Raw genomic sequence first — 69143 nt, forward strand, 5'->3', positions numbered from 1 at the left:
TTTAATCTCCCCTTGTGATCAACTGACTAGTGGGAAGGAAGGGTAGAGAAGGTTAGCCTGCACATCAGGAGTCGACTCCACCAGGCACAGCAGAGTGCTGTGCATGGTTTTTTATGCGGGCTTCACTAAAAAATGAAAACAAAAAGGACGTAATTGGGAGGAATGAGCATATGACTATATAGAAGGTAATGGTGTGTTTCTTGAGTAATTGGAAGAATTACTGGTTCTTAGAGGGCATTTGCTGAAGCTTTACAGGATGCACAGGGCTCAGGGGTTGGGGGGGGCGGTGGTGGGAATACCCCAAACTATAGTTAGACGAGTGTGGGCGTACGTGAGTGTGCGAAGAGAAAGAAAAAAGTCCGCTGCATATCTGCAAGAACTTACATAGATCCATGCGTGTTCATATCCGTCTGGTCCCCCGCGACAGCGGCTCATCAACACGTTCCCACACTCCCTTCGTGGCTCGTCGCCCTCTGGACTCCATTTCCCACAAGGCGAGTCACCTGTGCCGGCTCCTGGTATGCAGCGGGCAGGGCCCCCTCCGAGGTCCAGTCCCGAGCCGAGCGCGGGCCGTCGGCGGAAGTGAGAGCCGGAAGTGCCTTGGACGTGTGCGGAGGCTGGCGGCTGGCGGCGCTGCCCGCCTGTGACGGGGGCCCGCGGCCGAGGTGAGTCCGTGGTCCCGGCGTGGTGGCTTTCGTGAGTGTGAGGGACGACGAGGCCCGCGTGTACGCAGCGGGAGTGACTGGTGGCCGGGTGGGGCTCGGAGGGGAGCGCGGACCCGGCGATGGGTCGCGGGAGGTCGTGGGGGAGGGGAGAGAGGAGGGACCGTGTGCGCGTGCCGCAGGGTATGAGGAAGAGACCTATGCGTGCCCATGAGACCTCAGCTGTGTGTGGCCGAGTGTGACACTGCACGTGTGCGTGTCAGAGGAGGGCTGTCTTGCATGTGAGGTACCACCTGAGTGTGTATATGAGATGTCGGGGGCGCGGGGGGGTGGGGACCCAGTGCGTCACTTGTCTGTGTAGGTGTGTCCTCAGGTGTGTGCACGTGGCTGAGTGTGTCACCACCTGTGCGTTTCAGAAGTGAAGGGTGTATTGCATGCGAAGCACCACCTGTGTGGGCAGATGAGACCTCCTGTGTGTGGGGACCCCAGCACAGACCTTGCCTGTGTCTGCAGTGTGACCTCAGGTATGTGCATTTGACTGGGCATGTTACTGCTGGTGCATGTCAGAGAAGAGTGTATTGCCTGTGTGACACCATTTGTGTTTTTTTTTTTTTAATTAAATTTTAATGTTTATTCATTTTTGGGAGACAGACACAGAGCATGAGCGGGGAAGGAGCAGAGAGAGGGAGACACAGAATCTGAAGCAGGCTCCAGGCTCCGAGCTGTCAGCACAGAGCCTGACGCGGGGCTTGAACTCACGAACTGTAAGATCATGACCTAAGCCGAAGTCAGATGCTCAACCGACTGAGCCACCCAGGCGCCCCATGTGTAACACCATTTGTGTGTGCAGATGAGACTTCAGGTGTGTGCGAGTGGTCAGGTGTGTCACCGTGCATGTCTGTGTGGGGAAGGGGTGTTTTGTGTGTGTGACACCTCCTTTGTGTCTGCAGGTGTGAACTCAGGTGCGTGCTTATGGCCCATACCCCTTAGCTGTCACTCCCCATTCCCCTTTTCCGCAGCCTCTGGCAACCATTAATCTTTCTGTTAATTCTCTCTTAATTAATCTTTCTCTGTTTCGGACATGCGATATAAATTAAATGGGACCATACAATGTGTGGGTTTGTTGTGTCTGGCTTTTTTCACTGAGCATGTTTTCAAAGTCCATCCATGTTGTGCTATGTGTCAGTACTTCATTCATTTTTATAGCTGAGTAATACTCCATTATATTTACCGGTTTGTTTACCCAAATAATGCTGCTGTGAACAGTCACTTACAGGTTTTTGTGTAGACATGTGTTTTCCATTTGGGGGAAGGAAACAGTTGGGTCTGTCCCAGGGAAGCCCACGTGTATGGCCACACCCACTCCCTGTTGCCTTTGCTCACCCAGCAGTGCTTCATTTTCCAGAATTCCAGCCCTGAGCCCCTAAGTGAGTGCCAGAAGCCTGATTGCTGTATGGGAGTAGATGGGAGGAGGCGGTGGCTCCCTCCCACAACCTGGGCTCTTTGTCTGGGACTAAGACCGCATGCCCCTGTCCTGTAACTGCTGAGGTCAAGCAGCCCAGCGACGGAGCAGAGTAGCAGGCAATGGAACCTGAGGAGCCAGGTGAGGCGCATGGCAGGGTGGTGGTCACAGGGCTGGACATTTTCAGAAACTAGATCTTCCTCAAAGCATGCGCTGCTCCTGCTGCCTTCACTCTGCTGCCCTGCCATCCTCAGCCTAGTCCAGACTGTCACCTCTTCACAGGTCTCCTGCCTCCCCCTCCCCCCTCTGTTGCTCTCCACACAGCACCAGAGGGGTCTTTACACCCTGAACAGTGAGGCCACCTCTGCCTTAAATCTTCCGTCCCTGCCCTGGCTGTCACAGTAGGTCGGCAAACTCTCCCTGGAAAGCACTGGGTAGCAAATGTTCTCAGCTTTGCAGGCCAAGAGGCAAAACCAAGGATGTCAAATCAAGTAGATACTTATCCAACGAGAGAGAAAACACATACCCACACGTTTTTTTTTTTTTTTGTCCTGATGAAATCCAGAACTTCACTGAATGCTGAAATCTGAATTTCACTTAACGTTAATCTGATGACTTTTCCCTCCCAACCACTTAAAATGGAAAAACTATTCTCAGCTCATGGTCTCTGCAGAAATAGGCAGTAAGTGGAGCCGAGTTTGCTGACCCCTAATTTGACCAGATCCACACTTCCCATGCCTTCTGAGCCCTGCATGACCTGATTTCTTCCTGTTTACAGGCCTCACCTATAGCTCTCCCTTGGCCCACCCCCTGGTTGCTGAATAGCATTTAAATTTAGGTATTACCTCAGAGGCCCTCCCTAACCACCTGACCCAAAACAGGTGCCACACACATCTACATTATGGGTTTTTTTTTTTTTTTAGCACTTTTACACATTTTACACATGTGTTTTTTACACATTTGAAGACTTTATACTTGTTCCCATTCATCATAGACTGCAAGTTTCATGATATCATGCACAGTCCATGGAGTATTTGTTGAATGAATGAATAAACAGCCTTCACTATTACCCAGTTTTACAGATAAAAAACCCAGGCCTCAGGGGATTGAACAACCCAAGGTCACCCAGCAGAGAGTGATAAGGTGGATTTGATTCTAGGTCTGACAGACTCCACTTATCCCTCACACTCACTGTCTCCAGTCTAGGAATGACACTGGGAGGAAGGTGTGGGCACTGGGTGCATCAGGGCCCCAGGGATCAGTTCTCCACTTTCACCCCTGTGCGGAGGGGCAAAAGGCCTCACATCAGCCCTTCCCTACTGGGAGTCTGTCAGGAACTGAATTCAAGACAGCTGGGACTATCGCTTTGCCCCTCTTCTGAGCACTTGAGTACTTGGTATCTCACTTTGTCCCCAAACAGTCTCTGTAGAGGCATCCTGACAGGTGTCTGCTACCAGTGATGTCCATAAAACTTATAGCATGGGGCTGAATCCTCAGACTATTACACAGCATACGATTTACTTTGTATAAAGTTCAAGAATAGGCACAGCTCATGCGTGCCGTCAGAAATCCCAGCAGCAATCACCCTGGGGCTGGGTAGGGCTTTGCCTGGAAAGTGTGCCTGGTGGGAGCTGTCCGTGGTTCTGAAAAGTCCTAGTGCTGAGCTGTCCAAAATGGTAGCTAACAGCCACATGTAGATATTAAAACGTGAATCAGTTAGACTTCAAATTACACATCCAGTTTCTCAGTAACACCACCTGTGTTTTTTGCTGTTCAGGAGCCACATGGGGCATATGGCTGCTGAATTGGACAGCACAGCTTCAGGACATTTCTATCCTCAGAAAGTTCTAGAGCTTAGTCTGGATGGTTGCTACACAGATGTGTACATTGGTCAAAACTGATTGAGCTGAGCACTCATACCTCGATTAACAGTGTATCTTTTTGAGAGCATAGACTCAAGTCTGACTGCCTACCTGAGTTCACATCCTCACCTATCACTTGCTTCACACCTTTGATTTAATCTCTCTGTGGCCCCCTTTCCCCACTTGTATAAGAGGGTGATGATAGTACCTCTTTTTCCTCATGTTAGGGAACTTGGCCAGCATTGGACAATAACCCCTTGAGAAGTTTGCAGCCTGGGCGTGGTGTGGAGCCACAGCTGCCCATAGGGACTCAGCCTAGGCTCATGGGCCGTTTCTGTTTTAGAGGCAGGGGTCTGAGGCCCAACTTCCAAGCATTGAATCAGAGGGCCACTTTCTGTGGAGGCCTGAGCTCAGTGACCCCCTGCCCAGCCTGGGAGCCAGGACAGGATGGAGGGTGTAAAGGTGGTGTGGCTTCTGGCAGCAGGGGCACCACGAGGTGTTCCTATGTTATGTTATATTTCACAAAGGCTTTCTGAGACTTAATGCCATCCATCCTCCTGTCCATTTTGTACCCAAGAAGAAATAGGTCCAGAGCAGGGATGTGGCCAGTTAGTGGCACATGGTGGAACTGCAGTTTCTGGGCTTCCTACTCCCAAGTATTTTTCATCCTCTGGATCACCATGGGTCCATGGCAGCTATATAGACCCCTTCACCAGAGCCCAGGTGGGCTGCCACATCCCCAGACTAATTCTGGGGGGTGTGGGTCCACGTGGATACAGCCTTCTCCACAGGACTCATTATCTTGGTTGGTCATGGGTGGGGACGTGTGGGGGTGCTTCCCCGCAGAAGCTCAATTCAAGCAAGCGTCTTCCCCCTTGACGCCTAGTTTCCTTAGTGTAAGATGGGTCTGGTAGTGCTGATCCTAACCATCACTCTCAGGAACAGAGTGAGGATCAAGCAAGCTGATGTAAGGGGCCCACAGCATGCCTGCCATATGTTAGGGGCTCTGGTTCTGCCAAGCCCTGGAAGGTAAGCAGGAGCAACACTTGTGGGAGGGTCTGGACTGGGAGGGCTGGAGCCCCTGGGAGAGAGGCTAGTGGCCCGTGAGGGGAGGGATGTGAGGTGAGGGGGCTTTGGGGGTTGGGTCTCTGGGACCTGAGGGCAGATTTGGCCTCTCTCATATCCCCTGCCCTCCCCCAGTTCTTCCTTTTCAGGGGAGTGTCAAGGAGGACAAGCCCAAGGCCCAAGATGCTGCATTCCCAGCAGATGCCTTCCACATGAGTTTCCCATAATGCCAGCAGTCCCAGCAGGCATACTCCTTTCTGCCCTTGCTTCTGTGATACTTCTACTCCTCAGCACAGGACTAGAGCCACAACCCCCAAGGAGCATGAGTTCTGGGACAGGGTACCTTCCTCTGCCCTGGCCATTCCTCCTGTCTTCCTTCTGTCTTCACTCCAGGGTGGCGCTTAATGACTCTGTCAATCTAAGGCACCTTGGAGGAAGTCCCATGCCTGGGAAGATCTGGGACACAGGCTGTTTATGGTCACACTGTTTATCCAGGATCCAGGAAAGGAACAGAGCAGAGCCTGGCATGTACAGATACCTGGAAGATATTAACAGGCAAATGAATGCATGGTGGCATGAGCAGTGTCTAGATAGGTGGTTGGGGGTTTTGGGTGGTAAATAGTTGCTCTGAAATTGCTGCCTCCTGACAGGCCCTTTTTTTAACGGGGTCCCCAAGAAGACAGCCACACACACAGGCAGAGGGATTATTGCCACAAGCTAGGAGTACTGCTGTGGAGCAGTAAAATTCAGGTTGGGGACACTTAATGGCCTCAGAGCACATGTGGCTGGTGTCAGATGCCATCCCATCCTCCAAGCCTCCCCTGCCCAACCTTAAAGGGGATGCAAACCATGCAGGTGTGATGGATGGCTTTATGAGGGGCTGGTAAGGGCCATCCAGCTGTCCCTCTGGTGGCCACAAAGCTGAGTGTTTTGGGAAGTGATGAGGAATCACTGTGTCTTTTTTTTTTTTTTTTAAGTTCAATTCTTTTTTTTTAACGTTGTATTTATTTATCTTGAGAGTGTGTGTGTGTGTGTGTGAGCAGAGGAGGGGCAGAGAGAGAGGGAAAGAGAGAGAATCCCAAGCAGGCCCTGCACTGTCAGCTTGGAGCCCAATGTGGGGCTCAAACCTATGAACCGTGGATCGTGACCAGACCAAAACCAAGAGTCGGATGCTCAATCGACTGAGCCACCCAGGCACCCAAAATCATTGTGCTTTAATCTGTTTAGACTCCTATAACAAAATACCATGAACTCTGTTGCTTAATCGACAAAGTTAGTTCTCACAGTTTTGAAGGCTAGAAGTCCAAGATGAGGGTGCCAGCAGGCCTGGGTTCTGCTGAGAGCTCTCTTCCTGGCTTGCAGACAAGCTGCCTTCTCTCTGTGTCCGCACACACTGGGTAGAAAGCAAGGTGAGAACACGCACAATTTGGTTTTTCCCTCTTCTTATGAGGGCACTAGTCCCATCCTGGGTCCTCATCCTCATGACCTCATCTAAACCTAATCCCCGCCAAAGACCCTACTTCCAAATGCCTTTGCACTGAGGGGTAAAACTTTAACAGAGAAGACACAACTATTCAGGTAGGACCATGGCACCCAGTGTCAAGGTGATAATAGTGCCACTCACAGAATGAGCCACCCCTCCAACCATGACCATAGGATGTTTCCCAGAACATTCACATTCTGCTGTTCCTTATGGGGCTGGCTCTGGCCAGACAGGACCCACGGCTGAGCCACTGCATATGGGATGTTTCAGAAGCCAGTGACATTTAAGGATGTGGTGGTGGACTTCACATGGGAGGAATGGGGGCTTCTGGGCCCCACACAGAGGATCCTGTACCATGATGTGATGCTGAGGAACTACAGCAACTTGGGTCCCTGGGTGAGGTTTCCCTGTCTCTTCTTCATCCACGTCACATGTCTGTTTCCACATGTGTTCACTACATGGGTGTATTTATCCCCTGCCTTGTCCCCAGTAACCCACACCCAGATAGGTCCTTGCTCTGACCTGTGTCCCCCAGTTGGGTCCCTTCTGTGCAGAGTGGACACCCTATCCCACATCACCAGGGAGAGACCTCTACTCTCTCTACTGTGCCTGAGGCACACACACTGCATTACTGGGCCTGTTGGGTCCTGGCTGGCTGTTGGGTCCTGGCCTCAGGGCTCTCCGTTCACTCCTTGGGGTGGCCACTGGTGGGGTGTGCATCTGCACTTGAACACACCCTCACACAACATCGCACACTCGCACACTGACAAAGATTCTTTCCATGACCAAACTTCAGTCAGGCTGTTCTGAGGAGAGTTTGATGAGGCCTCAAACCTCGAGCTCCTGTGTCCTTTCTTATAGAGTCTAGTTCCAGGAAAAGTCTTGCTAAGGCAGTTTAGGGAGAATTTCCCACCTTCCAAATATGATCACTCTCACTGTCTACTCAGGTTCCTCCCCCTCCCCCCCTTCCCCTTCCCCACCCTGTGATGTCTGATCCCCTTGGCCTGCCTTCAGCGAGAATCCTGTTAGATGTCCCCTTACCCCTGAGATTTTCTCTTTTTTTTTTTTTAATTTTTTTTTTTAATGTTTTACTTATTTTTAAGACAGAGACAGAGCATGAGCAGGGGAGAGACAGAGAGAGAGAATCTGAAGCAGGCTCCAGGCTCTGAGCTGTCAGCACAGAGCCAGACGTGGGGCTTAAACTCACAAACTGTGAGATCATGACCTGAGCCGGAGTTGGACGCTCAACTGACTGAGCCACCCAGGCGCCCTGAGGTTTTCTCTTAGTAACTGTTTATCTGCTGGTACCCACCCTGCTTCCTGACTATAAATCCCCACTTGTCCTCACTGGATTCAGAATTGAGCCCAGTTCTATAATGAGATCTATTTCCCACTTTGCAATAGTTTTTCTTAATAAAATCTATTTTTACTACTTTAACTGCTGCTAGGAATAACTTTAACAACATGCACACTGCTGACATTCATTCCCACACTTCTACACTTCCACACACATTCCCCACGGTAGCTGGATGACCCTGGATGCCAAGGCAGCTACCTAGCAGAGGGAGCATCTGGGCCTCTCCCCCTGGAGTCCTGAGAGTGAGATTTGGCTGACACACACAGTGGTGGTATATGCCCCACCTTGGTGCTGAGATGGTCTGTGGGATGAAATCCAAGGCCTGCAGGCAGCTGCTATGTCCTCCAGGCAGGGGCTGGGCTGGTGGGAGAGCCTGCCTCTAGTAGGTACCTCTGGGTATGTCTGCATGCATTCATACGTGTGTCTTTTCTTTCTTCTCTTTCTTCTCTTTCTTTCTTTCTTTCTCTCTTTCTTTCTTTCTTTCTTTCTTTCTTTCTAGAAAAAGAGAGCGGGGAAGAGGGACAGATAGAATCTCAAGCAGGCTGCATACTCAGAGTGGAGCCCAACATAGGGCTTAATCCCACGACCCTGGGATCATGACCTAAGCTGAAATCAAGAGTCAGACGCTCAACAGATTTATCCACCCAGGTGCTCCTATGTCTATTTTTTTTTTATAACAGCATTTTAAAATAAGATGGAATTCACGTTCACACTTCTAAAGTGTACAATTCAGTGGTTTGTAGTGTTTTCACTATGATGTGCCACCACCACCAATTCCAGAACATTTTTATCACCCAAACAAAAACCCAATACCCGTTAGCAGTCACTCTCCATCCCCCCTCCTCCAAGCCCCTGACAACCACTAATCTACTGTCTCTACAGATTTGTCTTTTCTGGATATTCCATATGAATAGAATCTTAAAACATGTGACCTTTGCATCTGGCTACTTTCATTGAGCATAATGTTTTCAAGGTTCATCCATTGTCAGCACTACGTTACTTTCTTTTTTTCTTTTTAATATTTATTATTTTTGAGAAAGAGAGAGCACAAGCAGGGTAGGGGCAGAGAGAGGGGGACAGAGGATCCAAAACGGGATCCAAGCTGACAGCAGCAGCCCAATGTGGGGCTCTAACGCACAGACTGCAAGCTCATGACCTGAGCCGAAGCTGGACGCTTAAACAACTGAGCCACCCAGGGGTCCCAGCACTGGGTTACTTTCTATGGCTGAATAATATTCCATTGTATGAATAGATCACATTTTGTTTATCCATTCACTGGTTGATGGGGGTTACTGGGTTATTTCCACTTTTTGGCTATGATGAACAATGCTGCTATGAACACTTTGTGTGGGCACATGTTTTCAGTTCTCTTAGAATTGATGGGTCATAAGGTAACTCTATGTTTGACTTTTTGTGGAAATGCTAAATTGTTTTCCACAAAGGCTGCATCATTCTTCATTCCCACCAGCAATAGATGAGGGTTCCAGTTTTTCAACATCCTTGCCAACACTCATTGCTACCTGCCTTTCTGATTATAGCCAGTGGGTGTGAAGTACCACCACAGTGTGGTTTTAATTTGCATTTCCATGATGACAAAGGATGTTGAGCATCATTCATATGCTTATTGGCCATTTGATTTCTTTGGAGAAATGCTTACTAAGTCCTTGCCCATTCTTTTTTTTTTTTTTTTTTTTTTTTTTAATGCTTGTTTGTTTATGTATTGAGAGAACAAGGAGGGGAAGGGCAGAGAGAGAAAGGGAGAGAGAATCCCAAGCAGGCTCTGCACTGTCAGCACAGAGCCCCACGCAGGGCTCAAACTCATGAACCCATGAGATCATGACCTGAGCTGAAATCAAGAGTCAGACCCTTAACCAATGGAACAACCTAGGTAGCCTTTGCTCATTCTTAAATTGTTTTGTTGCTGTTGAGTTATAAGAGCTCTTTATATATTCTGGATACAAGTTGTGTTATCTGTATGTCTGTGTGAGTCTAAGTGTATGGCTATGTCTGAACAGGCACACCTTTGCCTCTCACCATGGACACAGGTAAGCAGAGGGTATCATGATCAGCTAAGAAGAGGTGAGAGTATCTTATCTCCAGATCTCCATGTTACAAAGTCAGGTTTATTATCTCCAGGTTATGGAGAAAGAAGTAGAGGACCAGAGAAGTGAAGTCATTTGCCTGAGCAGGAGAGAGTAAGAGGCAGAACTGGTACACAAAAGGAGCCCACTGAAGAGGTGATTTATTGGTATGCTTTTTGGGAGTGAGCATCTTAGGGCTGTTCCTTTGACAACAGAAGACAGCAAACCATAAGGAAGACGAAGAAGACCCAAGGAGATAGAGGCGATCAGTGCCACCCACAGGCCAAAGCCCAGTTCAGTGCTTGACGGGTGACATGGGTTTTGGTTGAGGAAAACAAAGGGTTCCTTGGATTAGGATCCCTTTGGTGTGTCTGTCAGTGGTCAGAAAATACTAAGAGGCCATTTACACAAAATATCAGAGCAAGAAAATCCATGCAGGCAGAAAGCAGATTAATGGGTGTCAGAGGCCAGGGGCAGAGGGAATAGAGAGTGACTGCTAATAAGCATGGGGGTTGTCTTGGGAGTGATGTAAGCCTTTTGGAATTAGAGAGCAGTGATGGTTGCACAACCTTGTGATTATACTAAAAAATGAACTGTATACTTTAGAAGGGTGAACTTAAGGTATGTGAACTATAGCTCAAAAAAAGTTAATTTTTATTTTTTTAAGTTTATTTTTATTTATTTTGAGAGAAAGAGAGATAGTAAGCAGGGAGGGGCAGAGAGAGAGAGGGAAACAGAATCCCAAGCAGGCCCTGTCCTGTTAGCGCAGAGCCCAATGTGGGGCTTGAATTCACAAACTGTGAGATCATGACCCGAGCTGAAGTCACGAGTCGGATGCTTAAGTGACAGAGCCACCCAGGTGTCCCCTTAATTTGTAAAGAGGAAAGGATATGGAAAGAGGACCAGGTAAAAGGGCAAACCCTGGCAAAGGGGAGGGAAGCAATGAGAGTCTATGAGGTGTAGGAGGAGGGAGATGAGATGCCTCAGGCCTTCAAGATGGTGGGAGGTGATGTGGGCAGTGGAGAGAGCACAGCTACCAGGTGCTGTGGTGCTGAAGCAGGTGTGAACTGTAGCTGAAGGCCTTGCCACACTCCCTGCACAGGCAGGGCTTCTGGCCCATGTAGGTGCACTGGTGCTGGCTGAGGTGTGACCGCTGGACAAAGGCCTTGTGGCCTTGCCACACTCCCACCAGGCACAGGGCCTCTCACCCATCCAGCCCCGCTGGTGCTGGCCAAGGTCTGTGCTGCCTTTAAAGGCTCTGCCACAGTCTAAGCAGTCGTAAGTCCTCTTGCCTGTGTGGATCTTGTGACACTGAGTGTGGAACTCTGCCCAAAGGCCTGCCACACTCAATATACTCACACGGCTCCTCACCACTGTGTGTCCTCTGACAGTGGATCAGGGTGAGCTCCACCTGAAGGCTTTCCCACAATTCCAACACTGGTAGGGCTTCTCCCCTGTGCGAATCTGCAGGTGTTTCCACATGTCTGAGTTCCCCAGGAAGGCTTTGCCTACATTTGTACTGGTTCTCTCCAGTGTGGGTCCTCTGGTGCATTCTGAGTGTGGAGCTCTGAATGAAGGTTTTTCCACACTCATGGCATTCGGAGGGTTTCACTCCAATATGGATCCTCTGGTGCTCAATGCGGTCCGACTGGGAAAAAGACTTTCCCACAGGTGCTACACAGATAAGGCTTTTCCTAGGTTGAGTCCCTTAGTGCACAGAGAGGGCCAAGTGCTGCTTGAAACTCTTTCCACACAAGCCACACCTGCAGGGCTTCCTGTCCACACAGGTTGCCTACAACACATCTGGCTCTGGAACCTGCTCAAAGCTTCCTCCATGTGTGACTAACATGTGTGGTGTCTTCTCCACAGCAACATTCTTTTGTTTGACAGGGCTCGAAGGTATCCTGACACTCCTCACAGCTTCACTGCCTCCATAACCTCTCCCCACACTAGGATTTTCCATGCTGGGGACTGACCATTGCTTAAATTCTTTTTCCCAGAAAAGCAAATGTTGCCCTATGTCCTCAGTAGGACCTCTGTTCCGGTTCCCTGAGTAGGCCTCAGGAGCGCCAAAGTGTGTGAACACAGACCCTCATGAGATCTCTTTTCTGACGACCTCCATTATTATCCTCGGGATGGATTGCAGCAGGTCCTTGAATATGCTCTGTGGTCGCCTTCCTTGATCAGAAAGAAACCAAGATCACAAATGTTAACTTTGTTGACTTTTCTGAACTGAAAGAAAGAAATCAAAAGGATTGATGATGTGGATGGAATTACTGGCTCATTTCTTCACCCCTCCTCGTGTACACACCTTTGGCCACATTTGTGGTTCCTCTCACTAAAGACAGCATGGATACCCTTTCCTTAACTTTGGGTGTGGCCACGTGACTCGTTTGGCCAATGGAATGTGAGTGGCATTGCTAGTATGTTAATCTTGAGCCTGGGCGCAAGCGTGCTGGCATCTCTGCCATCACCATGAGCCCTACAAAGCAAGTGCAACAAAGATGGACCCAACCTGTAGCCTGGAGCCAAGCCCCAGCCAGAATAGCCAATCCTTAGACTCATGAGAGGAATAAGTGCTTGTTTCTGTCAGTAACTGAACTGTTGAAACCGTTAATTACAGAGGATAACTGATTGATACAGTGCCAAGTTAAAACGAACACTTCCTCAAAAAGATGAGGTTTGAAATCTGGGGAGAGGATGAGAAAGAGACAGAGAGGAAGAGAGGAAAGTCTATTCAGGAAAGCCCAGAGGCCTAGAACACTGGTTGAATAATCAGAGAATAAGCACAAAAGGGGTCTCCCAAGGTCTGGAGTATGGAGTTGAAGGGCCATGGTGCATATGGAAGGTAAATGAGAATCCAGTTGTCTGTCCATCTGCCATTCAGTTATTCATTCCTTGTTCTTCAGCAAACTTTTCTTGTGCTGTGCTAAAGGGAAAGAATACCTTGGCCTCAGGCTATGGAAAGGGCAGGACTCCTCCCAGCTCTAACAGCACAGACTCACAATCTGTACAGAGAGGAACGCCCTGAGGGAAGCTTCCATGGAGTTTCCAGGTCACCCCACACCTACTAACTGTCAGTCTGGGCTCGTTCCTCCCTGGCACCTGGGTCTCCTCTAGATGCTACCCTCTCTCTCCTCTCCTCAGGAGCCTCCCAGAAAGTATCCCCACAGTCATACCAATGCCCCTTTGACCCATTATGGAGTGAAGTGTGTCCCCCCCCACAAATTCATATGTTAATATCCTAACCTAAGCCCTAGAATGTGACTGTATTTGGATATAGGACCTTTAAAGAGGTAATTAACATTAAACAAAGTCATGTGGGTAGGCCCTGTTCCAGCATGACTGGGAGAGAGAGACCAGGGGCATGCTAATGAGGAAAGGCCATGGTGAGGACACAGCAAGAAAGTGGCCATCTACGAACCAAGGAGAGAAGACTCAGGAGAAACCAACCCTGCCAACAACACTTTGATCTTGGACTTCCAGCTTCCAGAGTGTGAGAAAATAAAAGTTTATTGTTTAAGTCACCCAGCCTGTGGTATTTTGTGATGGCAGCTGTAGCAAACGAAAATACTTTCAGGGTCCTGAGCCAGCCTTGCTCTGCCCTTGGATGCTGCGCTTCAACCCATTAACCCTGTCCACTCCACCTTCAAAACAGATCTCTATCTGACCACTGATCAACACCTCTACCTCCACCATCGTGATCTGACCTACTCTGCTAACCAGGACTCCAGCAGCATTGACCTCCCAGGTCTCCCTACCTCTACCCTCACCCCAACAGTCTTCCCTTGTAACCACCACAAGAATCCTACAGAGCTAAAGTCACAGCACAGTCTTCTGCCCAAAGGCTTCCCATGGCTCCCACCTCTTTCAGGGTAGACATCAAAGTCCATTCATGGCCCATAAGCCCTGCAAGATCTGCCCCCTACAAGCCTCCCCATTCTGACCCCGTCCTTTCCTATCTCCTTCCCTCAATCCACTCCAGCTGGGCCTCCTTGTCTGCACCCACCTTGGGGCCTTGGCATTTGCATTTCATGTACCTGGAAAATTCTGAGTCCTTCCCTTTATTCAGGCCTCAGCTGGGATGCTAACTCCTCAGAAACAGTTCTTGTTTCTTTGATTACTGTCTGCCTCCCTAAAATAACATCAGCTCCATGGAGGCAGGCCATGCCTCTCCTCTTCATTGTAATGTCCCATCTGGAATAGCGATGGTCCTTACTGGCTGCTCAGTATGCATCTGGGGAAGGAAGACAATGTGCTCATTCTGGCTGCATGCAAAGGTCTGATGAGCTGAAGGGGACATGGTCACAGGCTGGGGGCAATAAGCACGGGCCGGGCGAACCTCAAAGCCTCACCTGCACACAGGTTGGGCCACCACCCTCCTTGTCCTGGGTCCCCAGCTGGGGTCTCCTGCTTAAATTCTCTCACACACCCACATGCACACACAGAGAACACATTCTCACATACAATCACATGTCCAGACATCCATAGTATCACACAATCACATCCATGATCACAGTCACAGTCACTGAAGCAACACACAGTGTAATCATACACAGTCTGGGGCCTTTGTGCTGTATCAGGCCCTCCTGGGCACCTCCATGTCTCTGTCTCAAACACCATCACACAACGTGACAGCCGCATGTGGCTGCAGAATTATCACATACCATAACTAACACAAAGGTCACACCCACCCACACAGTTACACGCACAGAAATATCCACACGTGTGGTCACAGAGAATGACACGCGCAGCCCAACCTCTAGAGCACCAGCAGTCACACAGGACAGACACGTGGAATCACCTGTGTATGGTCACAGTAAGCAACACACTACACACGATGCACACCCCACACAGTGACACCCTCTCCCCTCACCCCACGCACTATGCACGGTTCCACCTCCCACACAGCCCCCCGCCCCCCCTTCACTCGCAGCCACCACAACCCCACAAAGGCCCAGCCTTCTACCCACTGCCCTGCAGAGACTACAACCCCCGGCGTGCCCCAGGGGGCGCGGGCTGAGGGCGCGGGGCCTTCGGGTGATTGTAGTCCAGGAGGGCGGGAGGGCGGCGCTGGGGCCGTGGAGCCTAAGACGCGACGCGAGCTCAAAGCTGCGGTCCGCGCGCAGGGGCGCCTGCTGGGCAGCGCGGCGCATCCTGGGAGTTGTGGTCCCGGCGAGCGGGCGCGCAGGCGGCCCTGCCCGTGTGGCGCCTCAGTGCGCGCTCCCGGAAGTGGCGGCCGCCGCGCGCGTGGGGTGGGCCTGGGTGGGGTCTGCGGGGGTCGTGGCCGGAAAGAAAGGTCCCAGGCCGGGAAGGCGCCAGCGCTGGTGGCGAACTGAGCCGGGTGTTGCGGGGCCGACCCGCCGACGGGGACTGAGGTGCTGACCGCGAGCGGCGCGCCTGGAGGACCGACTGACGGGCAGTGAGCGGGACCGACGCGCAGACCGAGTGTAAAACTCACCGGTCGCACGTGGGACCGACTGGCCGGCTGTGTGTGTGCCTGAGAGGTTGTGCTTCTGCGTCGGCGCGTGCGGGTGTGCGCTTCCTACCGACAGCGTGGCAGTGGGTGACCGTCGGACGTGGGGTGCGGCTGACGGCGACGGGGGTCGGAGGTTTCGCGGGGGTGTCGTGTGATGTGAGGAGAGCGCGGGCGTGCGGCCGGCCGCGTGACTTCAGGCGGGACGCAGAGCGTCCCTGGCTGAGACGGTGGTCAGGGACTGTGAGTGACTGTGGGGGAATTCCACTGGTGAGTGACACAGAAGTGTGCTCCTGGGTGGCTGACACGGTGCCTGAGGCAGGGTGTGCGCCTGTCACTGCGGGACTAAGATTTTGTCAGGGTACTGAGATGCGGGTGATTTGCAGAGTTTGCCAAGGATGCGACGGAGAGTTTCGCTTCCGCCTGTCTGCAGCCGGAATTGACCGCGGTCCCCAGCCGGCTTTGTGGATATGTTCCCCAGCACCGGCCGTGGGCCCGAGTCTGGCAGGAGGCTGTGGAGTGTCAGGTTGGTTGTTCACCCCGTGTCTGCAGTGTGCCGGGCCGGTACTGGACGTTTGTCGCGGATCGCCTTGGGTAACCTCACAGCAGCCCTCTGAGGTAGGTGCCACTTACCAGGTCGGTGACTCGCAACCGCTCTGCTCGGTTGGTTGAACACTCATGGATCGGGGACCTTGACCTGATGTGAGGTCAGCACGTTGGGGGATGGGTCCATATGTCTCAGATTTTCCAGAACAGGAGTTTCAGGGGTGCAGAAAAGGGAGCTTGGAATCTTGCTGCATTTATCGTCATCCCTGCCATTCCTGCTCCTCCTCCCCTGTACAGTGACTCCCCACATCTGTGGGTGACCATGCTCAGCCTTTCCTGGTTCCTCCATTTGCTCAGCACCTGTGTATTATGCACTTGACATAGGCCGTGCTCTGGGCACTGTGGGCTCCAGTGTGCTCAGTCTCTCTGGGGCAACATATGGTTCTAGCCAGAGCTGGGAAAAGAGAGACCCAGGGCACTCAGAAGGATACTCAGCTTGCTCTCAAGTGCTCCTACAACTCTTGGAGAAGACGGCAGATAAAGTGCAGTCTGGAGGACCGGGAAAAATTAGGTGCAAAGAGATTTTAGGACGAAAGAATAATAGGGGCAAAGGCTGAGAAGATGGGGATCGGGGATAACGGCAAGGGCAAGGGGACAAGAAGCCCAAGCGAGCTTCAGGGTGGAGTTAGGGGCTAGAACACAGTTTTGTGAGAAGTTGCCACCTGCCGCTGAAAAGTTGCAGGATTGGGGTCTTGTTTCACTAACCTTTGCTTCTCCCTGTGCCCAAGACCACGGCTCATGTGCCAACCAACATTTGTTATCTGTCTTTTTGATTTTAGCCATCTTAGCAGGTGTAAAGCGGTATCTCACTGTGGGTTTGATTTGCATTTCTCTGGTAGTCATGATGTCAAGCATCTTTTCATGTTGCCTACAGGCCATTGGTGTATCTTCTTTGAAGAACTGTCTAGTCAAAACCTTTGCCCACTCTTAATTTTTTTTTAACGTTTATTCATTTTGGGGAGACAGAGCGTGAGTGGGGAAGGGGCAGAGAGACACAGACTCCAAAGCGGGCTGCAGGCTCTGAGCTGTCAGCACAGAGCTGGATGCGGGGCTTGAATCCACAGACCATGAGATCATGACTCGAACTGAAGTCGGATGCGTAACTGACTGAGCCACCCAAGCGCCCCAACCTTTGCCCATTCTTTAGCTGGATTATTTATCTTTTTACCATGGAGTTGTTTAGATACGTATTCCTTATCAGATACCTAATTTGAAAATATTTCGTGCCATTTTGTGGGTTGCCTTTTTGCTTTCTTGATGATATCCTTCAAATCATGAAACGTTTTAATTTTGATCAAGTTGTTTATTTTTTATCATTTATCCAGGAAGGCTTTGCATTTTTAAAATTCCAGTATAGTTAACATACAATATTATATTAGTTTCAGCTGTACAACATAGTGATTCAACACTTATATACAGTATAAAATGATCACCATAATAAATCTAGTTACCATCTCTTACCATACAAAGTTAATACAATTTTATTATCTATTTTCCATGTGCTATACATTACATCACTATGACCTATTTATTTTATGACTAGAAGTTTGCACCTCTTAATCCCTTTCACCCATTTCACCCAGTCCCAAATCCCCTTCTCCTCTGGCAACCATCAGTCCGTATTTGTGAATCTAATTTTGATTTGTATGTCCATTTGTTTTGTTTTTTAGATCCACATATAGCTGAAATCATATGGTATTTATCTTTCTCTAATTTATTTCACTTGGCATAATAGCCTCAAGTTCCATCCATGCTGTTTGTTCTTTATTATGGCTGAGTAATATTTTATTGTATGTATGGGTGCCACATCTTCTTTATCCATTCATCTGTTGATGGACAGTTAGGTTGCTTCCATATCTTGGCTATTGTAAATAATGCTGCAGTGAATATAGGGGTTAATATATCTTTTCAAGTTAGTGTTTTCATTTTCGTTTGGATAAATGCCCAGAAGTGAAATTGCTGGATTGTATGATAGTACTTTTTTTTTTTGCATTATTTTTAAGTTTATGTGGATATTTAAGTTTTTGTGGAATGTTGACCAAAGTTAACCATATGCTGGGTCACAAACCAAGTTTCAGCAAATTTCAAAGGATTGAAATTGACTAAAGCACATTTTCTGAGCACAACAAACTTAATCTAGCAATCAATAATAAAAAGACAACTAGACAACTGTAGTTGTTTGGAAATGGAGTAGCAGATTTCTTTTCTTTTTTTTTTTTTTTTTTAAACTTTTAATGTTTATTTTCAAGAGAGACAGAATGTGAGTGGGGGAGGGGCAGAGAGAGAGGGAGACACAGAATCCAAAGCAGGCTCCAGGCTCCGGCTGTCAGCATAGAGCCTGATGTGGGGCTTGAACTCACGAACTGTGAGATCATGACCTGAGGTGAAGTTGGACACTCAACCAACTGAGCTGCCCAGGTGCCCCATGAGTAGCAGATTTCCAAATAGCCCAGGAGTCAAGAAGAAACCACAACAGAAATTAGAAAATATTTTGAACTCATTAAATGATAATGAAGATGCAACATTAAACTTATAGATGTGTAGCTAAAGCTGTGTTTAGAGGGAAATTTACAGCCTTAAGTACATGTATTAGAAAAGAGGAGGGGCACCTGGGTGGCTCAGTTGGTTAAGTGTCCAACTCTTGATTTTGGCTCAGGTCATGTTCTCACAATGGTGATATCGAGCCCAACATCAGGCCCCATGCTGAGTGTGGAGCCTGCTTGGGATTCTTTCTCTCCCTCTCTCTCTGCCCCTCCGGTACCCACTCTCACTCGCTCTCATGCTCTCTCTCTCTAAGAAATAAATAAACATTAAAAAAAAAAAAAGAGGACCAGATGAACATAAGGGAAGGGAAACAAAAATAATATAAAATCAGGGAGGGGACAAAACAGAAGAGACTCATAAATATGGAGAACAAACTGAGGGTTACTGGAGGGGTTGTGGGAGGGGGGATAGGCTAAATAGGTAAGAGGCACTAAGGAATCTACTCCTGAAACCATTGTTGCACAATATGCTAACTAACTTGGATGTAAATTTTAAAAGATAAAAAATAAAATTTAAAAAAAAAGAGGAAAGAAAGGAAGGCAGAAAGTCATTTATTTTTAAGTATCCATCTCAGAAACCAAAATAATTAGCAAGGGAAAAGTGAAGGAATGACCATGTGGCTACCTAGGGAGTGTGTGAGATAGAGAGATCTGGTTCTGTGTGGGAGGAGCACACCATAAGCAAACTGGCCATGGGGTCAGGCTGCCTGGGTTTGTAGCTCAGCAACTCCCAATCTGTTCAGTATCTGAGAAGCTTTGGGTGAATCTTTTCCTCCTCTATATCTGTTTTCATATCCACAAAATGGAAAGGAAATTCTTACCTCCTGAGTTTGTTTAGAGTTTTAAATGAGTTACTATATGCAAACTTTTAGCATGGTGCTTAGGCATCTGATTATTTTGAACATCTGTGTCTCTGTGAGAGAGTCACTCTTATAGGCCCCAAGCCTGCATCTGCCCTGCTCTACAGATGTGAGCAGAGCCCCAAGTTCCACATAATGACAGAGTTCTGACATTCCTGCAGACCCGGTTCCAACGTTCCAGCCATTCTGTGCCTCACTGGAGTGCTGCTGCTTGATGGCCATCCCCAAGAGCCCTCTGAGCCCCATGCCCTGGGAACAGGATGGTTTCCTACGTGTGAAGGTGGAGGATGAGGAGGCTAGCCTCTCTGAGGTCCAGGAATCTAGCCCTGGCCACACTGTCCACCCTGAGGCTGCACGTCTTCGCTTCCGGCGCTTCTGCTATGAGGAGGCATCCAACCCACATGAGGCCCTGGCCCAGCTCCGTGAACTGTGCCACCAGTGGCTGCAGCCTGAAGCACACTCCAAGGAGCAGATGCTAGAGTTGCTGGTGCTGGAGCAGTTCCTGGGTGCACTGCCACCCAAGATCCAGTCATGGGTGGGTGCCCAGTTCCCCAAGAGTGGTGAGGAGGCTGCCATGCTGGTAGAAGGTCTGACTCGGTCACTGGACAAGAGAGGTGAGAAGGAACAACAGGCGACTGTTTGCAGCACACTGTGGGCAGAGCCTGGACTGGAATGTGGGAGTGCAGGGTTTGGGTTTGGGGTCATTCACACACACACTTGTTGTCATCTTTGTACATCACCCAAACTCACACACTGTGCTAAGCAGATCTGTTTTGACTGCTAATGTCCAAAAACCGAGCTCAAACTGACTGCAGCAAAGTAGGGAGCTCCTGGCTGTATCCAGGAGCTCAGTGGATGGCGTCAGGACTCTTTTTTTCTCGTTCTGTTTCTCAGTTGGGTTTTCCTACATTAGCTTTACTCTTAAGTAGCTTCTCTCCTCAGTGGAGACATGGTTGGCTCAGCAACCCAGGCTTATGTCTTACCGATGTAGAATCCCCAGGGGGAGAACAGTAAAAGGTTCCTGGGCTGAGTCCCACTGAACTGGTTGGGGTCTTGTGCTTGTTTTTGGCTGACCAGATCTCAGGGACTGACGTGAATAAGGAAAACCAGGCTGTTGGTACCCCCAGATGAGGGGGCTGGTAGCCTATAGCAGGGGAGGGGATGACAAAAATGCCAGGTGTCTCCATGTGTCCCTCTGCTGGCCTCCAGGATCTGTGTCCTCCCTCTGCTGGCCTCCAGGATCTGTGTGTGTCAGACCTGCCCTAGGCTAGAGTGGGCACCTTTGCTCTGGAGGACCTACACAGATGTCTCGGCTCAGGGAGGTCCCAGCGGATGCAGTCCAGAGCAGGGAGTGAAGGCTCTTCCTGGAAGGGCCCGGCCTGGCCCTGCCTGATGATAGCAGATAGTGTGTGTATGCCAGGCTCTAGGGAGGAGGCGTGCAGTGAGTAGAAAGAACAGAAATATCATGAAGGCTTGGTAGATCCAACCACAGCTCCTCCTCCTGGCCATGTGACTTTCCTGTGCCTCAGTTTCCCTGTCAATAAAATGGCGATTGCAGTTCATAATACCTACCTCGGTGTCATTGAGAGGTGTAAATGAAGCATCACCTGTGCAGCACATGTAACAGTGTCTGGTACAGATTAAACACAGTGGAAACTGTAGCTGTTAGGATAATTGTTTAGCTCCTCGAGAAACAGACCTTTCTGGAGAGGTTGGTCATGTGCCTTCCCTTGGGCCCATCAGCTCTGCCAGGCAGAGGTCACAGGGACAGGGAGAGGGGATAGTGGCCACATCCTCTTGAAGGGTCAAGAAAGTCTTCAGAGAAAGGTCAGTATGGCACTGAGATAAGGAGAAGGACGTGGAAGTCCAGGCAAAGGGAATGGTGGGGGTGAAGACCCGGTGGTACGAACTGGTACATTCTGGGAAGAGCAGTTGGGCAATGTTGCTGGAATAGAGGAAGAAGAGGGATGTGGGACCAAGCATATGACTGAGGAGGCTGGGTAGTTAGGAGGACATGTGTGGGCCTAGAGGACAAAATCTGAAGTCTAAAAACTCTTTTTTTTTTTCAATTTTTTCAATTTTTATTATTTTTGAGAGAGAGAGAGAGAACACATGAGCAGGGAAGGAGCAGAGAGAGAGAAGGGGAAAGAAGATCCAGAGCTGGCTCTGCGTTGACAGCAGAGAGCCTGACGCGATATGGGGCTAGAACTCACGAACCATGAGATCACGACCTGGGTTGAAGCCGGACTCTTAACCGACTAAGCCACCCAGGCACCCCAGAAGTCTGAAATCTATACCTGAAATTTCAATTTGACCACCAGCCAACTGTGTGATCTTGTACCAGTTGAGTACTCAAGACCTTCCTTCAGCCGGGTCTCAGTTTCCTTGTCTGAAATGCAGTGTTCCAGTATGTCCTTGTGGGAGCAGACTGAAGGTGAAATGAGGCAATGGAAGTTACCCACTGTGCTTGGAGAGCCTAATGATGACCAGCAGCCCTGGCAGGCGAGCAGTATAGTAGTTCTCTCTTACAGGTCCAGATGAGGGCAGGATTGCCCAAAGCTCTGGAGCTGGCTCGTGACAGGGCTGGGGCTCCACTGTGGACTTGAGCAGCAATTATTCGGCCTGCTCCCATCTCTTCCTGGAATCTGTCCAGTACGTGATGCTATTAAGTACTGGTGCCCCGGTGCCTTATGCACCCATCAAGGGTCAGTTCAATTCAAAGGTCAGTTCAGGCTGACCTCATACACAACCCAGTCTCCAACTACCTTTCAACCACACTTCACCTTTACAGCAGTTTATAAAGAGTGGGCCTCAGGCCTCCCAGGGTCTTAGGGACGCCAGGCGGGCTTGTCACCCACTCACCCTCAGCAGTGGTTGTCAACTTGGGGCTCGAGGTAGATTCTCCTGTGGAAAACTGCACAGTTGCCAGCATCTGGAATTGCTTCCCTCATTCAGCCAGTCTTTACTGTCACCTGCAGAAAATGCTCGGTAGGCTTTTTAGGTCCAGGGCTAAGGCACTGAGAGCTGGGGCCTCCCGAGGGGGAGTAAGTACATAGGCACTTGGCAAGGGCAACCCCCTGTGTGTGCTTACTTACTCTCATTCTTTCAGATCAGTTCAACCTTAGGGTTTTCCTTCTGACACTTGAGCCCAAATCAGCAGCCTTGAAGAATGGAGAGTTTCAGGGGTGGGGCGTGGGGGAGGATTGGAACCTGTGATCCAGTTTCTAATGGTGTGGGAACACAGCCCTATGCCCTTTGTCATCCAGGACACCAAATGGGAAACTTTACTTTGGAAATGGGGCCAAATGTCAGGAGTGGCCATTTGTCTCCTTACAGAGTAAGACCACGACCCAGGCAGAATGGGGAAAGCCCTGTGTGGAAATAGTGGTGACACTGTGGTTTGGGTTGTTTCAGGACAGGAACCAGGAGCTGAGCTCTCAGAGTCAAGCTGCAAGCAGAATGATTTGGAAGAGTCCGAACCACTGGGTAGGGCCCCTGAAACCCTCGCGGGAGGTGGTTCCCTGGGACCTGCCTTTGGTGATGCTCGTGAACCTGAGGGCAGCTCAGAGAGGCAGGCAGGACTCTCAGGGGAAATCTGGACAAAGTCTGTCCCCCAAGAGATGGATTGCAGGAAAACTTCAGAGCCTCACAAGGATGTTCCCACAGACCAGACCAGCTGTGAACCTGGTGCCTTGGGGAATAGTCCCAACATGTGGCCAAATTTCATCTCACAAGAGAAGACACCAGAAGAGAAATTTGATCCATTGGATGGTTATGGGACGGAGTCGCCATGTGTGTACTCAAGGAAGAAGTCTTCCAAGTGTGGTGAATGTGGGAAAACATTCCAGAGCCCCTCCGCCCTCAAAGCACACCAGAAGAGCCATTTTCGGAAGACACCCTACACCTGTAGTGAGTGTGGGAAAGCCTTTAGCCGGAGCACTCACTTGGCCCAGCACCAAGTCATCCACACGGGGGCAAAGCCCCATGAGTGTAAAGAGTGCGGGAAGGCCTTCAGCCGGGTCACCCACCTAACTCAGCACCAGAGGATCCACACCGGAGAAAAACCCTACAAGTGCAGGGAATGTGGCAAAACCTTCAGCCGCAGCACCCATCTCACCCAGCACCAGCGGGTGCACACAGGGGAGAGGCCCTATGAGTGTGACGAGTGTGGGAAGGCCTTCAGCCAGAGCACCCACCTGACTCAGCACCAGCGCATCCACACCGGGGAGAAGCCCTACAAGTGTGATGCTTGTGGAAGAGCCTTCAGTGACTGCTCAGCTCTGATCCGCCACCTGAGAATCCACTCTGGAGAGAAGCCGTATCAGTGTAAGGTTTGTCCAAAGGCCTTTGCACAGAGCTCCTCCCTCATTGAGCACCAGAGAATCCACACAGGAGAGAAGCCGTACAAGTGCAGCGACTGTGGAAAGGCCTTTAGCCGCAGCTCAGCCCTTATGGTTCACCTGAGGATCCACATCACAGTACTGCAGTAACCCAAGAAAACCCTCGGGACACAGTATCCTCCCCTCAGAGGCTCAACATCTAAGAAAAACCCTGAGTTCCAAAAGAACAAAGAATGGGGTGGGTGATAGTACCCCAAAATGATGAGGTGCTAAAGGGCAGACTCTGGGGCTGTCTGGGAACAACTCTGCATTTGGAGACCCCGATGGAGGGGCCTAATGAACACAAAGCTATTCAAACCATCTGGAGAAGCTTCCAGAAGGATCCTGCTGCCCTCCATACCCCACTCAGGCCCATCTCAGAGAAAGGACAGCTGAGGTGAGGACTTGGATTTGTCTTCAGAGCCAGGGCAAGTGAAGTTTCTTTTGGGACTCAGTGGTCCCAAGATGCTCTGGACAGGAGGGCTCCAGCTTCATGTTCCCATGTAGCTGTTCTTGCCTTTTCCTCCCCTGTTTAGCCCAGGAGGGGTACCGGCCCTCGCCCACCTCCGTGCCTTCATGCCTATTGTTTCACTCCACCTATTCACGTCTAACTCTAGGCCCAACCTGTGAGGCTGCCTCTTATGTGAGGCCTTCTCCGGGCCCTCTGTCTGTTTCACAATCTCCCTTAATCGAGGGTGCAGCCTGATGCTTGCCCAGCATCCATTTCTCCCTGCCCTCCCCTTCCACATCCCATCAGTCATCAGCCCTGTTGGTTTTACTGAAAACTCACCTCTAATCATCTTCTCCACCTTCGTCACTTTCTGTGAGCCCTCATCACCTCTCATCTGGATTCCATCTGGGGTCTCTTGCCTTCATTCTCTCCCCCGACCTCTCCCATTGTTTGATTCTCCACACCAGGGGGCTCTTTCTACAACCCAAACCTGATTGTGTCACTCCATGGCGGAAAGCTCTTCAGTGTACCTTCTACGGCAAACCTTCCTGAATGGTTTATAAGTATGCCAAGACATAACTCACTTTGAGCCCCGAACAAGCTCTCCAGGTACCCTCATATGTACATGTGAATATTGTCGTTTTTGTGTGTGTGCAGTGATGTGAAAATGGTTTCAGAGTACTGCCCTGTGGGAATAATGGCAAACTCCTTCACCTGCCATTTATGATCATTTGTGACCTGGCCCCAGCCTTGTCTATCGTAGTCTCCCCACCTTCCACACACCAGTCACGTGGAACTACTTGTGGTTCCTGAAGAAGCCATATTTTTCCCACCTACGTGCCTCTGTAACTGTGCCTGGAAACCTCTTCTCTTTCCTCCCTGGCGTTTCACATAGCCCTCCCTAACAAAGCCTCCCCTACCTCTCTGAGCTGACTTCAACTTGCCTTCTATGCTTCCAGAACACCCCCTTAACTTCTCTTCAACTTCCTGTCATGTTTATTTACTCCTTGCAGAGCTCGCAGTCTGTTTCCCAAAGACACTGAGAGCTTCCAAAAGCAGGGGCTGGGTCTTATTCTCAGTACCCATAGCACAGGACTCAGTAGGCTCTGACCTGTGTCTTCTGAATGAATATACTGTGACCGGTGCCTTCCTGGAGGCAGTCATCATGCTCCGCCCTGCGTCGGCCTGATGTATGTCTACATTGTTGTCTACCCCAACAGCCCTGGGCCCTGCAGGGCAAGAGCAATCTGATTTTCCCAGAGCCCCACCCGTCAGACAAGCCTGGCATACAGTGGCCTTGATAAAATGTTACCATATTGAGTCTGCCCTTTCTGTCACCCCAGAATCCCCCTGGTGTCATGGACTCTGTGGTTGCCAGCATGCTGTCAGTGTGCTGTCTGGCCTCTCACGGTTCTCTATCCCTGACCCTCTTTCAGGGTCCATGTCTGTAACTGAATGTCACAGCCTCTGTTCTTAACTGTCAGGTTGTCAATCTTCCTCTCTTTGATGATCCCGTTGCATGTTAACCATTTGACCTGCCATACAGTTGTGTACTGTTCATATCTCCCTGTGTTTCTTCTTGTGTCTTGGACTTGTCCCCTCTGTGTCACAAGTAAAGAGTCACAGAAACCAAGGAGTGAGGTTCAGAACAGGAAGGTTGAGACCCAGGGAAACAGAGATCTTGTGTCAGTATCTCTGAGACAGTCCCAGATACACCTGCCCACAGGCAGACTGCCACACAGTGAAGCCAAGGCTGAGAGACGCAGAGAATGTTAACAGGGAAAAGCTCAGATGAGAGATACACGTTGCTGGTGAAACAGTCACACAGGCCTCCAACAAGCCCGCAGGAAGTGGAAAAGATGTAGGCCCAAGTCACGCTGCAAGCAGCACTCCTCCTCAGGGCTGCTTTTGGGACCCCGGGTAAGTGACTTCCCTGAACCTCAGTGACCTGCCCATCTGTAAAGCAGGAATAAGATGACCTGCTTTGTGCAGCACCCAACCCATGGCCTGGCCACTGGCTCTGACTTGGAGCATCTGTCTCCACCTCCTGCCCTCACTCTCCTGGTGTTTGGCACTAAAGAGCAGAGTCTCCACCTCTGGTGCTCTGAGCATCTCCAGCACCCACTTTGTCATAAGATTTGTGTCTTCCCATGTTTGTCTAAAGGGGGAAGAGGTCAGGGGAAAAAAGGAATCTTTACTGAGCGTCCACATGTGTTGTTCAGTCTGCCAAATAATTTATGTGCATCATCTCCCAACACTGAGGGCAGGACCACCATCCCCACCATAAGGGACATGGGGTTGGAGAACATGAGCGGCCCTGACGTGTACGCTGACAGAGACTGGACACACTGGGATTTGAAAGCACATCGAAATATGTCAGCAGTTTCGATAAGCACTACTTATCAACAAATAAAGTAAGACAAATACTAACATTGTATTTCTTTCAAATCCAGGCATATGTTCTTTAGAAGAAACACACCTAAGACAAGGACATGGGAAAGCTGAGGCTAAAGGAATAGAAAAGGATATACAAGGCAGGCATGAATCTGAAGAAAGACAAGCTGTCTTAATTTCAGACAAAATAGATGTTGACACAGAAAAGCATTATTAATTTAAGGTCCTAGGATCACTATGTTTTCTTTGAGTTTATTAATCTTTGAGAGAGAGAACACGGGAGGGTCAGAGAGAGTGGGAGACAGAATCCCAAGCAGACTCCACACAATCAGCTCAGAGCCCAATGTGGGGGTCGAACTCCCAAATTGTGAGATCATGATCTGAGCTGAGATCAAGAGTTGAACGCTTAACCGACTGTGACCCAGGCGCCCCGAAAGAAAGAATTTTTGAAGAAATAATGACTGGGAACGTTCCAAATTTATGCCTTTCCAGAAGGTATAAATTTACAGGTTCAGAAGGCACAGTGAACCCAAACAGCATAATCTCAAACCCGTGCCTGGACACATCACAATTGAACTGCTGAAAACTAAAATTAAAAAAAATTTTTTTTTAATTTTTTAATGTCTATTTGAGAGAGAGACAGCACAAGCAGAAGAGTAGCAGAGAGAGAGAGAGACACAGAATCCGAAGCAGGCTCTGAGCTGTCAGCACAGAGCTTGATGTGGGGCTTGAATTCATGAACTGTGAGATCATGACCTGAGCCGAAGTCAGACGCTTAACTGAGTCACCCAGGCACCCCGAAATTTAAATTTTTTGAAAAGAGTCTCTGAAAAACTGCATCATAAAAATTGATGCAAAAGATAATGAGTTTCTTGTCAGAAATCATGAAAGCCAGAAGGCAAAGAAACAGCATTTTTAAAGTGCTGGAAAAAAAAATAAAACTGTCAATCAAAAATTCTATATCCAATGAAAATACACATCAAGGAGAGCAAAATAACATTTTCAAATGAAGCAAAATTAAGACAGTGTGTTGCCAGCAGGCTAAAAGTTGTTTTGATGGAAGGGAAGTGACAGCAGAAGGAAAACTGGAATTTTGGTAATGAAGAGTAACACACTGAAAAGATTTGATCTTTTTTTTTTTTAATTTTTAATGTTTATTTATTTTTGAGAGAGACAGAGCGTGAGCAGGGGAGGAGCAGAGAGAGGGAGGGAGACAGAATCTGAAGCAGGCTCCAGGTTCTGAGCTGTCAACACAGAGCCGGGCGCAGGACTCGAACTTACAAACCATGAGATCATGACCCGAGCCAAAGTCAGATGCTTAATTGACTGAGGCACCCAGGAGTCCCAATTTGATCTTTAAAATACACATAACTGTGGGGGTGCCTGGGTGGCTCAGTCAGTTAAGCATCCAACTCGATTTCAGCTCAGGTCATGACCTCACGGTTCCTGAGATCAAACCCCGAGTAAGGCTCTGCACTGATGGCATGGAGCCTGCTTGAGATTCTCTCTCTCTCCTCTCCCCCTCCCCTACTCTAAATAAATAAATAAACAAATGAACAAACATACACTTAAAAATATTTTTAAAGACACACATGACTGTTGAAAACAAAATTTATAACATTGTCTAGTAGAGTTCAATGTATATTGATGTAGTATATATGACTACAACATACAGAGTATCAAAATTCACTCAGTGATACATTTGAGACTTGTATATTTTAATGCATAAACTTATATGTCAAGAACCACTAGTGTACTTTTTTTTTTTTTTTAATTTAAAGGTGAGGGTAAAGAGACTGATCTAGTGATAAGGTTTCTACATTTCACTGTAAGTGGTAAGTATTAATTCTATATAGACTGTGAAGACTGGAGTATGCATATTGTAATCCCTGAGAGATCTCACACACACACACACACACACACACACACAACTATACAAAAAGATAAAAGATAAACACAATATATGAGTTAAAATGGAGCTCTAGAAAATATTTAACCCAAAAGAAGGCAGGAAAAGGGAAACAGAGGGATAACAGAAAGAACAAAGAGGAAAAAAAAAGGTAGACCCAAATCCAAACATATCAATAATTATATTACATGTAAATGATCTAAACACACCAATTAAAAGTTCCCAGAAATTTTGTTTTCAAAATAAACCCACTTTAGGTAAGTTTAAAAGGGTGGAGGGTTGGGGGCGCCTAGGTGGCACAGTCAGTTGAGCATATGACTCTTGATCTCGGCTCAGGTCATGATCTTGAGGTTCCTGGGTTCGAGCCCCACATCAGGCTCTGCGCTGATGTTGCAGAGCCTGCTTGGGATTCTGTCTCTACTTCTCTCTGATCCTCTCCCGCTTATGCTCTCTCTCTCTCTCTTTCTCAAAATAAATAAACTTAAAAAAAAATTTTTTTAATAAAAAAAAGGCTGGAGGGTGAAGGGGAATGAGAGATGCAGTCTTAGGGTTATGGAATGAATAAGTCACAGGAATAAAAGGCACAACATAAGGAATATAGTCAATGACATTAGAATAGTGTTGTGTGGTGATAGATGACAGCTACACTTGTGGTGAGCATAGCATAATGTATAAAGTTGTCAAACCACTATGTTTTACACCTGAAACTAATGTAACATTGTGTGTCAACTATACTCAAAAAAATTAATTGGAAAACATAGAAGGGTGGAGAAAGATATATAATACAAAAACTAACCAAAGAATGTTAGAGTGACCATATTAAAATCATGCCAAATAGACTTCAAAACAAGGAAAATTACCAGGCATAAAGAGGGACATTACATAATGATATAGGGTCAATTCACCAAGAAGACCTAATAATTCCAAATATGTATGCAATATGTATGTGTTTTAGGGCAACAAAGTCATAAAATACAGGAAGCAAAAACTGATAGAACTGAAAGAAAATAATAAATAAATCCATAATTATAGTTGGAAACTTCACACGTCTTTCTAGAATCAATGGAACAAGTAGACAGAAAATCAGGAATTGAAAAGAGGAATTGAACACCACCAACCAACTGGATGTAATTGATGAAGTTGCCAATATTTAAATATTGCCAATTTTTTTTTTTAGATATATGTTTATTTTTGAGAGAGAATTAGCACGGGGGAGGAGCAGAGAGAGAGGGGGAGAGATGATCCAAAGCAGGCTCTGTGCTGATAGCAGAGAGCCCGGTGTGGGACTCGAGCTCCCAAACTGTGAAATCATGACCTGAGCCGAAGTCAGCCACTTAACTGACTGAGCCACCCAGGTGCCCCTATTGCCAATTATTTTATGCACAAAGTAGTTTCCTATTATTTAAACTGTTTTTAAGCCCAATAATAAGCTGTTACTGTTGCTTACCCCCAAGAAATCAATGATCTATGTTTCCATTTGAAGGAAGTGAAAAAGAACAAATTTAATTCAGAAGTAGGTAGAAGGAGGGATGCCTGGGTGGCTCAGTAGGTTGAGCATCCAACCACTTTGGATCCTCTGTCCCCACCCCACCCCACCCCCGCCCCTCCCCTTCATGCTCTCGCTCCCTTTCAAAAATAAACATTAAAAAAGAAGAAGAAGAAGTAAATAGAAATAAGGGAATGATAATGATACAAGTAGAGATCCCCAAAGCATAAAAGAAGCCATAGAAAAAAATGAACAAGTCCAAAAAGTAATTCGTTCTTTGAAAAGATTAATACACTCGATAACCCCCTAGCTAGAGTGACGAGGGAGAAAAGGCGGGGTGCGGGGGGACAATATCAGGCATGAAAGAGGTCACATCACTACAGACCCTGCAGGCATTAAAAGAATCCATGAATATTGTGAACAACTCTGTACCAGTAAATCAGACCACATAGATGAGATAGGCAAATTACTTTAACACAATTTATCAAGTATTAGTTGATAATGTTAATACACACCTACTGGTATGCCAGGACCTTGAGGCCAAGCTCTAGAGAGGGGCTGGGCAATAAAATGGTCCAGGGGTGTATTGGGCCCAGTCCCACCCCTCCAACAGTTTCAAGCTCTAATGCGAGGGACCTAGCCTGTGGCTGGGGACAGAGTCCGGCACCACCACCTGGTGGCCACTCAGCGCAGAAGACAAAACTACTAAACGCAATCTCTAGCAGCTTTCCAGTGTGGGGACCATTCTGTCAAGGTGGGGTTGAGTATATCTGGAGCCTCAAGCTACCTACCCAGACCTGCTGGGGACAGGCAGAAGTGCCTGGGAAGTAGGAAGCACCTTGATGGAAGAAAGCAAAAAGTGATCTTGAAAACTATGGACCCAGTGGCCAATCTTTGGCTCCTTTATCCTCAGGATCCAACCCAGAGCCCTTCCACCTTTAGGACACAAGATCCCAGCCCATTTCCCTCAGCCCTGGAAGTCCAGCCCTCTGTACCAGGACTACATTAGCCAAGGACACCTGTTAAAGTCTCTCTTCACATTTATTGATTCCCAGGAGGAATGAGGGACAGTCCTCCAGCACCCCCGGGGTGAGTCCAGCCTCCAGCTGCAGCATGAGGGATCAGTGCCAGAAGGGAGAAAATACTCGCCAAGAATACCATTAACATCCTGAGTCTGCAGCTGCATCAACTTCCTAGACAAATTTGACAAAAGAGAAATGGTAGGGGAGGGAAGCGTCATGTGTCCTCCTCCCCAGTGAAATCAGGGCCGACTTCACTGAGGCCTCGCAGGAAGGAAGTAGCTAGGTCAACCGCCAGCCAAGACCTCTCCCACACCTAGGCCTCCCTCCAGGTGCTCAAGCTGACCAAACCACTCTGCTTCGGGGCCTTCGCTTGTGTGGTTTCCCTGCCTGGAACTTCCCTCACAACCAGAGCAGAGAAGGGACACTAACTAATGTCCTCGGAGAAGGTGAAGGGAAGGGACATTCCCTTGACGCAGGGCACATTCTGGGCAAAGGCCAACAGGAGGAAGCCAGCTCACAGAACCCACAGAACCAGAGGAAAACTTCACCTGCCACCTGGAGCTCCACCGGCTCGCTGAACTCCGACACCAAGACTTTGGGCCACGACCTGCGGTACCGGCAGCTGTAGTTGCCCACGTGCTGCGGCCCCACGTAGGTCAGCACAAGGTCGGCTGAGCGGTGGGCGGTCCGGGTCTGGGTCGAAGCCTCCTTTTCACCGGCCCGCAGCAGCTCGAACGTGACGTCCGGCACCTGGCCTTCGCAGCGCAGGACGGCGTCGCGGCCCGGAGTCACCGCCCCGCGCCACAGGGGCCGGAGCTGGGGCCTGGGAGGGGGCCCTGGAGCAGCAGCCGGGTCAGTCAGGTGAGGCCCGCCCCTCAGGCAGCACCCCACCCCTCCCAGCATTCCTGCCCACGCTACACCCGGGCCTCCAGGCTGCCGCCCTGCTCTCACACACCTGTCTCCCCTCTCCCAGCCCAGAGCACACGCGGCTCCTCCTACTGTCTGCCACGTCCCCCCTTCCCCAGCACTTTGCAAGTTCCCTAGACTCCGGCCTGATCTGGGGCTTCCCGGGGTCCCCCAGCATTTGGCGCTCAGGACCTCAGGACAGGGGAGGAGGAGGAAGAACGGGCCCAGGGAGAAGAGGGCCGCGAGCACCGGAAATGAGGCAGAGGCCAGGCGGCCGGGGCCCCTCCGCCGCCGGAGTTCCGGCAGGACGGGGCAGGACGGGGCCCCGGAGCGCTTCCCCGCCGAGCCCAGCTCTGGCCCCGGGCCCGGGCCGCTCACCCTCCACGCGCAGCTCCAAGGGCGCGCTGGGCGCCGAGCCCGCGAAGGGGGGCTCAGTGTCCACGTAGACGCAGCTGTAGTTGGCCGAGTCCGCGGCCGAGACGTCGCGCAGCTCGAAGTGGGCCTCGGTGCCGGCGGGGCTCAGGACTCGGTGCACCCGGCGCTGGCCGGCGTCCTCGCGCACCAGGGCGAAGCGCAGGCCGGGCCGGGGCGCGCGGCACCGCAGCTGCAGGGACGCGCCGGGCGCCGGCCGCGGAGTCGCGGGTTCGGCCGAGAGCTCCGGCGCGGGGAGCGTCTCTGAGGGGAGGACACGGGCTGACCCGGGCGCCGAGGGGACGTGTCGGGCCTCTCGCCTGCAGGAGGCGGCCCGGCGCCTCCGCTCGCTGCCGGGAGGCCCGCAGGCGCCACCCTCCGCTTACACCGCATCATCGCCCTCCAGACCTCCCCGGGACTCTCGCGCGCACTCCTACACTGTTCCTCACTCATTTACTGTCCATAAAAATAGACGTGGGCAAGGGGAGCCCAGGGCGCTGGGTCGGAGGAGCGCGCGTGCTCCCCCGCAGGCCTGAACCCTCTCTCGGGGTCGACGCTCTGTGTCCGGGTCCTCCGCAGGCCCTGCGGCCCCCGCCTGGCCGCCTTCAACAAACAGGCCTCCGGCGCCCCGTCCCCCTCCCCCCCGGAGCTGGGAGGCAGGAGGGGACTCCGGGCAGGCGGCGCCTGCGTGACCTGTGCCGGACTTGCGTGTTGACCCAGCTATTCTTCGTGGGGCCCTGGGGTAGCCGAGCTCATTGTCCCATTCTCAGTTGGCGAAACTGAGGCTGGGCGGATTGGGCCCTCCGGTACCGGGGGACCCTTCCCTGGGTCTCTCCTCCCGCTCCCCGTCCCCGGAGAGGGGCGCTGTTGCCCTCCCAGCCTCAGGTGCACGGTTCAGCCCGCGGCCGCCAGGCTTACCGTCGCTCAGCAGCAGCTCGGCGGGCGCACTGTCCAAGGACCAGGTTGGCTGGCCACGCAGCTGATAGCGGCAGGTGTAGAGACCGCCGTCGCCCAGAGCCACCGCGTTCAGGTGAAAGAAGACGCGGTCTGGGCTGGTGGAGCTCATGGGTACTTGCAGCACCTCCTCGCCCCGCCTCAGCTGGAAGTGCACGCCGCTTAGGGGCGCCACGCAGACCAAGGTCGTGCGGGCACCCGGGTGCAGGACGGCGGCTGCAGACGCTCCCTGGAGACTCAGCGTGGGCGGCAACGGTGCGCCTGCAAGGCGGCGAGGTCGCTGGGGCAGCGTCAGCTGGGACCTCGAACCGCTGCCCTCCCGGTGGCCGCCCCGACACCACTCTTCCTTGGGGCCCGTCCCCGGGCCCTGCGCCGCCCGGCAGTGTCAGTGTTCGGCCCGGGGATGATCCACCCAACCTTAGGCCCACTGTTTCCCAGACCCAGTCCTAGGCAAGGGTATTCAGGGTTAGGGGTCAAGATAAACAAAGCTCTGTCCTCCAGGAGACTCCTACCCCAGGAAGCCCTCTGGGATGGTCCACACACTCACCCAGCTCTTCGACTGTCACGGTAGCACTGGGCTCAGAGGGTGCACCTGCTGCATGGGTGCGGTAGCTGCAGCTGTAGTTGCCAGGCCGACGGACTGGGAAGGTGGCCTCCACGCCTGTAGGGGCCTCAAACACCTCCAAAAACTGGTCATCGCCTTCCAGCCTCAGCAGGAAGGTGACACCCCGAAATCCCCCACGGCACAGCAGTTTTGTCTCCAGGCCAGGTGTGATCCAGGACACCGGCTCCGTTGAGAGCACAGGCGGGGGCAGGGTCTCTGCAGGTGGAGCAGGGTCAGCGGGTGGTTCTGCATGACTTGGGAGACATGGGTGGCCCAGCCAGACCCAGCCCTCCACACTCATGTGAGTGGAGCCGGGGAAATGGAAGGCATTGATGGAGGAAAGAGAGGCAGCGACAGGAGGAGACAGGGGTATGAAACAAGAAACAGGTTACAGGAAATGTGCCAGGCTTGTCCCAAGTGCTTTCTGAGGACTCATTTATTCCTCACAACCTTCTGTGGTCAGTATGAACATCATCCTCATTTTACAGATGAGGAAACAGGGTCAGAGGTGTCAGATGACTTGCCAACCCTCCCCCCCTGCCAGAAAAGTGGGACCAGGACAGTGAGGAGTGGAGGGATAAGGCCTCTCTAGCAGCCTTCTCCCCATTGCCTCATGGCCCCATAAAAGCCTCCGCTCACCTGCCCCAGTCACCTCCAGGAGATTGCTCAGCTGGGTCCATCCGCTGCTCAAGCCAGAGCGGCAGCGGTACAGGCCCTGGGTGTCACTTGTCACTGGTCCTAGGGGGAACTGGTACTCCATAGCAGGTAAACCAAGGTGCACAATTTCCTGGGTTACCCCATCCTTGAACAGCTCAAAATCCATGGTCTCCAGACAGGCATGGCAAGTCAGTGTCACATTGGCCCAGGGTTCCAGCAGCGATTCAACCTCTGCCCACAGGTCTGGCTGGGTCTGGAATGCTGCACAGTGGATTGGGGTGAGTGCTGGGTCCCAGGACAGAGGCTCACCTCTGCCTGTGCCCACCATCCCCAGGACCCGACCCAGACTCACCTACTGCCGCCTCCGTCGTCGCTGGGCTCAGCAAGAGACCTGCAGAGACAGAAAGTGTGAGGCCCCTATTCCTATCGCTCCTGCTCCCTCCCGCCCCAAGGGACCCTGGCCCCAGCAACCTCACCCCAGAGCATGAGGAAGGCCCAGAGAGTGGACATGATGGCCAGCCTTGCTCCAGCCAGTGAGTGCCTGGGGTGATAAAGCCCAAGCAAGGGGGCGGTGGCAGCAAGGGGCACTGACCCTATTGTTTGTCCTCCCCAGAGGAGTGGGGTGGGGGGCCTGCATGGGGTGGAGACAAAGGACAAAAGTCCAGAGCCTTGGGAGCCTCATCAATAAGGATAATCAATAATCATACATAATTAATAAACTAATAAATAATAAAAGTGGTAATTAAATATATATAATAAAAAACATATAATTTAAAAAAACCCTCCCTGGGTTCCATAAGATTAAAGTCATATGGCCTGGGCCTCACACATATGAAAAACATTAGATAAAGTCTGTAATTTTCTGGAATGTCCTCCATCATGACAATTTGCAGCTGTTTATGTAAAAGACATAAAAATGTGCACCAATGTTCCTTCCTGGAGCACGCTCTTCTTTGTGAAGACTATGTACCCTGGGCACCAACTTGGGCTGCATAAAATTCTTTTCCTTTCTCTTGAAAAAAAATTTTAGGGGGTGCCTGGGTGGCTCGGTCAGTTAAGCATCCAACTTCTGCTTGGGTCATGATCTCTGGGCAGAGGGCTCAGAGCCTGGAGCCTGCTTTGGATTGTGTCTCCCTCTGTCTCTGCTCCTCCACTGCTCACACTCTATGTGTCTCTCTCTCAGAAATAAAATAAACATTAAAAAATTTTTTAATTTGTTCATTTTGCATCAACCTAACAAAAAAAATGTAAATGAATAAATAAATAAAATGAAAAATAAATAATAGAATGGAATAATAAAATTACTAATAATTAAAATGATTAAGGTGAAAATAATGAAATGATTTATAATAAAACAATAAGTGATAAAATAAAACTAAATAATAAAAACTGAGGTACCTATTGTTGTTCTCAGTGTTCTGCGTGCTCAGACTTAGGCAGTATTGGGATAACTATCACTCCTGTGTTCGATGTGAAGGAAAGGAGGCCAGGCAGGGTCCTGTCCTCCCGCTGACTTCCTGTCTGCACAGTCTCTCATCTCTGAACAGCTGAGGAGTACAGGGATCCTTTTCTCTGCAGGGACGCTGAGCTCTGCCCTTCAGGGCCCAGCCTAGCCCCCTCCCCATCATATTCCACCCCAGGTGTGAGGGTGAGGGTCCACATGGGGTTTGCCTGTCTCTGGGTGGTTGTTGTGGGTTTTTTTTTGGAGAGAGAGAGATGGCACAAGTGAGGGGCAGAGAGAGAGACAGAGACAGAGAGAGAGAGAGAAGCTGGGCTCACCTGAAGCGGGGCCTGCATTTACTCGAAGTGGGCTCAAGCTCACCAGAGGCTGGGTTCGAACTCAAGAACTGTGAGATCATGACCTGAGGCGAAGTCAGATGCTTAACCAACTGAGTCACCAAGGTGCCCCTGTGTCTGGATATTCTACAATGGAGGTTATATGGTCTTCCTGGAGGTGCGTCCTGGCTCTTTCCAGGAGCTGTTAGTTGGTTCTCCTTTGTTGATTAATTCTGTGCTGTGTGATCCACCATGGATTTGGAGTCCGATCTGCAACAAGGACCTTGGGTTCAGATCGGTGCTTCTGCCCACCTCTCAACTCCAAACCTGTGCTCGGGTTGTGGACAGTTGTCCGAGCTGCCTGTGGTCACTTGTGTCGCTGTAGCCCACTGTCCAGAGGCCAGGCCTCCCCCTCTTTCTGTGGCCTCCCCTTCTCCCTATCTCCTCATGACCTCCCCTTCTCCCTAGGCACAGCCTGATGGGATAGAATGGGAGGAGTAAGAACATGGTGTTCTCACACTGGACCTCTGAGGAAGTCCTGCTATCCCTGGAGACCTAGTCTGCACCCTGGGTGTCCAGCCCCAGCTCTCTCCCTAGGTTGAGGGCCCACGGAAGCCTCCTAAGTCTCACATCACACCTGACCTGGCTTCCTCTGCCCTTGTTCATTCCATTAGCATTTATTGAGCATCTCCTGTGATCCAGACACAAAAAAGACAGTGGGAAAACATCGACCCACACTCTGCCTGCATGGAACCCAGCTGGTCAGGGAGATGGAGAATGCAGAGGGTGGGTGCTGGGAAGAACATAAACCCTGAGGATGTGGTGGAATATGGGGTGCAGAGGAGCCACGTGACATTGGAAGGTCAGGGAAGGCTTCCTGGGGAGCAGAGATCTGAACAAGGCCAGCAGGTTGAGTCCTGCAGGTAACTCCTGGGGGAGGAGTATTCTGGGGAGGGGGAACAGCCAGTGTAAAGGCTGTGAGGCAGGATGAGCCATGAGGAGGCTGGGTGGTAGGGGTGGATAGGCAAAGGACAGAGGGCTGGTGGGAGAGCTCAGAGCCCTTATGGAGACCAGCCATGCTGGGCTGTGGGAAAGAAGTTTAAAAATTCTCTATGCCTATACCAAGGGGTTAACAAAGCATAGGGCTTCCTCAGGGCTAAAGCACCCAAGGCTAGTCACTAAGTAGAACAAAGCATAGAGCTGAAAGCCACCCCCCCCACCCCCCCCACCCCCCCCGCAACAGGACAAAAGTGTTCCAAGTGTCTGAGAACAGCTAATGATAATACAGGTCTTAAGGGAATCTTGAGGAACTTATTATTCTCAGGATAGCATGCTCCATTTATCTTAGTCCTTAGAAAAGTTAGATAAACAGATGCAGTGCCTGCAGGAAACGGCCATCTGCTTGGTGCTGGGATGTTGACTTGTCTTTACCCTAACCTCTAATGCCTCATACCTTCGAAACCCTTTTCCTCTCATATGAGTTAACGATTACTGTTTTGTTTCTTTCTCCACATCTGCCACATATGTAAGCCCTCTGATCCTAATAAATATGGAGAAGGGACCTTTACTTAGGGCTCTTGTCTCCTCATAGACATTAGTCTCTCTCGTATTCATTTCTGCATCCCCTCTCTTGCTGGACAAGGGAGAACTCCAGACTCATAGTCTGCGACACTGGGCCTGATGGGCAATGCAGGGTCTTTGGCTTCTGCTGAGTAGGAGGGCGAGCAGGGAGACTCTCCATGTCTGGTTTCCCTTCCACATTTGCTGAGCATCCCCTGAACGCTCGCTGCCCTGGCTCCAAGCCCAGGCTTAGAAGGCTGCATGTTGCAGCTGGAGCAGGTGGGGGAGGCATTCCATGCAGAGGGGCCAAGGGTCATTCCACTGAGAGCCAAGGCCAATAGGTGTTACCAGGCCTCTGGCACCCAGACGAGGGCCTGTGGCCAGGTAGAGCAGCAGAGCAGAAACCACCAAACACTGCCTTCAGTCCATTTGCCACAGGGCTGCGCAAAGGCAGGCAGGAGCATGATCAGGTCAAGGGTCTGTAGAGATGAAGCTGGCAGCCTGCGACAGGGGATCCTGCGAATTTCTTCTGTCGGTCCTAATACCACTTTGCTACACCTGCCTAGGAGGTCTCCATTCTCTCCAACCACCCCTTACTGTCCCCCTAGACCTCCAACTCAAGTCTAGCATGCTCTAGGTGGACAAGTGTAAAATCTGATGCCGCTTATACTTTAAAAGAATTGCAAGGCTTTGCTCATGTAATTGGCATGAACCTGGATAATAAACACGGGAACAGCATCTAAGAGTATCTGACCAAGGAGGATGGGATACAACACTGGACTAGATCAAATTTACCTATACGGGCCAATTTGCAAAGACTGGATTTAAGATGTTAGACTGAGTAGCTTGAGGGAGATTTTATTTGGTAGGTTGACTGAGACCTGGACTCACAGTGCCCTAAATTCAGTGAGATTCAATAGCCAGAACTCCCCTGGTATAATGTAGAGGAAGGAATCCAAAGGCTTGGGGGTATAGGAATGTGGAAATAGGTTTATCATGTGCAATATGGTATATGCACGCACACACACACGCACACACACACACACACACACACACTCAGAGTAAAGAGGAGGACACCCTTGTTTTAAGACATTGAGAAACAGATTACTTAGGAGGGTACCTGCATCCCTGAAAAGTGGCAGTGCCCTCTAGGCTACTACAGCATTGGGAGATGCTGCCGTCAGGTCTGATTTCAATGGAGATGAAAGACCAGCTTAACAGAGCTCAAGTGACAGGGCCCACCAGAGATGTGCACAGTACCCATCACTGGCAGCAGTGATGAGGTGGTAATCAGGATGTTTTAACCCCCAGAGGGGTTGCTTCTGCAGGGAAAGGTTTAGGATGACTTCAGGGGCTTAAAGAGTCTCACCTTCGTGAATATTGACCTTGCAAGTGCTTTTTCTCTACCAGGACGCAAGGACCACCAGACTTACCTCATTTTCGCGGGACAACAGCACACCTTCATGGCTTGCCTCAGGGCTGTTCACTCAACTTTCTTACTGTCTGTCACAATCTCTGTCGAGATCTTGATCAACCCAACTTCCCACAGAACATCACACCCACACGCCATTGCCACTATATGGATGACACTGGCTGACTGGACCTAATAAACATGAAGCAGCAGATCAATTAGACCAATAAGTGAGTTAAATGCACGCCAGGGTCTCACCTCCTCTGGCAAGTGCCTAGGGATCTGGAGCATGTTAGGATAGCTCCTTCTAAGAAACGGGCAACTGACGTCAGTTGCTGCAACGTACACCGACCGCCACTAAAAATGAGGAATAAGGGAGGCCTCTGAATTTGGACACAACGTATACACCTCACTGTGCTGCCCCAATCTGTTTACAACTGCAGTTTTGTGTGGGGCCCCCGCGGCAGGTCCCGGATACGAAGCAGGCTGCTCTGCCACTTGGGCCCTATTACCCAGAAGATCCAATGGTGCCAGTGGACAGTTTCGACGTGTCAGGCAAATAAGGATGCTATGTCGAGCCTCTGGCAGCCCAAACAGAATACAATGCTGGTTTCAAAGAGGTCTCTCCTGCACACCCTCAAAGTTCCAGCAATAACTATGCTCCAGCCTTCTCAGAGACGCGCCCCCCCCCCCCCCCCCCGCCCAGCCCGCCAGGAGCCCATCCCTTCTCTTTTGCACCACCAGCCCTAGAGGTAGTAGCTGCTCTACAGTTATGAATCTCTGGGTTCTTTCAGCCTCACAGAGCTAAATAAACAATTCCCTCAAGATACCTAGGGAGGGTGCTTTCTTTGCCTGCCTCCTCCCCGAGACAGCCCTCTCTGCCCCACATCTCACCCATCACACGGGCCAGATGCACATCCCCACCCTGTTGCAGCGAGATATTAGTGGGCAGGCTGGAGTTCCCTGCGCCAGCTCTCTCCCATCGCTCGGGGCTGGCATGAAGCCTCCCAACTCGGCAATCAGGTTGCAGGTGGAGGAGTCCCTGCAAAGTGCCGGACATGGCACCATGGTGCTCAGCAACCCTTGTGACTAGATGCTGCTACTCTGGCAGATGGCCAAGGAGGATCCTCGTCAGCTGGGAGTCCTCAGGCCAGTCTGGGTCCTCCCTGGGGCTCCACTCTGGAGACATGAGAAGGAATTTTCCAAACTAGGAAGGTAGCGCCACACACTCCCTCTCCCTGCTTCTCTTATTAGCCTATGTTGGAGTCTGCTATCCCAGCCAAGGAGACCCAGGAGCAGGAGGAAGTACAGCACATCCAGGGGCAGCCAAGGTCAGAAAGAGGCGTCCAAAATGGTGGTGGAGGGGGCAAGACTGACAAGCACTGACTCCAGGGGAGACCCCAGTGCACACAGCCGTTCAGATCAGGGTGATTCTGGCATGGGGAGACGAGGCGGTGGTAGCTAGGCCAGAGAAGGGTGTTAGTCATGGCTGGAAACAGTGAACGCCCCCCGTGCTTTGTGGGTGGTCTGCTCTGACCCCCACCCTCCACCCCACCCCACCAGTCTCCCACTGAGCCCAACTGCTCTGCCCTAGCACCCCACAGTGACCAGGCTGGCTTCTTCTCGCATTTCCTTTCCCTTCCCTTCCCAGCGGCCTTCCTGCTCACCACCACTCCACCCCTCCCCCAGCTGGTTTTCCCTCGCTCTAGCTTCCAGAATCTGGTCAGTTGTGCCAGGAAATGGGTCTGAGACCTGCTCACTCAATGAAGGCAGGGCGTGGGGGCTGTGCCACCACCCCCGGGTGTGTGGGCCTGATACTGGGTCCATAACCAGCCAGAAGTGTTTCAAGCTGCTCAGGTTTATCTTTTTTAAATTTTTTTTCCTTTTTTTTCAACGTTTTTATTTATTTTTGGGACAGAAAGAGACAGAGCATGAACGGGGGAGGGGCAGAGAGAGAGGGAGACACAGAATCGGAAACAGGCTCCAGGCTCCAAGCCATCAGCCCAGAGCCTGACGCGGGGCTCGAACTCACGGACCGTGAGATCGTGACCTGGCTGAAGTCGGACGCTTAACCGACTGCGCCACCCAGGCGCCCCCAGGTTTATCTTTTTAAACTGGACTCCAGCTTTAACCATGGAGAGAACAGGAGCAAGGGGTAGGGGTGGGAGGGAAGCAGCTGAGAGCGGACAGCGGCAGGACCACCCCACTCTTCCCCTTAGGTCTCCTGATGCTCACCAGGGGCCCCAGAGCAAGGCCTCTGACCTTCTGGCCCCTGGCCCTTGGGCCCTCGGCTTAAGAGAAAAAATTCTGTGCAACCTCGGATCCAGCTGAGGGGAGGGGAGGCAGGGAAGGGGGCTCGTCTAACCCTTGCTCCTGGGCAGCCAACTGGGCCCTGGGTCTCAGTCCCACAGGGTTCTGAGACAAGACCACCACGCCTGTGGGAGCCTCCGATTCTCACCGGCCTCTACACAGATACACCCCTCCCGGCATCAAAATCCACCGCCTGCACCTGGTGAATTACCTCCCCGCCACCTGTGTGCAGCCAGGCCCCAGGGGTCACCAGTGAAACTGCCATTGTCATCATAGGGGCTGTTTCAACGGCCTGACACTCTGCCTACATCGTCGCCATCCCTGTGCTGCAGCACACCAAGCCCACGACAGTGGGGCACGCGGATGGTGATTTTACACACACTGTCCACGGATGGCAGCATTAGGTGCCTTGCGCCCGGCCGAGTTGACTCAGACTCACAATCTGGCAGGGGCATCCCAGAGTCAGGGTGTGGAGCCACCCGCGTGCCGCTCCCTGTGCTCGTTGAGGTTGCAGCGGTGGCCGAAGGACCTGCTGCACACATGGCACGTGTAAGGCCGCTCACCTGTCTGCCTGCACCTGTGCTCAGCCAGGCTGGAGCCCACGACGAAGGCCTGGCTGCACTGGGTGCACTCAAAGGGCCTCTTGCCAATGTGTGCGCTGGTGCTGCCACAGACCGGCCACGTGCAGGAAGGCCTTGACCCAGTCGGGACAGGCGTGCAGCTGCGCGACCCCATGTATCTTCAGGGGCTCGGCCAGGTCGAAGTTCTGGCTGAAGGCCTTGCCCCAGGCCGGGCAGGTGTGGGGCCGCGCGCCTGTGTGCATACTGGTGCTCCAGGAAGTTGGAGTTCCAGTTGAAGGCTCTGTGGCAGACCGGGCATTCACAGGGCTTCCCGTCCGTGTGCACTCACTGGTGCTGCAGCAGGTAGGAACTCTAGCTGAACGTCTTGTTGCACTTACTGCACCAGCAGGCAGGCTCCCTGTGGAGAGGCAAGGGGACGGGCACCAGGCCCTCCTGGATGCTTCTGGGCCTGCCCCAGTCCCTCCTACAGTCTGCAGGCTCCAGCTTCCCTCTGGGGGCCCCCTGGTCCTTTGCCTCCACCGGAGCTTCTCTGGGGTCTTCCCAGGCCCCCAGGCCTCCAGATGCAGCCCCCTCAGAGTGGCCTGGAGTGTCAGTCTTCAGCACAATCCAGGGAATGTCACCTTTTCCTGGAGCCACCTGCTGGGCCACTGTGCTGGCGACTCCACCTTGCCTCAGTAGTCTGAAACAGGAGGAAGAGAAAGCAAATGCCTAAGAGCCCAAAGCACCCTGGGGAATGGGGCAGAGGGGCCTAGCAGATCTCAGGAACGATGTGATTGTGACAGATCTAGAGTGGGGGCAAAGCTTGGGGCTGGCTGGATCCAGCATGGCCATCACCCCCACCTTTCTTGAGCTGGTGCCCCTGGCCCCTCTTCAGCCTGGAACAGGAAAACAGGGCCGCAGATGCTGCAACTCTCCCCATAGAGGCAGCATCCAAGGCCAACTCTTGGAGTCAAGCTGTTGCCCTGTTGAGTTCTGGCAGCCCTGGCTATGATGGGAGCATGCCAGGAGACCACTGTGCCTGCCTAGATGGTGTCACATCCCACATGTCCCCACACCTGCCCGGACAGCAGGATGCTGGGAGGGGGGGCTGTGGGAGCCAGAATGGTGGAAAGGTTCAAAATCCACCTGTCTCACTTGCACTTGGTCTTCAACTCTGCACAAGGTAGCTCCAGAGCCTGGCTCCCATCCCCTTGCTCCACACTGGGGTCACTAAGCACCAGAGAAGTGAGGACTCCTGTTTTTGAGGATAAAGATGGACCTGGTCACCTGTAGAAACACTAGAAGTGAACTACCCTCATTCCAGGAGGCTTAAGGTGACTACCTGACCCACACCCTGGCTGTGTCTGTCTTCCTTGCCCACCTCATCTCTGCCCCGACACCTCAGCAGTCCCCTCCACCCGATAGGCAGCCTGGCCAGGGATGGAGGAACTCCAGTGGCTGCCAGGCACTGTTAGACCACACCAGGCTCCTGTCTCAGCCCAACCAGACTTGTCCAGCTACCTAAACCTAGGACTTGGGGTGGCTGTGCAGCCAGATCCCTGGGGGAGAAATGCCAAAGGCAGGAGGCTTCATTGGCCCTGAGGCCACACTTGCATCTTTGGCTGCTCCTTCCTGCAGTGATGCATCCACAGCAAACAAAGCCCATCCACACTCACCCCTGACCACCCTTACTGTCCTTTATAGAGTCCATAGCCCAGCTGATGCCCTCATTCTGCATGCACTGGAATTGTCAATGATACCAGGGGCTCCAATTCACCCACTCCAGAGTGAGGCAAACCCCAGAGGCACCTGTCATTCCCAGGCCACTAGCAAGGTGGCCCCAGGGTCAACTGTCAGGATGAGGTAGGAGCGAGTGCATGGATAGGTGCTGTACCGGGAACTAGGGCTTGGAGAGGGGAACCTCCTGCTCATATTGCTCCTCTGGCTTGGGGACCAGCACCTCTTGGGGACTGGGGGCTGGGACCTGGGGACAGGAAAGCAGGCAGGCCAGGCAGATCCAGAAAAAACAAGGGGCATGTATTGGTACGCTCCATCTTTCTTGGCGTCCCCCACGTCCCTACATTCCGAGGACACAATGCTGAGAACAATCACATGTGTGATCTTGAGGGCATCCATCTTACTCTGGGGTCTGAGCAAAGACCAAGCCCTCACCATCATTCTCCCACAGCTGGGGACCATAAGCCAGGTTCAGAAGGAAGCAGACCCAGCCCCCACCCAGCCTGCCCTCACCTGGAGTCTTGTCCTGGCCAGCTCCTGCTGCAGCCCCTCCACCAGGGCAAAAGCCTCCCCAGGGCTGCACGGCTGCTGCCCCCCGAACATGGGCCTGGATCTCAGGTGGCAGCATGCCCAGAAACCGCTCCAGTACCAAGAGCTCCAGCATCTGCTCCTCAGAGCATGCCTCTGGCTAAAACCACTGACAGCACAGCTCTGAGCTGGGCCAGTGCCTCATGAAGCCCCTCTTCCTCCTTGTAGCAGAACCCCAGAAGCACCTGCCATAGATTTCAGAGCTGGGTTCACCCACCATTGGGGCTGGTGTGCTCTGAAGGACGCCGGGGGCCAGGGCTGATGCCTTGTTCTTCTGGGCAGCCATCATACCCCTTCCCAGACAGGGTAGCCACAGGGCCCAGGGCGCTTCCTCTGGACCTGGAGACACAAAGGTGAGCCTGTGAGCACAGCCAGGCCATGAAGGCCCCTCCCCAGGACCCTCTGAGAGTAACTCTGGGTGCTTGTGCCTGTCAGTAAGACAGGAAGTGAGTGTCCCTGCCTCTGTGTCCAAGTGTTTGAAGGATATACCGAGGTGCCCAGTCTGTGGTCTTCTGTACCATCCCCTCCTCTCCCTGCTTTTCTCAGGGCCGTCTGCCCTGGCTTCCTCAACTCCTTGGCTCCATTGATCCCCCACACAGCATGCCAAAGGCTGCAAACTGGATAGCCAGTCTTGCTTGACTGCTTCCTTCCAAAATGTTTTGTAAAAATTTAAATTAGTTACCAAATTAGTAATCAGATACTGATGGGAATGTCAACTGGTGTGGCCTGGTGGTGGCGGGGGGGGGGGGGGGGGGGGCGGGGCACACACACACTCTGGCAGTTCCTCAAATGGTTAAACCCAGAGTTCCACGTGACTCAGCAATTCTACTAGTAGAGTATCAATGCAAGAGAAATGAAAGTGTGGGGCACCTGGGTGGCTCAGTCAGTTGAGTGTCTGACTTCGGCTCAAGTCATGATCTCGCAGTCTGTGAGTTTGAGCCCCACGTCGGGCTCTGTGCTGACAGCTCAGAGCCTGGAGCCTGTTTCAGATTCTGTGTCTCCCTCTCTTTCTGACCCTCCCCTGTTCATGCTCTGTCTCTCTCTCTGTCAACAATAAATAAACATTAAAAAAAAAAATTTTTTTTTTTTAAAAAGAGAAATGAAAGTGTGTCCAGACAGCTTTTTTAAACACACACACACAAAGAGCTACATGACCCACCTTGGGGCATCCTTTTTCCATTTTTTTCCTCCTTAATCTTGTGTGTGTTTTCAAATTTTTAAAAAAATAGAGATCTGTGGCAGCGCTGTGCGTGAGGAAACTGTCGCTAAGGAGAATTTGAGCTTTCCCCAATTTCTTTTCCTCTTTCTTTCTCCTGGTCAAGGTTTTAAATGTAACCAAGAAGCAGAGAAGCAAAGAAAAAAAAAAAAGTATCCATGCAAAAGCTTGCACATGAATGTCATAGCAGTAGTACAGATAATACAGTAATACAGATAATATATAATATATATAATTACTATAGCAGCCAAAAAATGGTAACAGGCCAATGTCCATCAACTGATGAATGGATAAACAAAATGTGGCCGATACTTACAATCAAATATCATTCTGCCGTAAAAAGGAATGAAATATGGTTACATCCTATAGGATACATGAACCTTGAAAACACTATGCTAGGTGAGAGAATCCAGACACAAAAGACTTCACATTGAATGGTTCTATTTATCTGAAATGTCCAGGATAGGCAAATCTGTAAGAAACAGAAAGTAGATTAGTGACTGCCAGGAACTGGGAAGGAAGGAATGGATAATTTGATTAATTGGGTATGAAATTTCTTTTAGGGTGATAAAAATGTCCTGGAATTAGATCATGGTGATGATTGCACAAAAATGTGAATATACTAAAAAACAACAACTGTACGTATTAAAAGTGTTAATTTTTTTAGAAAGTCATCAGCCAAGGGGCACCTGTGTGGCTCAGTTGGTTGAGCATCCAACTCTTGATTTTGGCTCAGGTCATGATCTCATGGTTTGTGGGATCAAGGCCTGTGTCAGGCTCTGTGCTGGCAGCATAGAGCTTGTTTGGGATTCTCTCTCTCCCTCTCTCTCTGTCCCTCCCCCCTGCTCATGCTCTCACTCTCGCTCTCTCTCTCTCGCTCTCAAAAATAAGTAAATAAACTTTCAAAAAAAAAGACTTTCCAAAAAAAAAGTCATCAGCCAATTTCAAAAGGTTGTTACATGATTTCATGTATATAACATTCTTGAAATGACATAATTGTAGAAATAGAAAACAGAAAGCCAAGCCTTAAGGAGGGGATGGAGGCAGGAGAGAAGTAGGTGTGGCTATAAGGGCAACTTAAAGAATCAGGTGATGGAAATATTCCTTATCCTTACTATTTGATATGGTTATCATACTGTACTGTAGTTTTGCAAAAAGCTACCATTGGACAAAACTGGGTAAAATCTACATAAGATCTCTGTATTATTTCTTACAGATGGGAATTTATAATTATGTCAAAAAACTTTTTTTTTAATCATCAGAATTAAAAAAAAAAAAGTCCGTTTTTGTTTCTTGAAGGACCAGAAGACCTGGCTTCAGGAGTCCCATGTTTCTGAGGATAGAGTCTGGCAAGGATATCCCTCCAAGCAGGACTTATGCTTCAGAGCTGCCCAGCCCTCCGTCCCCTCTAACCGGGCCTTCCTGCCTGGGAGTCTGCCCATCTTGGGATAGTATCCAAATCCCTGAAGGTCGTCCCGATTGCCTTCACTGCTCCAGCCTCCCACTGTCCTCATACTCACCTTGCGTGCTCTTTTTCCACCTGAAAGCCTTTTCCTCCACTTTTCCCCCCAGAATGCCTAATCACCATGGTCTGTGGCCACCTCCCCAGTAAGGTCCCGTCTCCCATGCCAATGGGCTCTCATCCAACGGGTCACAAGTGACTATTTGTGTCTACTCCCAACCCCCAATGCCCGGGCTCTCACCTACTGGGGACTGGGTGAAAAAATACAAAGTGGGAGAAGGGGAGGGACACTGAGCAGGAGACGTCCAAAGGGGGTTTTGGTCTCAGGAAGCTCTGGGCTTGGATCACACCGGGCAAATGAGAGTGGAGGTTGGATGCTGGCGTGCAGAAGGCACATGCAAAGGCTCGGAAGCGGGAACCAGGAGCGCCGGGAGGAGGTCTGAACGAATGCATGAATAAACGGAGTTAGGAATGTTGGCGGGCCTAGGGAACGAGAGCAGGAGTAACGAATGGAAGGGTGAATAGACGGACAATAAATGACCTACATGGCTCACGGAAGAGCGAGCAGAGCCCACCGACTCTCGGGCTACCGCACTTCCGTCCCGACCCCACTTGGCCGAGCCACTTCCGGGCTGCTCTGGGCTGCGTGGAGACCTTACTCTCAGTGGTCCCAGAGCGCGCCTGCGAGGCCAGGCCGTGGGAGCCGGGGGCGCGGGTCCGATAACACGTCCGAGCTGGGATCGTTCTTTTCTGTGTAAAAGTCTCTCAGTTGCCCCCACTCAATTTGGGTTTGGGCAAGTGTGAATGCATGACTCAGGTAGACAGCATCCAATTCCCCTTGGCCCTCAGGATTGACTCAGGATCCACAGACGACCTACTTGGACCTATGCGTTTCACGGGGCAGGGATTCTTTCTGAACTATTAGGGCTTGTATTTCCTGTGGAACTTTAAACCCTGAATACCTGTCAGCAGGTACAGGTGCAGCCTTCGTGTCTCCATGAAGGGAGAACCTGTCAAGAGAATGGAGCCCACACAGAGAGGCAGAAATGAAGGACAGTGTATTAGTTTCCTGTGGCTGCTATAACATATTACCACAAACCTGATGGCTTAAAATACCGGAAATGCATTCTTTCACAGTTCTGGGTGCCTGAAGTCTGAAATCAGTAGCATTGAGCTGAAATTGGAGTGGCAGGAAGGCTACCCTCTTTCTGGCGGTTCTAGGGGAGAATTCATATCCTTGCCTTTTCAACATTTAAACTGAATTCCTAGTATTCCTTGCTTATGGTCCCTTCTTCCACCCTCAAAAAACTGGTTGTAACACCTTATTAAGAAACAAAATCTTTGACACATGTTCATTTTATACTTGCATGAGAGTCACAATTTTAGTTCTTTTTTTCTTAAGTAGGCTCCATGCCCAACTTAGGGCTTGAATTCATGACCCCAAGATCAAGAGTCACGTGCTCTACTGACTGAGCCAGCCAGGAGCTCTATGATTTTAGTTTTTTAAAAAGATGTATTCACTAACAGCACATAACAGTGACTACACTAACAAACAATCCCAGGATCTCAGTGGCTCAACACAATACAGACTTCCTTTTTGCTCATGTCACAGTCTCAAGTGGGTCAAGTGACCTTCCTAGAAGATTGTCCTTGATTTAGGTACCCAAGCTCCTTCTATCCTGGGTCTCTGCTGTTCTTTATGTCCTTCTCAGGATTTTCTGCTGAATCTCCTCTGTCCAGCTGACTGATGAAACAAGTGAAAAAGATGATGTAGGCCATTTTATGTTATCCATCACTCCTGTCCACATTCCATTAGCCAGAACTCATTCACGTGGCTCTGGGTAACTTCAGGGAGCCTGAAAAACATAGGTTTGTGGATGCAGGAAGAGAAAAGGGGATTGTTGGGTATTTTAGTCCATCTGTACCATAGGACACACAATGTCTCCCAGGAAGTCCCTGGTTTTGACTGGACTCAAAGGCTACCGTACTCCTAGCCATCCCAGTAGCCATTCAACTCCTTGCTCATATGGACTTTCTAATGCTTGATGAAGTTGGACTACCAGCAAAAGCTTTTCCTTATGCTTCTCACTTAGATGGTATAGTAACCAGCATTCAAGAGGACTGCCAACAATTCTCACCTCCTGATAGTCACACCTTTGTTGGTATGGTTTTCTCCTACATTGAATCAGGGATGGTCTGTGTCACCAGTAGAATATGGCATAAGTGACAGTGTGTGACTTGGACTCTTGAATCGCTTGCTCTGGGGGGCGAGGGGAGTCAACTCCCATGTCATGAGGACACTCAAGCAGCTCTATGGAGAAGCCCTTTAGACAGGAACCACTTGCCAACCATATAAGTGAGCCATCTTGGTAGTGGACCCTTGAACCCATCATGCTTCAGAGGACTACAGCCTCATGAGAGACCCTGTCATGTGATTCATTCTGGCCAATGAGCGGTGAGAAGAAGTACCCTGCAGCTGTTGGGCTACACTTTCAATTAAGAGGTGTGAGACCCCGAGAATTCCTTTTCTATCTTTCATATTAGTGTCCAGCTATGTTGGAGATAGTGGCTGTTCCGTTGTCAGGGACCCTGATGAGTGACAGCGAATGTAATGAGTAGTGCCCTAGCCAACCTGTGAAGCATGGTTTGGGCAGGAGTTAGTTTTAGTGTTTTCAGTCAGTAAGGCAGTAAGCTGTCACTGAAGTGGAACTGAGCCCACCTGGTCACATTCCTAGGTTCTCCCCAAAAAGAATTCTCTTGTGTTGAGGCTTGATGGGAAATTTTATTACATATATCATACCAATGGGTTTTTCTTTGGTTTGAATGTTTTCAGATCAAAACCTGTTGATGGTTACAGGTCATTCATGGCATAGTGACCAGTGGTAGAGTTTACCTCCTTCATAAATCCTCTTATGTCTACCAAGGATTGATTTTTCAATAATAGAATGTCTCTCCAGAATACATGTTCTAGGTTTCTGTAAAAGATTGAGTTGTCTTTGGGTATAACCACAAAACGGGTATGGTAAATGTAAATGCAAACAGCTGAATGGAGGGGCCCTGCTCACTCCAGCAACAACCAACACCAAGAAGGCCTGATGCCTGCTATGACATTTCCAAATGCCACTGTGGCTGTTAGTTTTCCATTGCTGCTATAACAAATCACCACAAATTTAGTGACTTAAAACAATGCAAATTTATTATCTCACATAAAGCAAGGTTTCAGCAGTGTTGCTTCCTTCTGGAGGCTCAAAGGCAGGATATGTTTGCTTGTCTTTTCTAGATTCTAGATCCCACCTACTTTCCTTGTCTTGTGGCCCTGTCTTCCATCTTCAGAGCCAGCAGTGAAACATCAGATTCTGCCCCTCCTGCCTCTTCTTATACAAAGATGTTGTGATTACATTGGGCCCATCATAAATAAACCAGGATAATCTCCCGCATCAAGATCCATTATCACACCTTATAGTCCCTTTTGTTGTGTGAAATAACATATTCATAGGTTCTAGGGACTAGGACACATACATCTTTTGAGGAAGGTGGGGTGCATTATTCTCCCACAACAGTGGCTTTTTCTGAGCTCTTCATATGGTTTACTGGGAAAACACAGTATGTGCATCAAGATGCCATTCAGATTAAACAAAACTATGGAAGTTTAGCCTGGAATCTAATACACATACAGCTCAGAACAGTCCCATCTGGGTAGGGGCTCACTTGGTGGGCCATAACTAAAATATGCAGAGCGGGGGGAGTGAATCTGATGTGCAGCAAACATACATGGAAGGGTCAGACAGAGAAGGCCCACCTGATGGGTAGGAATATGGAAAGGAGGAAGAAGAGGACTTGCATGTTGATTAGGTTACTGATCAATGACAGTCACTAAGAGAGGATTGACCTGTTAAAGAGTTCATGGTAGGGGTACCTTGGTGGCTCAGTTGGTTAAACCTCTGACTTTGTCTCAGGTCATGATTTCCTGGTTCACAAGTCTGAGACCTGCATCAGGCTCTGTGCCGACAGCTCGGGGCCTGGAACCTGCTTCAGATTCTGTGTCTCCTTCTCTCTCTGCCCCTCTCCCACTTACGTTCTGTCTCTCTCTCACAAAAATAAACTTGAAAAAACATTTTATTAAAAAAAAAAAAAAAAAAAAAGAGTCCATGGTAAGAATGAGAATTCTTCCTAAGTTCTTGCTACTTCCAGAACAAATATGGACTTGCCCAGCACAGCCTCTGGAGTTTGAGTATGTAAGTGCACTAAATCAACACTTCACTGAGCACGAGAGCTCGGGCTCTTGTTCTTTCATTCTGTTCCCTTTTCTGTGGAAGGCAGATAGATATTCCTTTATCAAAAGTTCCAGAAATTTGAGTCTATTTGATAAAACTGTTTTCACCAACTCTTCCTTGACCGACTGTTGCTTTTCCGTCATTTTTGCTAATTTCTAAAAAGCAGGTGCCCAGGGGCACCAGTGACCTGAAATAAGTTGGCTTGGAACTAAAAAGAATCAGGAAGCATTTAACCAAATCTCTCTACACGTTTTCAGCCAAGGACACTTCAGAGTAACCAGATGTGGTTCTTTTCAGGATGCTGCTCCCAACAGTCTCTGGTGGATTATTTTGCCCTTGGACATCACAACCACAATGGGAAAGATTTGTTGACAGTCAGTGATCTGGAGGAAAATGTTTTGGAGTGAAAATTATGTACATAAAAGGTAAAAATACAGAGTTTGACACATTCCACAGATCTTGAGGGGTCACAGAAGCAGCTGGGCCATCAATGGAGCATGGGAAGTGGAAGGGCCCATATTAAGGGTGGTTTGTATGGTCACATGTTCAGCAAGTCAATGGTCTGGCGCATTCTCCAAAGAAACAAAGATGGCAATAAGGACAGTCCTCACTCAGGTCACATGTGATAACTGCCAAACCTCCTGTAGCCTCCAGGCCTGTGTGAGACTGGCCTTAGACCCAGGACAGATGAGGCTACCTTTCTCCATCTGAATCTCAAAGCCACTTAGCATCTGGGTTGACTAAGGTTTCATGGGGCCACATTCAGACCCATAAGGATATTGATCCTTGCTGGTTCCCTCTCCCATGGGTGGTACTGATCAGGGCTAATTCCTTGGAAATCCAACACCTTCCCCATTGTGGCAACTACCACTTTGTGCCTTGGTTTCTCCAACTGACAATTTAACCACCTGGAGATTGAGACCCAAGCAGAGGTGCTCAGAGCCCCAAAATGAGGGACTTCAAGCAAGTTTGAGGACATTTGGGTGCCACTGGGCAAGCATGTTGTCCCCCAGTGCCAGACTGTCCATGGGGCCCTAACAGAGTGATCTGTCACCATGGGAGCCAGTGGGAGGCTGAGAGAGAAACATCTCTTTCCCAAGCACCTATGGATTTGAGTCCACAGATATTCTTTCCAGGTGGGAAGTGGCTGCTATCCCACCCTGTTACTGGGTTTCTGCCTGTCTGCAGCTCTCCAAGAACAGCAGTTGTGGGTTCCTTCTGCCCTCCAGTGCTGACCATCCCAACAACAGATGGATATGAATCTAACCTGCAACAGACACCATGCCCAGGGCTGATGGAGCCAGGCTCAGTGGCCATGACTCCTGCAGGGTCCTGATGGCCTGCCTGGGGAAGGTCAAGGGAGGAGCTTTCTCTAGAATGAGCGGCTTGCTGTGCAAATAACAGACACATTGGGGGTCCAGGTTTCAAAAAGTATCACTGTACACTGGGATTGACAAAACTGTTGGGTTGTGTGGACCCAGTGTGGGTGGACTGATCAGCCTCTTCCAGCTAACTCACCACACTCAGACTTTGTCCTAATGAGGACAGATAGGCAGAAAGAGCTGGAAGAAAAAAAGGCAATTGCACAATGTACTCCCACACAGCTGGTGGGAATGGAAAACGATGGAGCTAGCTACTGTAGAAAACAGCCTGGCAATTCCCCAAAAGGTTAAACATGGAGTTAGCACATGACACAGCAATCCCACTCCTAAATATTTATCCAAGAGAAGTGAAAACCACTATTCAAGCAAAAATTTGTACACAAATGTTCACTACAGCATTTTTTATATAATAGCCCAAAGGTAGTAATAACTCAAATGTCCATCACCTGAAGAATGGATAAACAAGATGTGGTCTGTTCATACAAGGAAGTATTACTCAGCAATAAAATGGAATGAAATACTAATACTTGATTGGACCTCAGAAAACAGTAAGCTCAGTGAAAGAAGCCAGACACAAAAAGACCACACTGCACAATTCCATGTATGTGAAAAATCCAGAATAGGCAAATCCAGAGACAAAGACTGTATTGGTAATTGCCAAGGGCTGAGGGAAGGAAGTATGGGGGGGGTAACTGCTTAATGAGTATGCAATTTCATTTTGGGGTGCTGGAAATGTTCAGGAATTAGACAATGGTGATTGTTGCACAACATAGCAAATATATTAAAAACTAAAAATTATACTAAAAACCAAAGTGAATTGTACACTTCAAAATGGTTCATTTATATTATATGAACTATACTTCAAAAACAAAACAAAACAAAACAACAGAATATACCCGAGCATAAATATTCCTGCCTTTGGTGTGCCCAGGTGTCTGCCTGGGTGAGTCCATTCTGCGGCATCCAGGATGTCATCTGAGCTCGGGCCACAGGCACAGTAATGCATGGGACAGAGGTACGTGTTTGTGTGTTTTAAACAATGCTTTTGTAATGAGAAAAGCAAGGTCTTCAAAAGTGTTAGGTAAAAATGAAATATACGGACTTCAAGCTGTATTACAAAGCTGTAGTCATCAAGACAGTATGGTACTGGCACAAAAACAGACACTCAGATCAATGGAACAGAATAGAGAACCCAGAAATGGACCCACAAACGGATGGCCAACTAATCTTTGACAAAGCAGGAAAGAATATCCAATGGAGTAAAACAGTCTCTTCAGCAAATGGTGCTGGGAAAACCGGACAGCGACATGCAGAAGAATGAACATGGACCACTTTCTTACACGATACAGACAAATAAACTCAAAATGGGTGAAAGACCTAAACATAAGACAGGAAGCCATCAAAATCCTAGAGAAGAAAACAGACAACAACCTTTGTGACCTCGGCCACAGGAACTTCTTACTCAACACGTCTCCAGGGGCAAGGGAAACAAAAGCAAAAATGAATTATTGGGACCTCATCAAAATAAAAAGCTTCTGCACAATGAAGGAAAAAGAGCAAAACGAAAAGGCAACCAACAGAATGGGAGAAGATATTTGCAAATGACATCAGATAAAGGGTTAGTATCCAAAATCTATAAAGAACTTATCAAACTCAACACCCAAAAAACAAATAATCTAGTGAAGAAATGGGCAAAAGACATGAATGGACACTTCTCCAAAGAAGATCCCCAGATGGCCAACTGACACATGAAAAAATGCCCAACATCACTCATCATTAGGGAAATACAAAGCAAAACCACAATGAGATACCATCTTACACCTGTCAGAATGGCTAGCATTAACAACTTAGGCAACAACAGATGTTGGCGAGGATGCGGAGAAAGAGGACCTCTTTTGCATTGTTGGTGGCAATGCAAGCTGGTGCAGCCACTCTGGAAAACAGTATGGAGGTCCCTCAGGAAATTGAAAATAGAACTCCCCTACAACCCAGCAATTGCACTACTATGTATTTATCCAATATATAGATGTGCTGTTTCAAAGGGGCACATGCACCCCAATGTTTATAGCAGCAATATCAACAATAGCCAAAGTATGGAAAGAGCCCAAATGTCCATCGACTGATGAATGGATAAAGATGTGGTATACATATACAATGGAGTATTATTTGGCAATCAAAAAGCATGAAATTTTGCCATTTGCAACTACGTGGATTAGTCAGAGAAAGCCAAATATATGACTTCACTCATATGAGGACTTTAAGACACAAGACAGATGAACATAAGGGAAGGAAAGCAAAAATAATACAAAAACAGGGAGGGAGACATAACACAAGAGACTCTTAAATATGGAGAACAGAGGGTTACTGGAGAGGTTGTGGGAGGGGAGGTGGGCTAAATGGGTCAGGGGCATTAAGGAATCTACTCCTGAAATCATTGCTGCACTATATGCTAAGTAACTTGAATGTAAATTTTAAAATTAAATTAAATGGTAAAAAACATATATACAGGATGCATGGTTAAATTTGAAAATAGATAGATAGATAGATAGATAGATAGATAGATAAAATAAAAACTTCTCCCACTGGCCACGCTGACTGCACACCAAGCAGTTTTCACATCAGAGGCTGAACCTCTGCATTCTCCCCAGGCCCATACTTTTCTTCAGCCAAGGGTCTCTTAATCCACTCATTTCAAGAAAACTCTTCATGGGAAGCTAGACACATCTGCTGTGCGTGATGGGCCACAAGCTGGAGCACGGGGTGATGCTTTATGGTGTCTCAAGCCCCTGGGCACTGCCAGCACTGATTTACAGGTGGGAAGCTGTGACTTGGCAAGGGCAGGACACAGGGTGTGCCCCGCTCTGTCTGACCATGGAGCCGTGTCCTCCACACTCAGTTTAGCCACTGGCTCCCACTGCCACGCACAGCATTCAGCTTCTGCCTCTTACAGGCATGGGCTTCGACCTCTGGTGGGTGAATGCCAGTCACAGAGAGCTGTGAAAAGTAGGCCCATCCCACCCACCTCCCCAGTGTCCTCTGCACCCCCTCAGCCTCTGCCTCTAGGCACCTAAAGTTCTGCAGAGTTCCCTGGTCAGCCTCCCAAAGATCAGGCTGACCTTGCAGGGGGCCAACTACAGAATTGTGGGGGAAGCCATAAGCACGGATGTGGGGACTATCACTCCTCTCTTCCTCATACAGCTGTCACTCCAGAGCGAACTCTGGCCCCTCACAGAGAAGAGGAGGGCCCCACAGTGAGCGCCATGCAGCAGGAGGGAAGGCACTCAGGTTTCTGTGTATCATCCCTGGGGAGGAACCAGGGCTTCCACAAATGTACATCCTGGAAGCCTCTTAGCCAGGATCCAGGTCTCTCTGACAGGACACCAGGTCACTGCATTCCAGGTGTGAAGGACAGTGAGTGGGACCTGGGTGCCTGCCATGCCTCCGCCCCAGGGCTTCCAGTAAATGCTTCCCTACAGGGTCATGGCTGCTGGCCTCATACCCTGGTTTGCACAATAGCTGGCAGCCAGAGCAGGTCCCCAGGCCAGCATTCTACATGACCTCCTGGAACCTTAGGGACCCAGAGCCCAAGGACCCACCAGGGTTGAAGAACACATCTGGGACAGCCTGGCCAACTGGAGACAGCCAATCACCAAGGAATCAGTGGACAGGCCACGGGATGGGTGGTCTGGAGTGTCAGGTCACTCAGGACTGGACAGATGCCACTGAAGAAAGCTGTAGTGGACTGAATGGTCCCCCCCCCCCCAAAAGATACATCCATACCCTAACCCCCAGAACCTGTGAAAGTACCTTAGCTGGGAAAGGAGTTTTGCACATGTAGTTAAGGATCTTGAGATGAGATCATCCTGAACTCCCTGGGTGGGTCCTAAATCCAAAAATAAGAATCCTTATAAGAGAGAGACAGAGAGAAGAGAAGGCCAAGATTGAGTGTTGGCGCCATGACCCAAGTTACAAATGGACCCACCAGGTGCCAGGACAGTTGCATGGGATGGTTTCCACCTCAGAGCCTTAAGAGTGGAGCCCTGCTGACATCTTTATTTCAGACTTCTGGCCTCCAAAACTGAGAATAAATTTCTCTTGTTTTAAGCCACCTAATTGGTAATAATTTATTATAACAGCCACAGAATATTAATATGGAGACTGGTCCAGCACCCTTCATAGGATGAGTGGGTTATGTGTGGGAGCTCTCCTGATCCGTGGTGATGCAGAGGATCAGGTAAGACTGGGTGGTCCCAGGAAAAAGGAGCAGCTCCCACCTAGCAGGAAGGCACCCCAAACTTACAGGATGTGGGGACCAAGAGTCATCCATTAGCCATGTACCCAGGGCATCTCCAGAACTGTCCGCAGACACCCTGCTCCCATAGGTATCTTCCTCTGTTCATCTACGGTGACAGAAACCTGCCTCCCAGCACTAGACGGCAGATGGAAGTTGCAGACCAGGGAAGAGTCTCCCTGCCTCTCTTGCCCTGCTCCCAGTCTACACTTTTAAACTGCCCTACTTGTCCCTGGATGACCTTCCTTCCAGTCACAGACCTGACAACTGAGGCTGAGCTCGGCAAGGGCTCCCGGGAGCCTGTCCCCAACCCTGCACTGCAGCTGTCCCAGTGACCTCCCATCTGCCCTGGATGAGCATGCCCTGCACCCTGAGTGCTCACCCAGTCTTTCTATGGGTTTCCGGGGCTGCTGGTGGATGGGACCAGGGCACAAAGCAGCCACCTTGGGGCAAACAGGGGGCTGAGAGATGAACGTGTCCCAGGCTGAGCCCTGAAGAACATGACAACAGCACACCGGAAAAAGGTTAGTGGGGGTGACCTTCCTCAGAGCTTGGGCACAGCCCACTGAGGCTGATAACCATCTGCCCTATTCTACACTGTACACGCAGTGCATGACCCCATAGGGCAGGAGTGCCCCGAGTGCGGACAAAACTCCGTTCTGTGCCTGTCCTCCCCACGGTGCCTCCATCTTCCTGGCCCTGGCCCTGGAGGACACGGAAGTTTCAGCACTCTCAGGCCATCTACCGTGTCTGGGTCGGTGGATGCGGCGGAGCCAACCGGGGGATCCTTACAGGGCGTGAATGAACATGGAGGAAAATTAAATTAGTGAGGTGAAAAAGAACAAACGCGGGGTAGCGCCAGTACGTAGGAAAGAATGGCTTCTTAGGTCTCTTTGAGGAAGGGACACTTAACTGGGACTGAAGGAGGAAGAGGAGCCGCTGTGTCTGGGGACAAGTAAAGGGAAACGGCAAGCGCAAAGGCCGGGAGGCTGGACTGGAGGCAGTCGGGAGGCCGCGTCGGCCAAGCGGAGGATATGGGCTTGATTTTGAGAGTCGCGACGACGGGTCCTGGGCCTGGTGCCTCTCACGTGGGCCTCAGTCTCCACACTCAAGATTGGACACGCGGGAGCCAGAACTAGGGCCGCCCCGCCGCCGGAACTGAAGGCCGCACCTGCAGTGGCCAGCCCGGACCCTGGGCTAGCGGACCGGAAACGCGCGGCCTCTGCCGGGAGACCTACACGCCAGGGTGTGCAGGGAGCAGGGGGCGGCGGCCGCGCTGAGCGCCCGGAGGAGCCCGCCTCGCAAGCTGGGGTCGCGGGTACGCGCCGAACGCCACATACCAGCTTGGGGGGCGGCCCGCACGGATGCCCTGGTCCCCGCCTCGCACGCAGCACGAAGCCTTCTTCCCTCTTCCTACGGGCCGTCGCGGCACTGTGCCTCCGCCGGAGAGCCGGAGCCCTCGCGGGGGCTGTAGGGAAACGTAGTTCCGCCGCCCCGGCTGTCCAACCCCAGGACTCCCAGCTGTCATGGCAACCGCGGCCATCCACACCCAGTAGGCGAGGCGTGAACTTGCGTGGTCGCCCAGGAAACGGCGGCCCAGACAAACGAGCAGTGCCGCCTGTCCGAGCCAAGCGGGTGTTTGATAGCCCTTGCTTCCAGTCAGACTTCTGGGAGTTCGGGACCCAGAAACGATCTGCCATTTGCAGCCTCGCTAGGGGAAGAAGAGTTGGGGGTGGGAGACACGTGGGTAGCTCTGAAAAGCCTGGGTGAGCGGGCTATTCTCTAGACCAATGAAATCGCTGGAACCTCTGGGTTGGGGCTCGAGCATGTGTGTCAAAACTCCACAGTTGATTCTAATATGTGCCCCATTTGAGAACCCCCAGCTCCAAAGGTGACGCTAACCCTGCTTGCTCAGGATGGGCTGGTGAGGCCTCCCCACCCATTTATGTCACCCTCATCTTCTGCTCGTTATCTCGTGGCTCCTGCCTCACATAAACACATCTAATTTTATTGAGCTGATTCACCTCACGTATGGCATCCAGCAACCCATCCTGGCTGTCCCAACTTTCTGCTCATGCTGTGTGTGTGTGTCTCAGGGGGCACTGGGCCTATCCCACTCCCTTTCTTGATGCTCTGGGTATCTGGACATTGAATGCTCTGACTCAGGGTCTTCTGTCTCCCTGTCCAGGGACAAAGTCAGGGCTCGGTATGGAGTCCTGTGTGGAACCTACCATGCTGAAGGATGATGGATGGAGCAGTCACTGAGGAGCACTTGGAGGGCCGCTGCCCACGTGCCTACCCAGGTACACACGAAGGACTTGCCCACAGTTGCCGCACACGAAGGAGTGCAACCGCTGGCTATGTGGGTGCCCCAGTGAGTGAGCCGTTTCCACCAATAACCAAAGGCCCCGTGCACTCCCTGGGGCTTCTCACTGCCGGGTCCTCTGGTGCTCGATGAGGATTATGAAAATTGGGACTTCTCATGCCCATGGGTGCACTGTTGTTGAAGGAGCTTCAAGCTCTTGCAAAAAAAAGTTCTGCTCTGGCTCCACAAAAAGGGCCTCTCCTCAGAATGAATTATCCGGTTTCTGCCCACCACACAAAGGCCTTATTGCTGTTGAGGCAGGCATGAGTCTGCTTGCACTCAGGGGGTTGGAGCCCCAATTGAAGGTGGGTACTGGCATTGGGGGTGTGTCTAGATGGGGGCTAGCTACAGGGTCTGTGGAAGATCTGCATGCCCTCCCCATTTTTATAGAACTCTGCTGCCTAAGTGCACTGACCCACACCCCAGGGCTAATGCTGGGAGCAGCACCAGGAAAGCACCTCACTACATTCACTGGTCACATACACAGAGCTTCAGGAGTGAGAACCCTGGTCATGCAGGTTACTAGAGAGGAAGTGGGAGTCCCACATGAGGAACCCAACTCCCTCAAATTGTCAGGTCACTGGACTGGGGCTTGTGCCAAAGTCACAGACCGAGCCTGCATCCTAGGAAAGTTGTCTGGTCACCTGCCACGCCCTTTACACAGACCCCTTACCTGAAAGGGGATAGCACATCTCTGTCCTCTGCCAGGAGTCTTGGCTCCACCTTGGGTCTCTCCTAAAGGCCCAATGCAGTTCACTGGAGTCAGTCTCAGGGACTCTTGTGAATTTTAGCTATGCTAAAGGTGACCATCCCCCCTGCTATTTCCCACCCCATGGGGTTTTATGGCAAGACCTCCCTCCTGCTCTCCAATGCACAGCAGGACACTCTTTCAAGTTCTATACAGACATCCATTATCAAGTAACCACCAGCAGCCCAGGGCACAGGATCCAAACTGGCCTTGTCTGATTCTGTTCTCATTTCTATGCTGAAGGGGGAAACTGAGGTTTAGGGGGTGGTGCCTTCTCAGCTTCTGAGGAGAAAGGGGCACGGCTGGGAGCCTCCCTCTGGATCCTGCTGAGTGCAAGGGTAACTGGTGCCTCTGCTTCTCAGCTTCCCTGTTTTCCCCAGCTAGCACCTCCCCAGAAACCCTAACCGCAGGACGAGGTAGGGCCCCTAAGGATCACAAAGTATTCTGCCAGGACCAGGTAGGAGTTCACTTATCCCCTCCTCATCCCCCACAGACCCCAGTGGTAGGCCCAAGGCTGTTGTTTGCACGCACCAGGACAGGGAAGCGACAAGGGTCAGAGGCTGCAGGGGCTCGGGATATTGGTGCCCCCTTGCAGCCTGGGATCTAACCCCCTGCTTAGGCCACCTTCAGGGTATGTCCTTCTGAACAATGGCATGAACTGTGACTGGCAACAGTCCAAGGAGGCCCAGAGTCTCTGGTCTAAAACACTCCCGAAATTGGGGTAGGGGCAGGGGCAGGCCCTTACAATCGGTAAACAAACAGCTACTAAGCCCATACTATAAGCTTGCTCACAGGGTGGTGGGCAAGTGGGTCACTGGAGATCTATCTATGCAGGACCCCTTCGGTCAAGTGGCTGGGCCCTTTGGGGTCTGGCTAGAGGGAACATCCCCTTGGAGGCAGAGACCTCATCAGGAGGTAAGGAGCTCCATGCTGCCCCATTATCCTCTCACCAGCCAGCTTGGGTGAGCAACCACAGTGTTCGCTGCCTCTGGCAAGCCAACCAAAACAAGTCCACGTCCCAGCTAGACTCCAGGGTCTAGGTTTAGGAGGCGACAAACAGGAGGGGGATGTGTAGGACCGGCACAAGATCTTCGAGTTGGCCACATGGTCAAGGGTGGGGCACCCACTACCCGTGCCGACCCCCCTGCACCCGTCCATTGATCTCGCATCAACGCATGGCCGAGATGCATCAAACAGTGGGGTTTGCCCCCCAAGCCACCTGCTGGGCACAGCACCTGGTCCCACGTCCGGAGCTCCTCCCCTACCCTCAAGCTATGAAGAGGCGGCTGGAGCTGCAGGGGTCGAAGAGAAATGATGGGGGTACTCTGGCATGGGGTGAAGAGAGGTCAAACCGGAAAGGGTCTCCTCTGGGAGGCTCAGGCCCGCAACAACCCCGGGCGTGCAAGCGTGGGGGAGGCCGACCTGGGAGAGGGGCTCGCGCATGCACGTGGGGGGGGGGGGGGGCAGGACCAGCGGAGGGCAAGCGTGACCACCAGGCTCACTCTTCCTTCCCGAGCCTACAGCGAGCGCGTGCCTGTGAAGCGACTGTAACCTGGACGAGGAGCGAGAGGAGTACCGAACTGGATGCCCTACTCAAAACCGGCGGCAGGTGGGGCGTGGAGCCCGCGGCGGAACACGGTGGAGAGCGCGAGCCTGACTTCCGCCGTCACTAGACATGGCGGCTTGGCCTCAGAGAATTCTCTGAGCTTGTGCAAGCCCCTCCTTCCCCCCCCCCCCCACCCGCCCCAAGAAGGAAAGTACTGAAGGTTAGAACAGCCGCCAGGCACGCTTATGGGGCCGCTTCTGCAAGTGCGCGTGCGCAAAGGATTTACGGCTTTCCTTTGGCCCAGCAGGCGGTTTCACATTCTTGTTCCGGATTGGCCCTTGAACAAACCGTGTCGTTTTGCGCACGCATTGTCCCCGCTGACCCGGAAGTTTTCACCTTAGTTAAAAGCGTCGGCCCGCGACTCGCGCTCTCTTCCTGTCTGTGCCAGGGCAGCGCGTGGTGCACGCCGTGCGATTGTGACTCCCCGGCTGCGCCCTCAGGTGAGGCGGCTGCGGGGTTAGGGGTCCGAGGGACGATTCAGGATCTTTTGGGGAGTCCTCATCGATCCTCGAGGCCCGGGGCTTCCCTGGGGGGTGGGCTCTTTCCTTTCTCTGGAAAATGTGCTGAGAAAACGGGGAGGCGAAGGAAAGTTATTCTTTCTTTGGCGTTCCGCTACCTCCGTAGCTTTACCCTGCAGCAGGGGTCGGATGTAGTGGTTTGGCCCCTGCAGGCATACTTTGAAATAGGACGTTGCTGTTATTTTTATATGCGTGATGCACTTTGTGGCATATACACGGTTTTCTCTTTAGTAGCAGCCCCTTGGTGCTTGCCAAATGCCCCCTTGGTGTCGGACACGAGCGGTATTTGCTTTGATTATGCACGGAATTCGTGTAGTGATCTTGATGACAGATAAACGGTTCTATTTTATGGAAGAGGGAGCAGAGTCTAAATTAGTTTGACACTCCTAGCGTGGCAGAGTTCGTTAATGACGTGGCTGGGATTTGAACTTGAGCGGGTGCAGTGTTACGGTATTTGGCATCTACTGTCTCCATACGGCCCGCGCAGTAGCTGTTGACCCAGGCCTGCCACCAGCTCTCCCTGGTGAGAGACAGCTGTTCTTGCTGACAGCTAACTGGTTCTTCTAAGACTCAGAAAGATGGACCCGGATGTTTACAGCCTTTCTTGGTTCCACATAACTTCCCAACGTACAGGTTGTGGGTTAGTCTCACAGTGGTGGGTGTGCTTGGGCTCTGACAGTCTGTTCCTAGGATGACGGAGTGGGAGACAGCTGCACCTGCAGTGGCGGAGACCCCTGACATCAAGCTCTTTGGGAAATGGAGCACCGATGATGTGCAGATCAATGACATTTCCTTGCAGGTGAGGGGGCTGTGTGGTGGTTGTGCTACCCAGTTGGGTTTTGGGGCACACACGGATTCTTTCAGGAGGGGTCCCTGGAAACTTGTAGCTGTAAAGTTGAAAACCTGACAGGTAAAGGAGGGCTCCCTGGACCATCACACCTACATGTCCATTTTTTCCTTGTGTTCTTTTCATCTGTACACAAGATGGTTCCTTTCTCAGAGGTCACATCACATCCCACAGAGTTTTTGTGTGGGTGTTTTGGGGTTTTTTGTTTGTTTTTGGATCATTATTTTGCATGTGAAAATCCAGTTGTCCCAACACTATTTGGTTTTTGTTTTTAGAGTTTTGTGCATTTTACTTAGCAAATTTAGGCTATAAGTTGTCTTAAGTTAAATCTTTTATACATTATAAGAAGTTTGTCTGAATGCCACCATATGTTGAAAAGAATGTTTCCCCTATTGGTTTTAGTATCATTGAAAATAAGTTGAGCCTAGCTATATGATACGGGTTTATTTTTGGACTCAATTCTTTTCTGTTCTGTAAATCTATCCTTAAGCCAGTACCACACTGTCTTGATCATTGTAGTTTTGTAGTAGGTTTTGAAATCAGGAAATCAGTGGGGGTCCTCCCAGTTTGTCTTAACCCCTATATTGTTTTACGCTGGGCCTCATTAGGACTTTTGTGGGCCTTTTGTTAAAAAGAAATTACATTTTGTAATTTCATTGGTATAAAGGCAAATACGGTTTGGATTGTTTTTATTCCTTTTTCATTTTAAAAGAAACGAAAACATTTTTTGTTGTTTCCATACATATCATGGAATCTGGGCACTGTGCCTCATGGAGGATTCGGTCCTGTTTTTCACCCCGGATATTTTGTAGTTCTGTTTTCCTTCATTTCTTTGTTCTGCGAGGGCTAGATAGCAAATATTTTAGTCTTTGTGGGTCATATGTGGTAGATATGTGTTGCGAGTGTAAGTGATGGAATGATCTTTGGGTGTATTTCATAGCGGAACAATTGACAATAGTCGTCTTCATGTACATGTAGTTCCTCTGATTCCAACACCCCTGAACGTTTTGGTGTTTTCTAGACATTTTCTTTAGAAATGATACATGTGTATATAGGAGAGATTGACGAATAATTGTGTGTGTGTTTAGAGAGAGTGGGGAAGGTGGTAGAGAGAGGGAGACACAGAATCCAAAGCAGACTCCAGGCTCTGAGCTGTCAGCACAGAGCCCGACACGGGCTCCAACTGGTGAACCATGAGTTCGTGACCTGAGCTGACGTAGGACGCTTAACTGACTGAGCCACCCAGGTGCCCCAAATAATTGTTTTAAAACAGTAGTTCTCTGGAGTGATTTCCCCCCACCTCCTTTAGGAGACAGATGGCAATGTTGGCTTACATTTTTGGGTGTTGAAACTGAGAAGGGTGTTACTAGCATACTGGATGCTGCTAAACATCCTGCAGTGTGTGGGGCAGCCCTTACACAAAGAATGTTCTGATTTAAAATGTCTATGCTGCAAAGTTTGCGGAGCACTTTATTTAATGTTTACTTTTATATTTGGGAGAGACAGAGTGCAAGTGGGGCAGGGACTGAGAGAGAGGGAGACACAGAATTCGAAGTGGTCTCCAGGCTCTGAGCTGTCAGCACAGAGCCCAGCATGGGGCTCAAACTCACGAACCATGAGATCATGACCTGAGCTGAAATCAGAAGCTTAACCGACCGAGTCACCCAGGCACCCCAAGGAGCACCTTAAAATGAGATCATGAGGGGCACCTGGATAGCTCAGTCGGTTAGGTGTCTGACTTCGGCTCAGGTCATGATCTCACAGTTTGTGAGTTCGAGCCCCGCATTGGGCTCTGTGCTGTCAGCTCAGAGCCTGGAGCCTGCTTCAGATTCTGTGTCTCCTTCTCTCTCTGCCCCTCCCCCACTTGTGCTCTGTCTCAAAAATTAATAAATGTAAAAAAAAATTTTTTTAATGAGATCATGAGCTGTAATCTTGGTTTTCCATCTTCCTTCCTCCTATTATAAGGGAAACACTCTTTTTAGTGACTTGGTAAAGTTACTTTTTGGGGATTTATTGTTTTGTGGCACACAGGCCTCACAGTCAAGCCCCCAGAGGTGGTGCTCAGTCCTTCTGGTTCCTGGCCTTCCTGCTCCTGACCATGATCCCTCCATCCTCTCTCCCTGCTGCCCTAGGATTACATTGCGGTGAAGGAGAAGTATGCCAAGTATCTGCCCCACAGTGCAGGACGCTACGCAGCCAAGCGCTTCCGCAAGGCACAGTGCCCCATCGTGGAGCGCCTCACCAACTCAATGATGATGCATGGCCGTAACAATGGCAAGAAGCTCATGACCGTGCGCATTGTTAAGCATGCCTTCGAGATCATCCATCTGCTCACTGGTGAGGTAGGGCTCTGAGGCCTGATGAGGCAGAGAGTGCCCTTAGTACACCATAAGCCCAACAGCTACCCCATGACAAACATGCCGGGGTCTGCCAAGTTTTAGGAGTGAGAACACGGGGAGGGACCTAGGTTGGGTGTCAGGTTCATGGCTGCCTTCTCTTAGAACCCCCTGCAGGTCTTGGTGAATGCGATTATTAACAGCGGTCCCCGGGAGGACTCAACCCGCATTGGACGAGCTGGAACAGTGAGGCGTCAGGCTGTCGATGTGTCCCCCCTGCGCCGTGTGAATCAGGTGGGCCTGGGGCTTTAGGCACATATGGATTGATGGGAACACCACTGGGCTCCGGTGTGGTTCTGCCTGGGGCAGATTGGCAAGTGGGAAGGTTTGTTCTGCCTGTGTGTTTTACTCAAAGTGGCCTTTCCTCCAGGAAGCCTTCCTGCATTTCCATCCCTCTGATGGCAGATTCTAGCTCTGGCCCCTTCCCTGAGCAACAGTTGCCTGAGGCACAGTTTCATTTGAGTGTATTTTTACATACCATGTGTGGGTATATATTTTTTCACAGACCATTTGAGAATCAGTTGCAGGCATTGTAAACATTTTCCCCTTAACACTTCAGTGGATGTCTCCTAGGAACAAGGATATTCTGTCCCCACCATCATCCTCAAGGAGTTTAACAGTGGTAGAATTATCTGATCATCCCATCACTGCAGCTGTCCCTAGCATACCTTACAGTTGTCTGTTTACTTTCTTTTTTTTAATGTTTATTTTTTAATGTTCGTGTATTTTAATTTTTTTTTAATGTTTATTTTAGAGCATGCACGAGTCAGCGGCGGGGGAGGGGTGGGGGGAGCAGGGGGCAGTGCAGACAGAGGAGACAGAATCTGAAGCAGGCTCCAGGCTCTGAGCTGTCAGTACAGAGCCCTTTGTGGAGCTTTAACTCACAAACTGAGGTAATGACCTGAGCCAAAGTCGGATGCCTGAGCCACCCAGGTGACCCTAATGTTTATTTTAGAGAGAGATGGGGGAGAAAGGGGCAGAGAGGGGTACACAGGGTTGGAAACTGGCTCTGTGCTGACAGCAGAGAGCCTGATGCAGGGCTCTAATTCACAAACTGTGACAACATAGTCTGAGCTGAAGTTGGACGCTTACCCAACTGAGCCACCCAGGTGCCTGTTTTAATGTTTCTTTGTTTTTGTGAGAGTACATGCACGAGTGGGGGAGGAGCAGAGAAGGGGAGACAGGATCCCAAGCTGGGCTCTGCGCTGATAGCAGAAAGCCCGTTGTGGGGCTTGTATTCATGAACTGTGAGCCGAAGTCAGATGCTTATCCAGCTGAGCCACCCAGGTGCCCCTATAATAGCTGTCCATTTTTAATCGGAGGTCCAGGTCAAGAGCACACACTGCATTGCATTTCCCTGGGGTGGTGGGTTTCAAATCTCCTGTAATCAGGAGCTTTTGTGTCTACGCTTGTTTTTGTGGCCCTTGGTCTGATCCCAGATAGGCAGCAGGCCACCTGGGCAGCCTGTGGGCTCCTGCTGTGTCTTGACTCAGTGGGCCAGTGGATGGCAACATGGTAACTGACATTTGTTAGGATCACAGAGTGTACTGGAGGACAGTGGTCGTATCTGCTTTGGGGCACCCCTGCCCCCAGGCTTAACTGACCCCCGTGCTCCCTAGGCCATCTGGCTGCTGTGCACAGGTGCCCGTGAGGCCGCCTTCCGGAACATCAAGACCATTGCTGAGTGCCTAGCAGATGAGCTCATCAATGCAGCCAAGGTGAGTGAGGACACTGGGGTGGGGGGTCAGTTCAAGAAAAGGCTCTTCCAACATTCCAAACTAACCATCTACTTCCTTGCAGGGCTCTTCCAATTCCTATGCTATCAAGAAGAAGGATGAGCTGGAACGTGTGGCCAAGTCCAACCGTTGATCTCCTGGCTATGGCTCCAATAAATCTGTCTGCTTTTGGGGCAGCCTCACCCACCTGTGCCAATGTCTGTCCTTGTGTGGCTCCAGGAACTGGAGTGGGGATGGCAGTGTTCTGAGGAGCTGCCCACACTTCTGGCATGTGTTTTGGTCTGTGGGGACCTGGGATCACCAGGGAAATATTCTGTCCAGGAAGCACCACTGACTCAGGACCATGGCACCCCGGGGTGCAAGCCTGGCCACCTGGAGTGTTCCGTGGATGTTGGAAATGAGACGGGTGGGGTTGTCCTGGCAGAGATGTCACTCTAGTCTGGGGAGGGGCTTGGTGGTTGTCCATGATATCTGGGTGGCTGCCCACCATCCTGAGAGGCATGTTCCCTGGAAGGAGCTCCAGGGAGAGGAATCCAAGGCCACAACCGTTTCCAGCCTTCTGTCTGCTTGTTTGAAAGGGGCCAGCTCTGTCTGGTCCACTGTTGTGTCTGCCCACCTTCCACCCCGGGACTCCAGAGGTTCCTTAGTTCTGGCCAGGTTCCCCCAGGGGTTCCAGGCTGCCTCCCCAGTCATTTTGGGTGGTCAACACTGCAACCCAATCCTGGGCATCCTGTAGAGCCACTGCCACACTAGGCTTCTGATTGTACTAGGTGGCTGGGAAGTGGGTTCCTGAGGTGTTGAAGGCTTGGTTGCAGGGGTGTGGGGTGTTGGGGGGGGGATTATTGCCCACCCACGAGGCCAGACTCTCCCTGCCCTGTCAGCCTGCTATCCCTCACCTGCCGCCCCCAACATCCGGCCAAGGTCAGGCTAGGTGTTCATGCTGGAGGGACCTGTCTGGGGGGGCGGGGCAGGTGGTCAAACAGGTCTGGTGGGTACCTTGGGAACCTGGGATCTGGAGGGAGTGGTACCAAGGCAGCACCCTCCTGCAGGGAGGGGCACCTAGTATGCAGTTGCTGGGAGGCAGAGGACTGGGGTCAGAATTGGAAGGGACGTGCCAGCGAAAGGTAGGAGGCATCAACAGGAAGAGCCCAAAGGTCAGCTGGGGTCTGTCATTGTCTAGCTGGGACCCTCTGTCACCTGTTGGGCTTCCAACATTGCTCTGTGCTGCTGGGCTCCCAATCCTGAAGTTTGGGTGTCCTCTTCCCTCATCTTCCTCTCCTGGAGTCTGTGGACTCCCCAGAGTCCGTTCTTTTGGTGGGTGGGGGCATCCCCTTCTTTGCTCCTCTTGGTGTTGGATCCTCCTCATTGCCTAGGGTCCTTCCTGCCTGGTGACTCAGGTCCTCTCTGCTATCCTCTCTGGGACCTTTTGAGTCTGTAACTTAGGATCTACTGGGCCCCCTGAGTCCATCCCAGTGTCTGTCCCTGTCCCCAATCCTCTGTCGTCTCATCTGTCCTGCCCCTCCCCCCCTTCCCTAGTCCTGATCTTCTACTTCCTACTTCAGACACCCTTTTCCTCTGCTCCAACCCAGAGAGTCGCTAACTTTTCCCGTCCTCTCTGCTCCTTGGCTCTGGCAACCACCCTTTCTCTGAATGCCCCCTGCTCTAGGTTGGGCCAGCCCCTGGCCTTCGTTCTTCCACCACCTCCTTCCCTGGCTGACCGCCTCTCCCCT

At 50.7% G+C, this 69143-nt stretch overlaps 4 protein-coding genes and 2 long non-coding RNA genes across 10 annotated transcripts in view; 4 read left to right on the forward strand and 2 right to left on the reverse strand.

Annotated features, from left to right (window-relative positions):
* The first annotated feature begins 289 nt into the window (after positions 1-289).
* On the forward strand, positions 290-1524 carry LOC113593379 (uncharacterized). Its single transcript, XR_003413519.2, has 3 exons — positions 290-665; positions 1079-1186; positions 1314-1524. It is a non-coding gene; the product is annotated as an uncharacterized LOC113593379 (long non-coding RNA).
* Positions 1525-15159: 13635 nt separating this feature from the next.
* ZSCAN22 (zinc finger and SCAN domain containing 22) lies at positions 15160-25849 on the forward strand. 4 transcript variants are annotated; one of them, XM_053211262.1, is made up of 5 exons: positions 15160-15350; positions 15835-16066; positions 17725-17844; positions 19619-20071; positions 22872-25849. In XM_053211262.1, the coding sequence occupies exons 4-5, from the start codon at positions 19672-19674 to the stop codon at positions 23945-23947; spliced, it is 1476 nt and encodes a 491-aa protein (XP_053067237.1). In that variant the 5' UTR covers positions 15160-15350; positions 15835-16066; positions 17725-17844; positions 19619-19671; the 3' UTR covers positions 23948-25849. The 4 variants fall into 4 exon arrangements, with proteins under 4 accessions (XP_053067237.1, XP_014943496.1, XP_053067238.1 ...); XM_015088010.3 differs by lacking the exon at positions 17725-17844 and having other exon boundaries at positions 15161-15350; XM_053211263.1 differs by lacking the exons at positions 15160-15350; positions 15835-16066; positions 17725-17844 and adding an exon at positions 16137-16155.
* Positions 19618-22875, reverse strand: LOC113593386 (uncharacterized). The gene is made up of 2 exons (XR_003413531.2): positions 22320-22875; positions 19618-22102 (listed from the first exon to the last, which is right to left on the reverse strand). It is a non-coding gene; the product is annotated as an uncharacterized LOC113593386 (long non-coding RNA).
* Positions 25850-31098: 5249 nt separating the features above from the next.
* Positions 31099-35230, reverse strand: A1BG (alpha-1-B glycoprotein). Its single transcript, XM_027037564.2, has 8 exons — positions 35107-35230; positions 34983-35021; positions 34613-34891; positions 33917-34189; positions 33334-33630; positions 32383-32679; positions 31647-31934; positions 31099-31269 (listed from the first exon to the last, which is right to left on the reverse strand). Exons 1-8 carry the CDS (start codon positions 35138-35140, stop codon positions 31262-31264), a joined length of 1515 nt encoding a protein of 504 aa, XP_026893365.1. The 5' UTR covers positions 35141-35230; the 3' UTR covers positions 31099-31261.
* Positions 35231-62199: 26969 nt separating this feature from the next.
* On the forward strand, positions 62200-67599 carry RPS5 (ribosomal protein S5). Of its 2 annotated transcripts, none has more exons than XM_027037587.2 (6): positions 62200-62356; positions 63125-63233; positions 65414-65623; positions 65783-65911; positions 67297-67395; positions 67478-67599. In XM_027037587.2, the coding sequence occupies exons 2-6, from the start codon at positions 63126-63128 to the stop codon at positions 67544-67546; spliced, it is 615 nt and encodes a 204-aa protein (XP_026893388.1). In that variant the 5' UTR covers positions 62200-62356; position 63125; the 3' UTR covers positions 67547-67599. The 2 variants fall into 2 exon arrangements, with proteins under 2 accessions (XP_026893388.1, XP_053067240.1); XM_053211265.1 differs by having other exon boundaries at positions 62201-62344; positions 63112-63233.
* Positions 67600-67750: 151 nt separating this feature from the next.
* The window catches only part of RNF225 (ring finger protein 225), a 5511-nt gene continuing 4118 nt past the window's right edge, over positions 67751-69143 (forward strand). The window contains exon 1 of the mRNA XM_027037576.2: positions 67751-69143. This exon is cut by the window's right edge and continues 4118 nt beyond it. The gene's annotated coding sequence lies outside the window, so the exon portion shown is untranslated.

Source organism: Acinonyx jubatus, chromosome E2, assembly GCF_027475565.1.
Source record: "Acinonyx jubatus isolate Ajub_Pintada_27869175 chromosome E2, VMU_Ajub_asm_v1.0, whole genome shotgun sequence".
In the NCBI taxonomy this organism is placed as follows: Eukaryota; Metazoa; Chordata; class Mammalia; order Carnivora; family Felidae; genus Acinonyx; species Acinonyx jubatus.

Coding starts and splice junctions, on each gene's coding strand:
- ZSCAN22 (XM_053211262.1), top strand. CDS start 19,672: ATGGCCATCCCCAAGAGCCCTCTGAGCCCCATGCCCTGGGAACAGGAT. Junction 20,072..22,871: donor TCGGTCACTGGACAAGAGAG/GTGAGAAGGAAC, acceptor GGGTTGTTTCAG/GACAGGAACCAGGAGCTGAG.
- A1BG (XM_027037564.2), bottom strand. CDS start 35,140: ATGTCCACTCTCTGGGCCTTCCTCATGCTCTGGG. Junction 34,190..34,612: donor CCTGGAGGTGACTGGGGCAG/GTGAGCGGAGGC, acceptor CTCCACCTGCAG/AGACCCTGCCCCCGCCTGTG. Junction 31,935..32,382: donor CTTGGAGCTGCGCGTGGAGG/GTGAGCGGCCCG, acceptor CTGCTGCTCCAG/GGCCCCCTCCCAGGCCCCAG.
- RPS5 (XM_027037587.2), top strand. CDS start 63,126: ATGACGGAGTGGGAGACAGCTGCACCTGCAGTGGCGGAGACCCCTGAC. Junction 65,912..67,296: donor CCCTGCGCCGTGTGAATCAG/GTGGGCCTGGGG, acceptor CGTGCTCCCTAG/GCCATCTGGCTGCTGTGCAC. Junction 67,396..67,477: donor AGCTCATCAATGCAGCCAAG/GTGAGTGAGGAC, acceptor ACTTCCTTGCAG/GGCTCTTCCAATTCCTATGC.